At 42.4% G+C, this 69,694-nt stretch overlaps 8 protein-coding genes and 1 pseudogene across 13 annotated transcripts; all 9 read left to right on the top strand.

The window, feature by feature from the left end:
* Nucleotides 1-1,130: 1,130 nt before the first annotated feature.
* On the top strand, nt 1,131-2,396 carry LOC146965462 (trace amine-associated receptor 13c-like). Of its 2 annotated transcripts, none has more exons than XM_085765404.1 (2): nt 1,131-1,306; nt 1,580-2,396. In XM_085765404.1, exons 1-2 carry the CDS (start codon nt 1,134-1,136, stop codon nt 2,394-2,396), a joined length of 990 nt encoding a protein of 329 aa, XP_085621530.1. In that variant the 5' UTR covers nt 1,131-1,133. The 2 variants fall into 2 exon arrangements, with proteins under 2 accessions (XP_085621530.1, XP_085621529.1); XM_085765403.1 differs by having other exon boundaries at nt 1,134-1,209; nt 1,579-2,396.
* Nucleotides 2,397-9,435: 7,039 nt separating this feature from the next.
* Nucleotides 9,436-10,222, top strand: LOC146965461 (trace amine-associated receptor 13c-like; annotated as a pseudogene).
* Nucleotides 10,223-13,872: 3,650 nt separating this feature from the next.
* On the top strand, nt 13,873-15,130 carry LOC146965460 (trace amine-associated receptor 13c-like). 3 transcript variants are annotated; one of them, XM_085764485.1, is made up of 2 exons: nt 13,873-14,048; nt 14,314-15,130. In XM_085764485.1, exons 1-2 carry the CDS (start codon nt 13,876-13,878, stop codon nt 15,128-15,130), a joined length of 990 nt encoding a protein of 329 aa, XP_085620611.1. In that variant the 5' UTR covers nt 13,873-13,875. The 3 variants fall into 3 exon arrangements, with proteins under 3 accessions (XP_085620611.1, XP_085620610.1, XP_085620609.1); XM_085764484.1 differs by having other exon boundaries at nt 13,876-13,952; XM_085764483.1 differs by having other exon boundaries at nt 13,876-14,048; nt 14,275-15,130.
* Nucleotides 15,131-23,616: 8,486 nt separating this feature from the next.
* On the top strand, nt 23,617-25,189 carry LOC146965459 (trace amine-associated receptor 13c-like). Of its 2 annotated transcripts, none has more exons than XM_085764488.1 (2): nt 23,617-23,792; nt 24,373-25,189. In XM_085764488.1, exons 1-2 carry the CDS (start codon nt 23,620-23,622, stop codon nt 25,187-25,189), a joined length of 990 nt encoding a protein of 329 aa, XP_085620614.1. In that variant the 5' UTR covers nt 23,617-23,619. The 2 variants fall into 2 exon arrangements, with proteins under 2 accessions (XP_085620614.1, XP_085620613.1); XM_085764487.1 differs by having other exon boundaries at nt 23,620-23,696.
* Nucleotides 25,190-30,120: 4,931 nt separating this feature from the next.
* Nucleotides 30,121-31,374, top strand: LOC146965458 (trace amine-associated receptor 13c-like). 2 transcript variants are annotated; one of them, XM_085764524.1, is made up of 2 exons: nt 30,121-30,196; nt 30,557-31,374. In XM_085764524.1, the coding sequence occupies exons 1-2, from the start codon at nt 30,121-30,123 to the stop codon at nt 31,372-31,374; spliced, it is 894 nt and encodes a 297-aa protein (XP_085620650.1). The 2 variants fall into 2 exon arrangements, with proteins under 2 accessions (XP_085620650.1, XP_085620649.1); XM_085764523.1 differs by having other exon boundaries at nt 30,121-30,293; nt 30,558-31,374.
* Nucleotides 31,375-35,067: 3,693 nt separating this feature from the next.
* Nucleotides 35,068-36,247, top strand: LOC146965457 (trace amine-associated receptor 13c-like). Its single transcript, XM_085765171.1, has 2 exons — nt 35,068-35,246; nt 35,440-36,247. The coding sequence occupies exons 1-2, from the start codon at nt 35,083-35,085 to the stop codon at nt 36,245-36,247; spliced, it is 972 nt and encodes a 323-aa protein (XP_085621297.1). The 5' UTR covers nt 35,068-35,082.
* A 5,477-nt stretch (nt 36,248-41,724) lies between these two features.
* LOC146965456 (trace amine-associated receptor 7e-like) lies at nt 41,725-42,831 on the top strand. Its single transcript, XM_085766218.1, has 2 exons — nt 41,725-41,882; nt 42,027-42,831. Exons 1-2 carry the CDS (start codon nt 41,725-41,727, stop codon nt 42,829-42,831), a joined length of 963 nt encoding a protein of 320 aa, XP_085622344.1.
* Nucleotides 42,832-47,189: 4,358 nt separating this feature from the next.
* LOC146965455 (trace amine-associated receptor 7d-like) lies at nt 47,190-49,021 on the top strand. The gene is made up of 3 exons (XM_085766216.1): nt 47,190-47,220; nt 47,887-48,046; nt 48,217-49,021. The coding sequence occupies exons 1-3, from the start codon at nt 47,190-47,192 to the stop codon at nt 49,019-49,021; spliced, it is 996 nt and encodes a 331-aa protein (XP_085622342.1).
* A 10,669-nt stretch (nt 49,022-59,690) lies between these two features.
* On the top strand, nt 59,691-60,879 carry LOC146965454 (trace amine-associated receptor 13c-like). Its single transcript, XM_085764644.1, has 2 exons — nt 59,691-59,863; nt 60,057-60,879. Exons 1-2 carry the CDS (start codon nt 59,691-59,693, stop codon nt 60,877-60,879), a joined length of 996 nt encoding a protein of 331 aa, XP_085620770.1.
* The last annotated feature ends 8,815 nt before the right edge of the window (nt 60,880-69,694 follow it).

The raw sequence follows: 69,694 nt of genomic DNA, 5'->3' as shown, positions 1-69,694 counted from the left end.
GAAGCTGATGGAGATGACTGTGGAGAACTCAACAGTCCTCTCCATCAGCTCAAGAACCACCAAAGAAACTTGAAAGTTTAGTTCAAAGTCTCACTGGACCTACCAGCAGCCTTGGATATAGTGAACCACAGCATCCTGATATCTGTACACTCTGATGTGGACATTGCAGGAAAAGCACTTTCTTGGTTTGAATCCTCTCTCACAGGGAAGTACAAACATCCTCGTCCCATCCACTTCCCTCTGGGGAACCCCAGGTGTCCATGCTGGGCCCCCTCCTCTTTCTCATACAAACCACTTTCCTGGGTCAAATTATCAATTTGCATGACTTTGTGTGTCAATGCTATACAGACAATACCCAGATATATCTGTATTCCCTGCAGACCTCATCCTGTCGTACACAAACGGCAACTTCAGCTAGACTTATCTAAAATGTACTCATAACGGCCAATCAGTCTATCCATCGCCTCTCGCACTGTCATTGTCGAATTAGTCTCTTTATCCCTTGCTTCAACAAAAGTCATACAAATTCTGATCTGCTGTCCTTCACTATCCATGTTGCATATGTGTCCTGGTTGTACTGTTTTTCACTACACACCATGGGAAAATCTGGTCACTCATCACTTATGCCTCCAAACTCTTGAACCCGGCAATAAGTATCTTTCATGTTGACTGTTTCAATGCTTTTGAGATTGTCTGAAATGTGGCACTCTGAACTATAGACTACATAGGAGGGTGTTTATGTCTCTGTCTAGACAGATATTGTCAACAATATTTCTAATGCATTTCTTTGTGTGATAGTTGACGGTCCTGTTACTATGCCTTCAATTGATCATGTGCCCTGGCTACTTGGCCACAGGGATATCCCTTTGGTCAAATGGTCAACGCGCATGACCCTTACCTGGGAGACTGGGGTTCAAACCCCACCCGGGCCCTCCTTCGTCCCGCCACTTTTGGATTACTACAGGTGTGCTGGTGCTATTCTTGCTGTTCCTAATGGTGACAAGGGTCCAAGGGACATTAGTCCATCAGGAGAGAATGAGCAGAGAGGGATAGGAAAGGGAGTGACAGTCAGAGTCCCGCATTATATGACCAGGTTTTGTTGAGAGAGTTGTCAGTGCTGCAGCTCTCTGAGGATGGAGGCTGAGGATGGAGCAGAGCTCTGCTTTCCACATCTCCTCAACACCTCCTGTAGGAAGCCTGCATCTCCTTCGCTTGAAGCTGTGATCCTTCACATTGCACTTTCCACTGTCTCTTTACTCACAGTAGCTCTCAACCTGCTGGTCATCATCTCAATCTCCCATTTCAGGTAGAAAAACTTCTCACCTAAACCTATGATGTTTTAACTTTGAAAACAGCTTCTGTAATCTTACCAGGAGAATTATCTATGACCTTGTTGCGCGTCATAAGATTTATATTCTATGTTGCTGCTGGTTTTAAATTGTTTATAAATAGCTTACACTTTCTCTAACTGAAATTGTTCTTGTTGCAGATCAGACCACATATTGAAACAGCTTATATTGTTTTGTCACATAGATATGATGCCTTGTTTGGTGACAGATATTTTTCTCTTCTTCTCCAGGCAGCTCCACACACCCACTAACATCCTCCTCCTCTCTCTGGCTGTCTCAGACTTTCTTATCGGCCTCCTGCTGATTCCAGGAGAAATTGTACGAAAATCATCCTGCTGGTTTTTTGGTGATCTGATGTGTTCTCTGTGTGACTTTTTTTACTTCATTGTTACCTCCACATCAGTAGGAGACATGCTGCTGATATCAGTCGACCGTTATGTAGCTATTTGTGACCCTCTGCATTACACCAGCAGAGTCACTGAGAGGAGAGTTGAACTCTGTGTTTGTCTGTGTTGGCTCTGCTCTGTTTTCTACAACAGTCTCATTGTGAAGGACAACTTGATTCATCCAGACAGACACACTTCATGTTATGGAGAATGTGTGATTGTCGTTGACTTTACAGCAGGAACTGTTGACCTTGTTCTGACCTTTATTCTCCCCATCGCCATCATCGTAATTCTGTACATGAGAGTGTTTGTGGTGGCTGTGTCTCAGGCTCGTGCCATGCGCTCTCACATCACAGCTGTCACACTGCAGAGCTCAGTGACTCTAACCACAAAGAAATCTGAGCTGAAAGCAGCCAGGACTCTTGGTGTTCTTGTAGTTGTGTTTCTAATGTGTTTCTGCCCATATTATGGTGTTACTCTTGCAGGAGATAACTTACTCAATAATTCATCTTCATCTTTTGTATTGTATCTCTTCTATTTTAACTCCTGTCTAAACCCTATAATCTATGCCTTGTTCTACCCCTGGTTTAGAAAAGTTATCAGAGTGGTTGTGACTCTGCAGATTCTGCAGCCTGGCTCCCGTGAGGCCAACGTACTGTAGAGAGGCTGAGATAAGATAAATATGTTCATGTTGTTCAGTGAGAGAATTATTAAACCCAGAAAGTGTAAATGTAAAGTATATAAACAAAAACACCAGGTTCCCTATGTGCTTCCGTCATTGTTCGTTCTTAGGGCCTGATTTACTAAGACCCCAAATAAAGAGTACTATATTGCATGCTTGTAGTAAAATGTTGCATATTTGGTTGGTGTATGTTTTGCATGTGACCTACTGAGGGTAATTGCCGAAATAACAACAACCATGTTGAGTTCCAGCAAAGGACAAATGTGGGAGATTATCTAAGAGTATAAGTAAATGTGGGTTGGTAAAACAAGAATAAAACAGTTCAACTCTGCATTTGTCTATGGTGGATATTTTCTGTTGTCACACTTAAACATTTAGAGAATGCAAGGGTCTGTCCCATTTCTCCACACTTGGCTGGTGCGGTTACGCACACACTTTGGTGACATTTATTATGTCGAACGTACATTTGCCTATAGTGTGCAAGCACATAGTAAGTGGCCAAGCACGCAGAGATATTTAAAAGCAGGGACCGACACACTTAACATGTGCAGCCTTTCGTCGCAACACCTTTATAATAATGTTTTTAGTTTGCAAAATCTATTGAATGTTAGAGTGAGGATTTGTTAAATCATATGATGTGTCTGAAGGTCGGCATTTTCTTGTCAATAGAGCTTAACTGCTTTGCATGTTCTAGCTGGCATGAGCCTAGTCAAAATCATTTTTCACGTTAGAAACGACATCATAACTGAAGTAACAGTGCACAGCGAATGTTTTGAATAAACAGTCTGCTGCTGTATCTCATCTACTCCCAAAGTGTTTCTATGCACAAGATTCTAATTGTAAATGTGGAAGCCCAACTGTGCAAGTGAAAACAAATCAAAACACAGGACTAAACAGAGCTTAATGAAAAATATTTACATGACAAGTCATAATCAATAGTGAAAAAGCCATGATTATGTGAAAAAAAGGTCAAAATTATGAGAAGTAAAAGTCTAGAAACTTATCCTAAATAGAACAAATGTGGGAGATTATCTATGAGTCTTGAGGTTGGTAAAACAAGAATAAAACAGTTAAACTCTGCATTTGTCTATGATGGATATTTTCTGTTGTCACACGGCCTGTCCCATTTCTCCACACTTGGCTGGTGCGCTTGGTTACGCACACACTGGTGACATTCATCATGTCGAACGTACATTTGCCTAAGTGTGCAAGCACATAGTAAGTGGCCAAGCAGGCAGGGATATTTAAAAGCAATCGGAACATAACATGTTGTGCAGCCTTGCATCTAAGTGTCATTGCACACACTGGAGCACAAATCCAACTCCCTTTTCTCCAAACGAGAAAATATAATGTTTTTAGTTTGCAAAATCTATTGAATGTTAGAGTGAGGATTTGTTAAATCATATGATGTGTTTGAAGGTCGGCATTTTCTTGTCAATACAGCTTAACTGCTTTGCATGTATAGCTGGCATGAAACTAAATCAGCCAGGTTTGTAATTCAGAACGTGACATGTCCAAACTTTGAACATCCATCAGTCCATCGGGCGTCTCTGCTCACATATTTTCAGAGTCAAAATCATTTTTTACGGAACAAACGACATCATAACTTAAGTGACAGTGCACAACAGTCTGTTGCGCAAGATTCAAATTGTAAATGTGGAAGCCCAACTGCGCAAGTGAAAACAAAACAAAACACAGGACTTAACAGAGCTTAATGAAAAAATGTTTACATAACTCAAAATCAGTAGTAAAAAAGCCATGATTATGTGATAAAAGGTCAAAATTATGACACTATGAGAAACTTAGTCTCAATGAAGACAATAAAATTGAAATTCAAGATTATGAGGAAAAAATAATATGAAATATCAGATAGACAGTCAAATTTATTTTATTGAAATTTATTCAGTGGAATTTTACAAATGTGTCTTGTGGCTGTTCTTTTACCTAATGATGCCAAGGGTCCGGGGGACATTAGTCCATGAGGTGAGAATGGACAGAGAGGGATAGGAAAGGGAGTGACAGTCAGAGTTCAGCTTTATATGACCAAGTTTCGTTGAGAGAGTTGTCAGAGCTGCAGCTCTCTGAGGATGGAGGCTGAGGATGGAGCAGAGCTCTGCTTTCCACATCTCTGTCGTGTTGTTTCACTGAACACTTAGGAATAAACACTAGAACAGAGTCTCCAGCTTCATTTACTCAGCACGAACATTATCCTTCACAACACTTCTTCTTCTCATGCATATCGTACACAACATTTCCTCAGTCCTGTAGTCAGAACAAACATAGCATCGCCACCTACTGGCCTGGCGTAGCATTAACATTTAGAACACAACATTTCCCCCTTTCTTAAAAGTGTTACATCCTCTTCACTAACCAAATGGGGACTATCTTAAAGGATGTTTTCAAATGCAAGTATCGACTGTAATGAAAACCTGAAAGTCACTTCAACTGCAGTATAACCATTAACAGAACACAGTAAGAACACTGCATTACCACAGTACATTTGTTATTTGTTTTCTATCTTAAACCTTTTTTTTTTTTTTTTTTTATGGCAGCTTATAAAGCACTCAGGTACTTTCAAGTAGCATAGTCTTTGAGCCACTCTGGCTGTTTTCTGTTCCGTTGGCTCCTGTTTGGTACACGGTTACTTGGAGCAGGCTCCTCAGGCCTTGGTTCTCCAGCTGGGAGAGTGAATGTCTCAGGCAACACTGACAGGTGAGAAGAATCCCACGTCTTACCATCAGTGAGCGTGTAGCTGTGTGGTCCTTTCCGCTGTATCACTTGATAAGGCTCACTGAACTTGGGCTTTCCTTTCTTGACATGCACTGGGTTTCTCACACGCACAAGACTCCCTGGGTGCAGGTTAGGTGCCTTGGCATGTCTCTTAGCATCAGTGTATGTTTTCATGTGTAACTGCTTCTTCTTTACTCTGTCTCTCAGTGTGAGGTCTGGAGCAGTTGTGACTTCTGGTTGAACAGAGAGTTTGGTTCTCATCTTTCTTCCATACATGAGCTGGAAGGGTGATACACCTGTAGTTGCATGTGGTGTAGCTCTATAGATTTGGAGAAACTCAGTGATATGAGCTTTCCATGGAGCTTTCTCTCTCTCTGCAGTAAGGATGCTTTCCTTCAACACTCTATTTAACCTCTCCACTGCCCCGTTGCCTTCTGGATGGTATATGGTGGTTCTGATGTGTTGTATGTCTCGTTCTTTCAGGAAAGAGGACAGTTCTGAGGAGGTAAACTGAGGGCCATTATCTGTTACCACAGTTACCGGGTTTCCCTTTTGGCTGAACACAGTGCTCATGAAACGAATTACTGTAGCTGTAGTGCACTGTGGAGCAAAACAAACCTCTGGCCACTTTGAATAATAATCTAACATTGTAATAGCAAATTTACAGTCAGCAGGACCCGTTTCAAATGGCCCAACAATGTCCAGTGCCAGCTTTTGCCAGGGTCCATCTGGCAGGGGAACTGGTGTCATTGGTGCAGGTGCCGTCCTTGTGGATTTGTCATTCAGCTGACAGGGCATGCATGTGGCGATGACCGATTGTACCTGAACATCCATCTTAGGCCACCAATACAAGTCTCTGAGTCTTTGCTTGGTACGGACTATGCCTTGGTGGCTCTCATGTGCCAGGTGCACCATGTGTGAACGTAGCTGTACAGGCACCACTAACCTGTAGCTCCCTCTTATGATGAGTGACTCATGCATGGACAGCTCATTTTTTACCTGGTAGTAAGGCATCATGTCGGCTGGCAGGCCTTTAGAGGTTGCCGGCCACCCCTTTGTCATGTAGCTACGCAGCTGGCGTAACTCTGGGCAGAGAGAACAGACATCTGCAAAGTCGGACATGGGCACTGCCATCAGGAGAACAGACACAGCAGCCACAGTCTCTGGTTCTATATCTGGGGAGCAGTCCTGGTTGCTTGGGAGTGGCAAACGAGAAAGGCAGTCTGCTGCCTGGTTCTGTTTACCAGGTCTGTAGACAATGTCATAATTGAAACAGAGTAGCCTGGCAGACCAGCGTGCTACTCTCATTCCTGCCCTTCCCATGCCTTTTGTATTCAGGAGTGTGGTTAGAGCCTGATGATCAGTTCGCAAGGTGAATTTTGTTCCCCATAAGTAAGTCCTCCAGCGTTCTGTAGCCCAGACACAAGCCAAAGCTTCTTTTTCCACCACTGAGTATTTCCTCTCAGTAGCACTCAGGGAACGAGAAGCAAATGCCACTGTTCTTTCGGAGGTGTCTGGGTGTATCTGTGTGAGAACTCCACCTACGCCATAATCAGAGGCATCTGTGGAAACTATTGTGGGAAGTGAGGGGTCAAACATGGCGAGTGCTGGACTATCAGTGATAAGTTGTTTTACTTTCTGAAAACTGTTCTGTGCATCATCAGTCCATGTGAATGTAGTGTCACGTAGCACCGCTCGCATTGGCTCCACAACAGTTGCGTAGTTTTGTATGAACTTGGAGTACCACGAAGTCAGACCCAGGAAAGATCTGAGGGAAGTGGCATCCGCAGGTGCTGGAGCATCACGAATGGCCACAATGTGGTCATCATTTGGCTGCAGTCCATCTTTAGTTATTGTATGACCCAGGTAAGTCAGTTTTTCCTGATAGAACTTGCATTTCTCTGTATTCAGACGTAGACCAGCTTCCTGTAGCTTGTGGAGCACAGCTTTCAGGCGTCTCTCATGTTCAGCACGGCCAGATGAGTAAACGATAATGTCATCCAAATACGCTTGAACTCCCTGTAGACCTTGCAGCACAATGGACATCATCTTCTGAAACGCTGAGGGCGCTGATGCGAGCCCATAACAAACTCGCTTGTATCTGAACAGCCCCTCATGGGTTATGAAAGCAGTCAGATCTCTACTGTCCTCGTGTAGAGGAACCTGGTGATAAGCATTTGCAAGGTCGATTGCAGAGAACATGGTTGCTCCTCTGAGCTCTGAAAAGAGCTCCTCCATGTGTGGAATGGGGTAGCTATCAGTCACTACAGCCTTGTTGGGCTCCCTGAGGTCCACACACATGCGTATTCTGGTCGAATTCTTCCGTTGAGTCACCACGATCGGTGACACCCAGGAAGACGCGTCGATTTTCTCGATGATGTCGGCATCCATTAGGTTCTTTAACTCTGCAGAAACAGCATCTCTCACAGTAAACGGCAACCTCCTTAATTTCTGTTGCACCGGTTGCACATCATCTCTGACTTTAACCTTGTGCACAAAATGTTTCACACAGCCCCATGTATGCAGTGGTGGGGCTGTATTGGCAGATGGAGGTGTGATGGTTATCTCCCTGATTTCTTGTTCTGCTTTTGGCATCACTTTGTTTCCCATGATAACAATGTCCAGAGCTGTGATTAAATCCAACCCCAGCAGTAGTGAACCTGACTTCACAATGTAGAAGGAGGCGGGAGCAGAATGTCCATCATGTTGTATTTGTATGTTCAGTATACCTAGTACTGGGATTCTCTGCCCTGAAAATGTCACCAGCGGGATCTCAGCTTTCCTCAGGGGTACATGGCTGAATGAGTTCTCATAAACATGGGCTGGCAATATGGAGACTGACGATCCAGTATCCATGATTAACTCACATGACTGCATATTTGGGAATGTGCCTAATTTCACTTTACACATTATTTTCTTCTCTACAGGTGCAGAACCTTGCAGATGTAATACAGTCAGCTCGGGAATAACGACTTCCCCTACTTCATGTTTGTGACCTGATCTGCACACTTTTGCAAAGTGACCAGTCTTTCCACATGATTTGCATACTTTGTTTGTAGCCGGACATTTTGTAGAATTTGCCAGGTGTTTATCTGAGCCACATCTGTAACATTTTCGTGTGTGTACAGTCTTTGTTTCACCTTTGTTTTGGCCACTTGTGTTGTTGGGACGTCCACCTTCCCTCTTTGGAAACTTTTTAATCTCCCGGACTGTCGTTTCATTTTGTGAGAAAGCACTGGCATCACGTGCGGCGGACTCCACTTTTTGCAATCTGTATGGCTTTATTCAATGTTAGTCTGTCTTCCAATAACAAACGTTCACGTATGCGCCCACTGTAAGCTTTTTCAACAATTTGATCACGTAGCATATCTTCCTCGACATTTCCGAAATCACACAGTGCCAGCATCTCACGTAGCGCGGAGACGTACTGCGCCATTGTTTCATCATGTCTTTGCGCCCGTTGGCGGAACTTGTGTCTTTCGGCAATCACATTTACTTTCTGCACAAAATGCGCCCGCAAGGCAGCAACAGCCTCGGCGTATGAGGTACCTGTGTTAGGCAACGTGTAGAAAATCCTCTGTGCTTCAGTACCAACGCTGTGTAGCAGTACAGCTCGTTGTCGGGTGTCGGGCCACTCTTCTCCTTCCACGTCGATTACAAGCAGGTAATTTTCAAACATCTTTAGCCATATTTCAAACGGCATTGCAGGGTCTCCGGGACATTGGAGGAATGCAGGGGGCAAAGGAGTAGTAGCCACGGCCATTCTCGTCGCCAATTTGTCGTGTTGTTTCACTGAACACTTAGGAATAAACACTAGAACAGAGGAGTTGTCTCCAGCTTCATTTACTCAGCACGAACATTATCCTTCACAACACTTCTTCTTCTCATGCATATCGTACACAACATTTCCTCAGTCCTGTAGTCAGAACAAACATAGCATCGCCACCTACTGGCCTGGCGTAGCATTAACATTTAGAACACAACAATCTCCTCAACACCTCCTGTAGGAAGCCTGCATCTCCTTGGCCTGAAGTTGTGATCCTTCACATTGCACTTTCCTCCATCTCTGTACTCACTGTAGTTCTCAACCTGCTGGTCATCATCTCAATCTCCCATTTCAGGCAGAAAAACTTCTCACCTATATCTATGATGTTTTAACTTTGAAAACAGCTTGTTTTGTCACATAGATATGAGGCATGGTTTGATGACAGATATTTTTCTCTTCTTCTCCAGGCAGCTCCACACACCCACTAACATCCTCCTCCTCTCTCTGGCTGTCTCAGACTTTCTCGTCGGCCTCCTGATGATACCAGGAGAAATCTTACGAAAATTATCCTGCTGGTTTCTTGGTGATCTGATGTGTTCTCTGTATGACTTTGTTTCCTTCATTGTTACCTCCACATCAGTAGGAGACATGGTGCTGATATCAGTCGACCGTTATGTAGCTATTTGTGACCCTCTGCATTACACCAGCAGAGTCACTGAGAGGAGAGTTGAACTCTGTGTTTGTCTGTGTTGGTTCTGCTCTGTTTTCTACAGCACTGTTGTCTTAAAGGATGATCTGACTCATCCAGACAGACACATTTCATGTTATGGAGAATGTGTGATTGTCATTGACTTTACAGCAGGAGCTGTTGACCTTGTTCTCCCATCACCATCATTGTAGTTCTGTACATGAGAGTGTTTGTGGTGGCTGTGTCTCAGGCTAGTGCCATGCACTCTCACATCACAGCTGTCACACTGCAGAGCTCAGTGACTCTAACCACAAAGAAATCTGAGCTGAAAGCAGCCAGGACTCTTGGCGTTCTTGTAGTTGTGTTTCTAATGTGTTTCTGTCCATATTATTGTGGCTCTCTTGCAGAAGACAACCTATTCAGTAACTCATCCTTATATTTTGCAGTGTATCTCTACTATTTAAACTCCTGTCTAAACCCTATAATCTACGCCTTGTTCTACCCCTGGTTTAGAAAAGTTATCAGACATGTTGTGACTCTGCAGATTCTGCAGCCTGGCTCCCGTGAGACCTACGTACTGTAGAGAGGCCGTGGAGAGACTGAGATGACACCTGCTCTGTGGAAAAAGTAATGAATATGTTCATGTTATTCAGAAAAGGAATTGTGAAACCATGAAAGTGGAAATATAAAGTATGTAACCAAAAACACCTCTGTTTCTGTTGGGCTGCTCTATGAATAAGCCATGAAATCTATACAATCTAAAGTCTAAAAGTAGAGGCCTTTGTTTTTTATTCTCTCTATTTTATAAGTATACATGCTCATATTTTATTATGAAGTCTCCTTATCTTTTGTTTTTCTTCCTCTGCTCTGTTAATTTTTACACATTAGCAACTGTATGCAATAGGGGTGGAGCCGAATCCAAATCTGGTATTCGGAAAGATACAAATACCCTTTTTTTTCTTTACAAATACTTATTTTGAACAAATACTTTTAAAATGATTTGTATTTGAGAACAAGAAAAACATCATATCAAAAAGCTGCGTTTCCTCATGTGACCACAGTGAATATTTATAGGGTGACCAAACGACCTCTTTTCACGTCCTGTCCGAGGCATCCGAGGGGTTTTATGAATTCATGAATATGTCCGTATATGATATGACCTTGACAGCCGAGTTTACCTGTGATCTACCTGTTGACCCATATAAAATCCATTCCTGATCGTTCAGTTGTGCTGTCAGAGGTCTATGGTTGAACTCGTGTGCGATGTGTATCCCCATATTGATTCAAACCAGACGCGGCCCGACATACATGTCCGGTGCTGAAGCCTGGACCCAATGCGGCCCGACTTAATGTTCCTCCTTAGCCTACATGTTTATTGCTGGATTTATGCAAAACATCAACCAATATTGCATATACTGTACATCCATAATTAATATAATGGCTAATTAAAGAATACTTATTTCTACACTTTTCTTGAATTAGAAGTGTAACTAAAAAAACTGGGATTTTCACACCTATTTTGAATTTTATTCAAATACAAATACACATACAAATCCTAGACGCTTAGCACACCCGTGATATGCAATAAGCTCATTGTTCAATAGCTCTTCTTCATCTTGGGCTCCTTGGCACTTGTTCTCCTCAATGTGCTGTTGGAGGTGGGTCAGCCCCAATTTCCACATACTTCCTCACCGCTCTGTCTACATTGCACACAGGAGACTAATTTGCTCCCATTCAAGTCAATCAGAACATTTCCACAGTGTGAACTGTAATCCATCTCCGGTCTGGAGACAGAGTGGACACCTGCTGTCCATTGACGTTCACACACAAAAATGTTGCAGCTTTGCTAATTGTGTTCGTCAGTCAAACAGTTCATGTATAACCCTCTCAAACTCCAAATTCTGCAGTGTGTTAATATAAGAAACACCATTAGACACTGCAGTTTCAGAGACTCAACATTGGACAAGGCTGAAACACAACTTTGTAATAAATCAGTCATGACAGTTGTGAGCAGCAAGGGCTGTTTTTGAGGCAATTCAGCCACTTTTATCTCACTTGTGAATTTATGACACAGCTTCTGTTTCATGTCATTTTTGATCCTTAGAGACTGGGTGTGTATTTAATACTGAGATATACAGTGGATGCCATCATATCCTAACTACAATTCCTGGAATTTGTCCTCAAATAAAAATCTAAATTTATTTTATGTCCAACAGTTTCAAACTTACATGTATTTATTTATTTTTGTAAAAATCCCCACTTAGTGCAGACAGTGATGTTAAAAGTGTCCATATACTCCCATGTTAAAGTGAGCTGAAGGTGTGACCAGAGAGTGAGTACAAAGAACATTTGAAAACTGTCAAAACCTCAATAGTTAACTCATTGAGTGCCAACCACGTAATTTCTTGTTTTTTGAGAGAAATGCGTTGAGTGCCAAAAATGAGATTTCTCGTTTTTTGCTTTTTTTAAATTATGAAACTAGATACTTTAACACACCTTATGTGTAAATTTGGGGACTCTACGACGAGCAGAACTGAAATAGATGACGATCAAAAATTCATGACAGCTCATTATCTGGAAGTTTTCATCATAACTCGGCTTTTGCAAACGGAGGTCTGCATGTGGATGCAGCGCAGCTGCTCTGCTCTCACCCGCAAGGCTCCAGCAGCTCGGAGCCGAACAGGAAGCTCTCAGCCGACAGTCCCGCCCGGTCTGTCGCGACCTATGCCACCCTGGTCAGTGAAGTTTTATAGAACAAGCTCTAACCAGTCGGCCTCAGGGCTGACACAGGTGCACATATTTCTATTACTGAAACCCTGGAGTCTGGTGGGATTCGCTGCCATATGGTACAATGTTTGACTCACCGGTTGCTTCAGCTCCCCACCTGTAGCTTGGTCGGCGAGCTTTCCTGGCAGGCCGGCATCCTACTTCAGTGGCACCGGACCAGCCACCAGCTCCAGCGTCCTGCGTGCATCGACCTCCGTCCGTCGTCACGCAGTCGTGGCTTTGTCAGTTAATTTGTGTTTAGACGAGACAATAACTAAAACGATAACTCAATCTTGAAGTGAAGGGGGATTCTCCGTCCGCCTCGTTGCTGCACGTGATTCGTTGCTGCACGTGATTCGCTTTTTGGCTTTTTCCCAGCATCCCTTGCTCCTTCCGCTCACGTCAGACTTAAGCGGTCAGGTAACCCGTCAACCAATCAAAACATTACACAATATGGCAGCCCACCTTCTCAAACCCACAGAAGTGACCTCAACAGGTCTTCATCTTGAGCAACACCGTGTCCTCCCCAAGGTCCTCCCGTGGTAAAATGTGATGGTCTCTGGGCCAAAGCAGGCCGCCGGCACCGACCCGTACCACAGACGGACCGCGACCACCGGTGGGACCGGTGTTCCCGACCTGCTGTGGCCGAGAGACCATCACATTCCGCGGCGAGAGGCTGTGACACGGCACGGTGCGTATGTGTTATTGTTGTTTAGTGGCGCCCCCCCCCCCGCCCCCGATGGTTGATTTGTGAATAGAACAACAACTGTTGTATATATTTATCTTACACGAGCCCTTTGATCCAGAAATGCGAGTGTCAGAAGAGCGACAGACACAAACAGAGCACCTTTCATAAAAGACGCTCCATCTCCTTTTCTAGAAAAAAAGCAGGGATTTTGGTGAAACCCAGCCAGCTTTAGCTTGACTTTTCTCAGGAACGGAGGCACGTAGAAACAAACGGTTTGTGGCCATTTGAAGGATAAAGTTTCACCTTTAAAATGAGCCACAGCATGTGTTAGTGGCAATAATATAGAATACACTGTGGCTCTACAAAAATCGTCAAAAATGGTCTAAATTGCAGGTACACTTGACTAAACCTTTGGAAAGGAGCGCAGCACTCAATGAGTTAACATAGTAGTTTGGCAGGTTCGCATCGTCTATTTTCAATAGGAATCTCGCTTCACTCCTTAACAAATTATTTTTTAACACAAGTTTCAAGCTGTTGTGAATGTGGCAAGGAGGAGGTGAAAAGATATAGAACTAATATTGTTACCAAAAAAGGGCTTAACAACACCACCCCTGAGAATTTAATCCAGGAAATTACTAAATATACTCACTCTTTTCTAAAATAAGGTCAATCTTGGATTTGATTGTTTGTTAGCCTTTTTTCTTCTTTTGAGTGTGCACGCTCTTCCTTCTTCTGTCCAAGGGACATTGGTCCAAGTGACAGAGTCCAGCATTATATGACCAAATTTGTTGAGAGTTGTCAGAGCTGCAGCTCTCTGAGGATGGAGGCTGAGGATGGAGCAGAGCTCTGCTTTCCACATCTCCTCAACACCTCCTGCAGGAAGCCTGCATCTCCTTGGCCTGAAGCTGTGATCCTTCACATTGCACTTTCCTCCATCTCTGTACTCACTGTAGTTCTCAACCTGCTGGTCATCATCTCAATCTCCCATTTCAGGTAGAAAAACTTCTCACCTATACCTACAATGTTTTAACTTTGAAAACAGCTTCTGTAATCTGAACAGGAGAATTATCTATCTCATTGATCCTTGGCAAAATATTTATATTCTATGTTACTGCTGGAATTAAATTGTTTTTAAGTTGCTTACATTTTATCTTTCCGAAATTAATATTGGTATTGATCAGACAACATATTGAAATAGCTTATGTTGTTTTGTCACGAGGCATTGTTTGATGACAGATATTTCTCTCTTCTTCTCCAGGCAGCTCCACACACCCACTAACATCCTCCTCCTCTCTCTGGCTGTCTCAGACTTTCTCGTCGGCCTGTTGTTGATGCCAGGAGAAATCCTACGAAAATCATCCTGCTGGTTTCTTGGTGATCTGATGTGTTCTCTGTATGACTTTGTTGGCTTCGTTGTTACCTCCACATCAATAGGAGTCATGGTGCTGATATCAGTTGACCGTTATGTAGCTATTTGTGACCCTCTGCATTACACCAGCAGAGTCACTGAGAGAAGAGTTAAACTCTGTGTTTGTCTGTGTTGGCTCTGCTCTGTTTTCTACAACACTCTTATCTTAAAGGACGACCTGACTCAACCAAACAGACACACTTCATGTTATGGAGAATGTGTGATTGTCATTGACATTACAGCAGGAACTGTTGACCTTGTTCTGACCTTTATTCTCCCCATCACCATCATCGTAGTTCTGTACATGAGGGTGTTTGTGGTGGCTGTGTCTCAGGCTCGTGCCATGCGCTCTCACATCACAGCTGTCACACTGCAGAGCTCAGTGACTCTAACCACAAAGAAATCTGAGCTGAAAGCAGCCAGGACTCTTGGTGTTCTTGTAGTTGTGTTTCTATTGTGTTTCTGTCCATATTATGGTGTTACTCTTGCAGGAGAAAACTTACTCAATAATTCATCTTCATCTTTTGTATTGTATATCTTCTATTTTAACTCCTGTCTAAACCCTATAATCTACGCCTTGTTCTACCCCTGGTTTAGAAAAGTTATCAGACTGGTTGTGACCCTCCAGATTCTGCAGCCTGGCTCCTGTGAGGCCAACGTACTGTAGTGAGGCTGTGGATAGATTGAGATGACACCTGCTCTGTGGAAAAAGTAATGAATATGTTTATGTTGTTCAGTGAGAGAATAGTGAAATCCAGAAAGTGTGAATGTAAAGTATGTAAACAAAAACACTTGACACAAGTTTCCCCATATGAGTTTCTGTCATTTTTCATTCTTGGGGCCTGTTTTTCTCTGCATTTGTCTATGATGGATATTTTCTGTTGTCACACTTAAGCATTCAGAGAATGTAAGGGCCTTTCCCACACTTGGCTGGTGCACTTGGTTATGTACGCGCTTTGGTGACGTTTTTCCAGGTCATACATTTGCCTATAGTGTGCAAGCACATAGTAAGTGGCCAAGCACGCAGGGATATTTAAAAGCAATTGGGATATACTTAACATGTGCAGCCTTGTGTCTGAGTGCCACTGCACAAAATCCGAAACATTTTCTACAATCAGCTCCAGAAAATATAATGTTCCTATTTTGCAAAATCTATTGAATGTTAGAGAGAGGATTTGTTAAATCAAATTATGTTTTTCAAGGTCAGCATCTTCTTGTCAACAGAGCTGAGACGCTCTACATTTACAATTACAACCTGGCATGAACCTAAGCCAGTCAGGTTTGTAATTCAGAATGTGCCAAGTCCATCAGGCGTCTCTGCTCACATATTATAAAATCATCTATTCACAGGATGAACTACAGTATTGTGATACTGTTTTTTTATACAACCCTAATGACCTCTAGATGTTATCATTTAAGTGTAATGTAAAGCTGCCTGTGACTCTAAGAGATGTCGGCTTGTTGTTGCTGTAGGTTCATCATCTCTGCAGGAAAAAAATTGGGCAAGGCCTCAGGAAAGGAGACAACTGAAGGTCAGACAGAAACTCTTTGAGCTGAGGATTAGGAGCAGACAGTCAGCCCACAGAGCCCAAACAATCTTGGTGTACAGAAAACACTGAACAACAACGTCCACCTGTTGCTTTGTGTGTTTGCTTGTTTGTGCACTTTGAGGTTCAGTGATGCTTGTGCGTGACATTGCATAAAGCGGATCAGTGTTTGAAACAGAAAACAAAGAGCAAAACAGATATGAAATACAATAGCACATAATATAAAAGGAAATACAATGTGGCTAGATACATACATAAGGTGGATAAAATGGTTGGGGGACAGAGTATTATAGGCAGTAGGACAATTGGGTGTGTTTTGAGGTGGGATTTGAAAGTGACGATGGAGTCCAGAGTGCGTATGTGTAGTGGGAATGAGTTCCAGAGTCTAGGTGCAGAACAGCTAAAAGTCTGAGCACCCAGTGAGGTGAGTGAAAATGAAGGGGTGGAAAGCAGGGCGGCAGAAGAGGAACAGAGTGAACAGGGTGGGATATAAGGGTGTAGCATATTAGAGAGATATGGGGGGGCCTGGTTATGGAGAGCTTTGAATGTTAGCAGAAAGAGCTTGTAATGTATACGTTGATGGACAGGGAGCCAGTGGAGTTGCATGAGGACTGGTGTAATATGATGAAGACTTCGTACAGGTGATGATTTGGATACGAGAAGAAGAATTTCACTTTTATTGCCATTGAGTTTGAGCTTGTTGTTTGACATCCAGTTTGGGATGGTTTGCAGGCAGTCCATAAGGGCAGTAGGTGGTGATGTAGTGTCCGGTTTGGTGGTGATATAGATTTGGGTGTCGTCAGCATAACAGTGAAAGTAGACACCAAAATGGCGGAAGATATTGCCAAGAGGGAGGATATAGATGATAAAGGGTAGGGGACAGAGGACAGAACCTTGTGGAACACCGTGAGGGAGTGGTGAGGGTGATGATCTGGTATTTTCTCCTTGGATAAACTGTGAACGGTCAGACAGGCCATACCAGAGACCCCAGTGCTGGCCAAACGATCTAAGAGGATGGTGTGAGCAGGGTTCAAACTTAACTTTTTTGCTCACTGGCCAACTGGCTAGTGAGCTTTAAAAATCTACTGGCCAGAAAGATTTTTTACTGGCCAAAAATTATGTATAGCTGTTATGTATATTTTTCATTGTGTTGAACTGTTATAATACACTCATAAGCATTTTTAACACATATCATAGCTATTAGCATATTTTTGTGTGGAATAAAGGAGTCAAAGTTTGCCTTTTTTCCCTAAAAGGTTTATTTTAGGGATGCACATGGTTAACCGTTTAACCATTAACCTATAACAAGAACTTGACCGAATAATACTATCAGTTATTTATATATATTTATTTATTAGCTCCTTATGTCGTCAACTCATGGGGGCGTGTCGACATGTGCAGACTTCCACTGCCTTCAGTCATATTATTTAGTAGCTAAAAGTTTCACAGGAGGACTGACACTGTGCACCATGAAGGAAGATCAGACAATAAATGTAGCCTACACGGACATAGATGTGCATCACCTGTAATAACGGCGCTGCAATTAAAAAAAAAAAAAAAAAAAGACGTTGCAGCTCTCCTGCAGCTCCACAGAGGAGCTGTCAGAGGAGCTGCTGCTCCTCTCTCTTCAGTCTGGTGTTTGGCTGCACTTTCAATAAGAAAAGTTCCATATGAGCGCGACCAGCAGAGACAGAGCACAATGGATGTGGCATTGATCAGATATCGCAGCGCACATGTTTATTTAACGGCAAAAAAATTTTTTTAAAAATTGGAGCAATGTTTTTTTTTTGCCGTTAAATAAACATGTGCGCTGCGATATCTGATCAATGCCACATCCATTGTGCTCTATCTCTGCTGATCACGCTCATATGGAACTTTTCTTATTGAAAGTGCAGCCAAACACCAGACTGAAGAGAGAGGAATACACACGTGCGCCGCGAGGTTGTAATCGGTCACAAATCATTGCTATACGGCATGTTGTGAGCTTTAAGATCTGCACGACACCGGCTCACAACCCAAGCGTCACAGCCGGGTCGGGAGGAACAGTAACAACAACGAAGTAGTTTTTTTTTTTCACTCGCCAGAGTGGCCAGTCAGCCGGCTTCCTTTACTCGCCAAAGCATCAAAGTTAGTCGCCACTGGCGACTGGCAACCGCTAATTTTGAACCCTGGGTGTGAGATATTGTGTCGAAGGTGGCACTGAGATCGAAGAGTATGAGGATGTTGAGTAGGCCAGAATCCGCTGCTAAAAGAAGGTCATTTGTAATTTGAGTGAGAGCTGTTTCTGTGCTGTGATTGCGATGGAAACCAGACTGGAAAGGCTCACAGAGGTTATTGTTTGATAGATGGTCTTGAAGTTGGCAGGCTACTGTATGTTCAATAACTTTTGAGATGAATGGGAGGTTTGAGATAGGACGATTGTGATGGAATTTATTCGGGTCTAAGCCAGTGTGGCAAGGTGAAGAGGGCCCGGGCGGGCTTCGAACCCCAGACTCCCGGGTAATAGTCATGCGCGCTAACCATTCGGCCAAAGGGACATCCCCTTTGCCAAGTTGCCAGGACACATGATCAATTGTAGGCATAGTGACATGAGCCTCAACTGTAACACTTAGCAACTTGATCTTCACCAGGCTGAGAAAACCTCAAAGGGGTAGATCCAGCCCCAGGCTCAGAAAGATGATCTTCACCAGGCTCAGCCAACCCCATTGGCAGGAAGTGTGGGGATCCCCCAAGACCCAATCACTGGTAGCAAGTATTTTTCAGTTGGATTCTTCTCTTGCTGCCAATTCTTGGGGTCCTTGCAGGCGTTTGGTCTGTCCAACGTCGTTCTCGTGCCCAGTCCTGATCACACTCCACCCACACCCCTGCCGACTGGCCTTTTATCTGTCCGAATCAGCCAACACCCTTCCGCTGTTTCAAAGGTCGATTTCTCCAACAGCCTGGACAGGTACTCCCCTTATATGGTCAATCATCCTTCCTCTTCATCTCTCCATTGCCTAACCCCTTCCTCAGAGTTTCAGGTGCTGCCACCGTTACAGTCCTTGAGGCCTCCACCTCTCGGTCTGCCTCAGCCTGTTCCCCATCTAACATGTTGATATCTTAACCTCACTTTTAACTAATATATGACTTTATATGGTCAACTTTTCCTTCTGCATACAGAGTGCTAGGTACATTGCCATTGCACATCTTGTATTGTCTAACTGCACTTCCTCTTTTATATGCCAGTGTATGAGACACTAGGGGTGTAAAGGTATACCGTATTTCGGTATACCGCGGTGGTGTAAAGCCACAGTGGTGATACCGTGAGACTTCCAAGCTCACGGTGACGGTAATTAATTAATTATTTGTAATATTATGCGGCGCTGCCGGTGCAACTCCACTTACACGAGTAGGGAACTCACAAATAAAACATTTCACTTCACGTTCACATTAAGATCAGTGGTCAGTTGTCACTCAGTCAGCCACATTATAATCTAATTTTACAGCTGCAGCAGTAGATTGAAAAAACGTTTCCTACCTGTGTGCTGCTCAAATGTATTCCATTTAGTTCAGGGCGGGCTGCATGGTCAGCGTCTTTGGTTCAGTGACAGTCCAATCAAAAGAGGTAGTTTTGGTAAACACACGCGAGACCCACATGATCCAGGAAGCTGGAAAAAAGCATGGCATGATGATGGCAGGCTCCGAACCAGAGGCAGATTTACCCGCGGGCCCGGTTGACCCGGTGTCCCCAACTTCACCACCTCTTTATCCTCCAGCCAAGCGTCTCCGTTCATTTGTTTGGGAGTTTTTTGGCTACCCAAAACAACCAGATGGATCCATAAAAGACGACGGAGAGCCGACTTGCAAACTATGTAACAAAAAAGTAGCTGCAAGATCGGCGAATACATCTAACATGATGTCCCATCTCCGCGAGTGGCATGAAAAAGAATATGCACAGCTCAAGTCCAAGCAGGTAAGATGAATCATTATAAATCCCACTGTGGCCGGTCTACCATGTTTCATTCAAAGAGCATGGTTATTGTTGTTGTACGTCGCTGTCATTCTCCGTGAACGGCATGGTCTTGTTGTCTACAGAATATGCAGATTTACAAGGCATCACTACATCGCTTTGCAACGCTTTGTTCACTTGTAGATTAGTTGTTTGTTTGGCGCATGGCAGTGACGTCATGCCAAAGAAAAAAAAAGACGAAAGAAAGAGAGAGATTGAAGGAAAGAAGGAGAGAGAGAAAGATGGACTATAATAGATAGATGCACTGAGAGATGCATAATAGAGGCTGTGTGTGTGTGTGTGTGTGTGTGTGTGTGTGTGTGTGTGTGTGTGTGTGTGTGTGTGTGTGTGTGTGTGTGTGTGTGTGTAATATAAATATATATATATATATACTGTATGTGTGTGTGTGTGTCTCTGTGTGTGTAGGCTATTATATGTAGAGAGAGACTTTAATGACTGAATATTAATAATTACATAGCTGACACTTAAGCATAAACCAAATGTAAGTTGTATTACTTTACATAAAGCATGTACTTAATTTTTTTGATCTCTTGTGTGGAAAAATGTTCTTTTAAAATATACTAATTCAACTGTTTTGTTTTTCTATTAGGAGGCGGATAGAGCTACTACGAGTAGGATGTCAGCGAGTCAGACCAAAATCCAAGAGCCTTTTGCCAAGGGTGAGAAGTGGGATCCAAAATCAAAGAAGGCAATTGAACTCAATCAAGCTGTGGCATATTTTATAGCAAAAGATATGTTACCTTTCCAAGTGGTCGAAAAACCTGGATTCCTAGCCCTGATGAAGAAAGTGGCCCCACAGTACAATGTACCAAGTAGAGTTCACTTTGGCAATAAAGAAATTGAGAAAATTTACAACGAATTACGAGCAAGTGTGCAAGAGAAGGTGTCAGATGGGGTGTGGTTTGCAGCGACCACAGACCTGTGGACCAGCAGCTGTGGAGGCGGTGAACCATACATTAGTTTTACCATCCATTACCTCTACTCGGAATGGAAGCTGATGGCTCACTGCTTAGAAACCATGTACTTTCCTGAAGACCACACACATGCCAATATTATTGAGATGGTAGAGAATTTGCTCAGTGCTTGGAACATTAAGATGGAAAACATTGTCTGCTTCACAACAGATAGTGGCTCCAACATGAAGAAGGCGTTTGAAGAGAGCCCTGTGGAGTGGTTAAGCTGCTTTGGCCATAACCTCAACTTGGCCATTAATAAGACCATGAAAATCCGGAGAGTGGAGGATGCAGTCAGGTCCTGCAGAAAGGTTGAAGCCTTTTCGCGAAGTTGGAAAAAGAAACAAGCAAAAGCAGAAAGACCTGGGGCTGGGGGGCACTACTAGCCAATGTAGCCATTCTCTGATCCATGATGTGGTAACCAGGTGGGGCTCCACCTTTGAAATGCTGTCAAGATTCCTGGAGCAGAAGGAGGCTGTCTCCTCTGTTTTGACTGCAGACAGGAACTCACGCCATCTCATGCCCAGTAGTGCAAACATAAATGCCATGGAGGACATCTGCCAGGTCTTTTCCCCCCTTCATGACTTCACAGATGCCCTTGCCTCAGAAAAAAGGGTCACCATATCAGCTCTGAAACCTGTCATGGACCACATCACCACAGAGATCCTGTTAGATTGTGATGAAGATTCTGCTCTCACCAAACAAATGAAGCTGGCAATCAAAAATGACTCGGAAGCACGGTATTCAGAAAATCATCTGCGAATCATGGATCTCTGTTGTTTCCTCGATCCAAGATTCCAGGCTAGGTTCTCTGCCAATGTTGAAGACACAAAGAGGATCTGCATTGAAGAGGCCATGAAGCTCATTCCTCTCACAGCTGCACCACCAGGTATGTCCCAATGCCAAAAACACAATCAAATCAGTTAGTACAATTAAAACAATAAATTTTCAACAAATAATTTATGATTGTGAATTTTATTGTTACATCTCCAGAGCCTGCACCAGGAGAAGCTCCTATGGACACGGCAGGGTCTTCAAGCAGTGAGAGACGAGCCAGCATGAAAACACTTTCTGGAATCCTGAAGCACATCACCACCACACAAGCAGCAAGACAGGATGACAATCCTGCTGCAAGTGGATTCATGCCAGCATCCCAGAGCCCAGAGCAGAGGGTGACAATGGAAATAAACCTATACCTGTCCCTGCAACCCCTCAATACAGATGATGATCCCCTGGAGTGGTGGAATTCCAACAAAAATCAGTTTCCACTTTTAGCTAATGTAGCAAAGAAATTCTTATGCATTCACGCCACAAGTGTACCATCTGAGAGGGCATTTAGCACCAGCGGGCACATCCTCTCTCACCTAAGGTCACGACTCACAGTAGACAAGGTCAACATGCTGTCCCTCTTGCATCACAATCTGCCCTAATATGCTCATGATTGGTTTCTGTGTGTGTAACAGTTATCTTACATTAGGTCCTATTCTTATTTTGCTACAGTTAATGTGTACAGTGCAGTTCTTTAATAGCCTAATGGGGCTCAGTCTCAGGTTTAAGGGGTGTTATTTCATGTTTTACTGTTGTGTAATGTACAGTAGCTTTTGGCCTGTAGCCCCCCAGGTTTACGTTTATGTATGTTCCTGATCCTGAGTCTGACTATTGCTTATTTATTCACCTGTACAGAGCTCTCAGGTTTAAAATGTTTATGGCAGTCGAGTGACACCTCCAACTGTTGGTTGTTTACCTGTAAAAAGAATTCTTCTTGGATCATGACCATAATATTGGTTTCAGTTGAATAATTGTCTGGTGATTTACAGACAGTCACACACACATTTTGCTTAAATAAAGCAGTTTTCTTCTAAGAATGATACTTGTCTGTTTTGTTGGTTATTTCATGGCCCCTAGTACCAAAAAAAATCTTAAAAAAAATAAAATACCGTCACCGTGAAATACCGTGGTATACTGTACTAACACAGTCACCGTACCGTACTGCAAAATCCCATACCGTTACACCCCTATGAGACACTACGTCATACATTTCTCAATTTAGTGTTGTTACGGTTATTACTATTGTTGATTATAACAATCGTTACTTCTAAAGCAAGCAATCACTCATTTCATATAACAAACCTCTGTGTTCTTAGAATGATTACATTGATTTCAAGAGCACAGTTCATGCTGTTATAAGTGGCCAAGTCCTGGGATCTCAGTCCCACTTGACACTATCCATGTTGCATCTGTTTCCTGGTTGTACTGTTTTGCACAACACGACATGGGAAAAATCTGGTCACTCATTACTCTGTATGCCTTGATAAGTATCTCTCAGCTTGACTGTTTCAGTGCTTCTGAGATTGTCTGAAATGTGGCACGCTATGAACTGCCATAGACTACATAGGGGGGTGTTTATGTGTCTTTCTGGACAAATATGGTCAACAATATTTCTTGTGCATTTCTTTGGGATACTACAGGTGTGCTGTGGCTATTCTTGCTGTTCCTCTACCTAATGGTGCAGATGGTCCAGGGAGCATTAGTCCATAGGGAGATAATGAGCAGAGAGGGATAGGAAAGGGAGAGACAGAGAGTCAGAGTCCGGCATTATATGACAGAGGTTTGTTGAGAGAGTTGTCAGAGCTGCAGCTCTCTGAGGATGGAGGCTGAGGATGGAGCAGAGTTCTGCTTTCCACATCTCCTCAACACCTCCTGTAGGAAGCCTGCATCTCCTTGGCCTGAAGCTGTGATCCTTCACATTGCACTTTCCTCCATCTCTGTACTCACTGTAGCTCTCAACCTGCTGGTCATCATCTCAATCTCCCATTTCAGGCAGAAAAACTTCTCACCTGTACCTATGATGTTTGAACTTTGAAAACAGCTTCTGTAATCTTACCAGTAGAATTATCTATGAACTTGTTGAGCCTTGGCACGAAATGTATATGTTGCTGCTGGTTTAAAATTGTTGTCAGTTTAGTTTAGTTTAGTTTAGTTTTGTGGGTTTATTGTGTAGAATAAGTACAAAGAACAAAATTATATACGCATAATTTTAAAAATAAATAAACAAACAATGATTCATATTTTTCTTTCCTTATACAAAACAAAACAATTGTACTTTGACCTAAAAGGTGTAGGCTGAACCTTCAGCTTATTTTGCCTACCCTTCTTAAATAAACATTTTCCATCTGCTCATTTAAAAAATGTTGACAGATCAAAACGTGAATATTCTACTGTATGTCGAATAGAGTATTTCATAATAGTAATTCATGAGCACATTTTAAATTGCTTACACTTTGTCTTACTGAAATTATTCTTGTTGCAGATCAGACCACATATTTAAACAGCTTAAATTGTTTGGTCACAGAGATATGAGGCCTTGTTTGATTACGGATATTTTTCTCTTCTTCTCCAGGCAGCTCCACACACCCACTAACATCCTCCTCCTCTCTCTGGCTGTCTCAGACTTTCTCGTCGGCCTGTTGTTGATGCCAGGAGAAATCCTACGAAAATCATCCTGCTGGTTTCTTGGTGATCTGATGTGTTCTCTGTATGACTTTGTTTGCTTTGTTGTTACCTCCACATCAGTAGGAGACATGGTGCTGATATCAGTCGACCGTTATGTAGCTATTTGTGACCCTCTGCATTACACCAGCAGAGTCACTGAGAGGAGAGTTAAACTCTGTGTTTGTCTGTGTTGGCTCTGCTCTGTTTTCTACAACAGTCTTATCTTAAAGGATGATCTGACTCAACCAAACAGACACACTTCATGTTATGGAGAATGTGTGATTGTCGTTGACTTTACAGCAGGAACTGTTGACCTTGTTGTGACCTTTATTCTCCCTATCACCATCATTGTAGTTCTGTACATGAGAGTGTTTGTGGTGGCTGTGTCTCAGGCTCGTGCCATGCGCTCTCACATCACAGCTGTCACACTGCAGAGCTCAGTGACTCTAACCACAAAGAAATCTGAGCTGAAAGCAGCCAGGACTCTTGGTGTTCTTGTAGTTGTGTTTCTAGTGTGTTTCTGCCCATATTATGGTGTCTTTCTTGTAGGAGACAATTTACTCAATAATTCATCTTCATCTTTTGTATTGTATCTCTTCTATTTTAACTCCTGTCTAAACCCTATAATCTATGCCTTGTTCTACCCCTGGTTTAGAAAAGTTGTCAGACTGGTTGTGACTCTGCAGATTCTGCAGCCTGGCTCCTGTGAGGCCAACGTACTGTAGAGAGGCTGTGGATAGATTGAGATGACACCTGCTCTGTGGAAAAAGTAATGAATATGTTCATGTAGTTCAGCGAGGGGATTATTAAACCCAGAAAGTGTAAATGTAAAATATATAAATAAAAACACCAAGTTCCCGACTTGTTTCTGTCATTGTTCATTCTTAGGGCCTGAATTACTAAGATCCCAAATAAAGAGAACTATATTGCATGCTTGTGGTAAAATGTTTGATTGGTGTACATTTTGTATGTGACCTACTGAGAGTAATTGCCTAAATTACAACAACCTTGTTGAGTTACAGCAAAGAACAAATGTGGAAGATTATCTGTGAGAAAGTAAATGTTGTTGGTAAAACAAGAATCAAACAGTTGTCACACTTAAGCCTTCAGAGAATGTAAGGGCCTGTCCCATTTCTCCACACTTGGCTGGTGCGCTTGGTCACGCACACACTTTGGCTTTCGCTGCCCGGGCCCCTCGGCTCTGGAATGCCCTGCCTGGGGATCTCATGCAGGCAGACTCAGTGTCCTCTTTTAAATAACTTCTTAAAACTCACTTTTATTATCTGGCCTTCTTAACACTAGAACCGCCAACATTCCATGTACTCCTAGAACCGCCAAGAGGTCATTTTGACCTCCATTCATTCTAATGCAAAAATGGTAAATGGACTGCATTTATATAGCCATATACATTATATAAGCAGCCAGACACACAACTCAAAACACTTTATAGTAATGCTTCACATTCATATACACACACATACTTTACAAAAAATAACAATAGTTGTTGCTAGGCAACCAATATAGACGACTCATTAATTTTCTATTTTTCGAACAGTGTGTGTATATAAAAATTTTCAAAATTGTTACAAATTTCTGAATTCATGTCCATTTCTCATGAGAGCAAGGAACTGCCATTGTTATGTTAAATGTTTATGAGTAATGTTCATTTGCTATCTGTTTGACACTGTTTATTTGTTTGACAACTTTCTAATATCTCAACTCCTGTTGTGTTGTGGGATGAGGTCAAAATGAATAATTAACTAAATAACTAACTGTATAACTAACTAACTGACAAACTGAGTGACTAAATGGACATTATTTAGCACAGATTGCAATGATTGGAAAATCAATTTTATACATTTTTATAAGCACACACTGTTCGAAAAATAGAAAAATAAAGAGTCGTCTATATTGGTTGCCTAGCAACAACTATTGTTATTTTTTGTAAAGTATGTGTGTGTATATGAATGTGAAGCATTACTATAAAGTGTTTTGAGCTGTGTGTCTGGCTGGCTATATAATATATATGGCTATATAAATGCAGTCCATTTACCATTTTTGCATTAGAATGAATGGAGGTCAAAATGACCTCTTGGCGGTTCTAGGTAAAATCACAATTTTTTTCGTTCTCTTTTATACTAGAATCATGAAAATGCATAGGATGATGTAGAACACACTTTTAGGAAAAGTCATCGACTGGGAGACATAGGGTAATATCGAGGACGTTCACGTTGCCCGAATCGGCGTCGACGGGGCCCCACCCTGGAGCCAGGCCTGGGGTCGGGGCTCGCAGGCGAGCGCCTGGTGGCCGGGTCTCTGCCCACGGGACGAACGGCAGTGCAGAGTACCCGGCCTTCCTGGAGGCCCTGGAAGGTGCTCCAACCGGGGACTCCATCGTTCTGCTGGGGGACTTCAATGCCCACGTGGGCAGTGACAGTGTTACCTGGAGAGGTGTGATTGGGAGGAACGGCCTCCCCGATCTGAACCCGAGCTGTGTTTTTGTTATTGGACTTCTGTGCTAGCCACAGTTTGTCCATAACGAACACCATGTTCAGGCATAAGGGTGTCCATCAGTGCACGTGGCACCAGGACACCCTAGGCCGGAGGTCAATGATCGACTTTGTAGTCGTGTCATCTGATCTCCGGCCGTATGTCTTGGACACTCGGGTGAAGAGAGGGGCTGAGCTGTCAACTGATCACCACCTGGTGGTGAGTTGGATCCGCTGGCAGGGGAGGAAGCTGGTCAGACTTGGCAGACCCAAGCGTATCGTGAGGGTCTGCTGGGAACGTCTGGCAGAATCCCCTGTCAGGGAGGTCTTCAACTCCCACCTCCGGGAGAGCTTTGACCGGATTCCGAAGGAGGCCGGAGACATTGAGTCCGAATGGACCATGTTCTCCACTTCCATTGTTGACGAGGCCGTCCGGAGCTGTGGCCGTAAGGTCTCCGGTGCCTGTCGCGGCGGCAATCCCTGAACCCGGTGGTGGACACCGGAAGTAAGGGATGCCGTCAAGCTGAAGAAGGAGTCCTATCGAGCCTGGCTAGCTCGGGGGACTCCCGAGGCAGCTGATGGGTACCGGCAGGCCAAGCGGACGGCAGCCCAGGCGGTCGCGGAAGCAAAAACTCGGGTCTGGGAAAAGTTCGGGGAGGCCATGGAGGAGGACTACCGGTCGGCCTCGAGGAAATTCTGGCAAACCATCTGACGCCTCAGGAGGGGGAAGCAGTGCTCCGCCAACACTGTTTACAGTGGAGGAGGGGAGCTGTTGACCTCGACTGGGGATATCGTCGGGCGGTGGAAGGAATACTTCAAGGATCTCCTCAATCCCACTGACATGCCTTCCGTCGAGGAAGCAGAGGCTGAGGACTCAGAGGTTGATTCATTCATCACCCAAGCTGAACACTATTGGACAACCTGATTAATCCAGGTGTGTCTGACCATTGTGACTACTCAGACACACCTGGATTAATCAATTTGCCCAATAATGTAAGACAGGAAACAAAGGAGCAGCATTACGTTCAGGAAGTAGTGGAGCTGTCCAAAGAGCCCATTTGATTCCACTTGCCATAAAAACTCATCACACAACACAAAAACTTGTTTTTCCTATGGCAATTAAATGCATCACCCCTGTGGATTAGGGTCGTGCACCCCGGGGAGTAGCAGCAGTTGGACATTGCTGTTTCCGTGGTAGGTGCACAAGCAACGAGCTCCGCCATTGTTTCATATTAATTACTTTAATTTCAATTCAAAAGGGGTGGTTTAAGTTGTATTTCTTAAGCACGTAGCTCCCAACGGTCGAGCACGTTCTTTTCCATAAAACGTTGACGTGTTTTTCTCTTATTTTTGTTTACAAAATGGCTAGGGTTACACGTGTTAGCTAACCTGCAACAACCCAATGACTTTTCCTCACCGGACTTTACTTACCTCTCCCACCCCCGTAGCCAGTTGTATTGCAGTTATTCACCACAAGAAGTGGAAAGTCTTACCACTGTCTCTGCCTGCCTTCTCCTAATTTGAACATCTTGCATTTACACTCCCTGGACCCACTCCCACCATCATTGCCACTTTCTACCGCCCCCAAGCCCCACAGTGACTTCACCAACACTAGGCTCACTTCCTTTCCCCTCACCTGCACTTCCTCTCCTCTCACCAGCACCTCTGTCACTCTGTCAGCACTTTTCTAGTTTCCAACTCCCTGATGACTTTCAAATCTATGACCTCATCTGGAAATCCAAACCCTCTACCTGTCAGCTTGACCCCCACCCCACCATCCTGGTCAAATCATGCCTCCCCTCTGTGCTTCCTCTCATATCTGCCATCATTCACTCTTCACTCACCACTGGAACTGTTCCCTCATCCCTCAAATAAAAACTGCAGCTATCACCCCTATCTTGAAAAAACCTGGCTCAGACCCCAACAATTACAATAATCTCCACCCATCTCTAATTTATACCTTTCATATCCAAAATCCTTGAAAAAGTAGTCGCCACCCAATTACATACACACTTAATACAAAACTTCCTCTATGACCCTTTCCAATCTGGTTTCTGCCCCCACCACAGTGCTGAAACTGCACTCATAAAAATCAACGATCTTCTTACTGCTGCTGATTCCGGTTCACTTTCCATCCTCACCTTCCTTGACCTTAGTGCAGCGTTTGACACCATCTCCCACCCCATCCTCGTCGTTAGATTCTCCTCCATCGGCATCACCCACACCCCCCTTCACAGGTTCCACTCCTATCTCTCAGGCTGCACTCAGTTCATCCAGCTCAAATCCTTCAAGTCTGACCCCTCCCCAGTCACTACAGGTGTACCCCAGGGCTCTGTCCTGGGGCCCCTTCTCTTCATCACTTATCTCCTCCCCCTTGGCACCATCTTCCGTAAATTCAATATTCATTACCACTGCTACGCGGATGACACCCAGCTCTACCTTTCTAATAAACGAAACTCCACACTCGCATCCTCTTCCCTCATCGCCTGCTTATCCGAAATCAAATCCTGGTACACTTCCAACTTCTTGAAAATAAACAGTGAAAAAACAGAAATCCTTTTAATTGGCACCAAATCTACACAATCCAGAATTGACTGTTTTATTAGGCACACTAGCTATATTTTGTGCTTGTCCCAATCAAAAAGATAACGGCAGGTGTCTATTCCCTTTATTATCATGATAATATCGTTAATCGTGATTATTTTAGCCACAATAATCGTGACATGAAATTTTCTTATTGTCCCGTATTTGATAATCTGCTGTCCTTCACTATCCATGTTGCATCTGTGTCCTGGTTGTACTGTTTTGCACTACCCACCATGGGAAAAATCTGGTCACTCATCACTCTATCTGCCTCCAAACTCTTGATCCCGGCCAAATGTCAGCTTGACTGTTCCAATGAGATTGTCTGAAATGTGGTATTCTGAACTATAGACTATAGGAGGGTGTTTATGTATATTGTGTATTTCTGCTGCATTTCTTTGGGATCCTACAGGTGTGCAGTGGCTATTACTTGCTGTTCCTCTACCCAATGGTGACGAGGGTCCAGGGGACATTAGTCCGTGAGGAGAGAATGGGCAGAGAGGAATAGGAAAGGGAGTGACAGAGTCCAGCATTATATGACCGTGTTTTGTTGACAGAGTTGTCAGAGCTGCAGCTCTCTGAGGATGGAGGCTGAGGATGGAACAGAGCTCTGCTTTCCACATCTCCTCAACACCTCCTGCAGGAAGCCTGCATCTGCTTCGCTTGAAGCTGTGATCCTTCACATTGCACTTCCCTCCATCTCTGTACTCACTGTAGCTCTCAACCTGCTGGTCATCATCTCAATCTCCCATTTCAGGCAGAAAAACCCATGCACCTGTGATGTTTAAACTTTGAAAACAGCTTCTGTAATCTTACCAGGAGAATTATCTATGACTTTGTAGTGCATAAGATTTATATTCTATGTTGCTGCTGGTTTTAAATTGTTTATAAATAGCTTACACTTTCTCTAACTGAAATTATTCTTGTTGCAGATCACATGACATTGAAACATCTTATATTGCTTTGTCACAGAGATATGAGGCCTTGTTTGGTGACAGATATTTTCATTTTCTTCCTCCAGGCAGCTCCACACACCCACTAACATCCTCCTCCTCTCTCTGGCTGTCTCAGACTTTCTCGTCGGCCTCCTGCTGCTTCCAGTTAAAATCTTTCTAAACACAGCCTGCTGGTTTCTTGGTGATCTGATGTGTTCTCTGTATGACTTTGTTGGCTTCGTTGTTACCTCCACATCAATAGGAGTCATGGTGCTGATATCAGTCGACCGTTATGTAGCTATTTGTGACCCTCTGCATTACACCAGCAGAGTCACTGTGAGAAGAGTTAAACTCTGTGTTTGTCTGTGTTGGCTCTGCTCTGTTTTCTACAACAGTATCATTGTGAAGGACAACTTGACTCATCCAGACAGATACACTTCATGTTATGGAGAATGTGTGATTGTCATTGACTTTACAGCAGGAGCTGTTGACCTTGTTCTGACCTTTATTTTTCCCATCACCGTCATCGTAGTTCTGTACATGAGAGTGTTTGTGGTGGCTGTGTCTCAGGCTCGTGCCATGCGCTCTCACATCACAGCTGTCACACTGCAGAGCTCAGTGACTCTAACCACAAAGAAATCTGAGCTGAAAGCAGCCAGGACTCTTGGTGTTCTTGTAGGTGTGTTTTTAATGTGTTTCTGTCCATATTATGGTGTCTCTATTGCAGGAGACAACTTACTCAATAATTCATCTTTATCTTTTGCATTGTATTTGTTCTATTCTAACTCCTTTCTAAACCCCATAATCTACGCCTTGTTCTACCCCTGGTTTAGAAAAGTTATCAGACTGGTTGTGACTCTGCAGATTCTGAAGCCTGGCTCCCGTGAGGCCAACGTATTGTAGAGAGGCTGAGATAAGATAAATATGTTTGTTCAGTGAGAGAATTTTTAAACCCAGAAAGTGGAAAAAGAAGAGTTCCCGCACACATGGCCAACTTGCAGAATTTATTATGCGACGTTTCGGTACTAGACCTTTTTAAAGCAAAACCCAGAAAGTGTAAATGTAAAGTATAAACAAAAACACAAGGTCATATATGTGCTTCCGTCATTGTTCATTCTTAGGGCCTGGTTTACTAAGATCCCAAATAAAGAGTACTATATTGCATGCTTGTAGTAAAATTTTGCATATTTGGTTGGTGTACGTTTTGCATGTGACCTACTGAGAGTAATTGCCGAAATAACAACAACCATGTTGAGTCACAGCAGAGAACAATAGTGGGATTATCTATGAGTATATGTTTTGAATAACATTTAACATATAACATGCTTTTGTTTTTATTTATTGTATTTTTTTGTACCAGGGAACATCTATGTATGGGACAGCGGATGGAAATTAGCCTGTGGCTACAATCCGGCTGGTTTACGATTTTGTTTCGTTCATGAACTTGCATTGTCCCACTTTAAATAAATTTAATTGAATTGAATTGAATAAACAGTCTGCTGCGGGGGGCGACCCCCATTCCGAAGGACCGCCATTCCGATGGTCTGCCAGTCCGAAAATTCCTTCCGAGGGGCCGCTGTTCCGAATGTGTTTTATTTTGAAAATTGACCGGATTCTCTCGTCGTTTGACTTCCTGCCCGGCTTGACACGATCGCACCGCGGGGACTGCCCCCCCCCTCCAAAGTTTCACCCAGGTGCGAGTCTGATGCAGCCGCGGCGCTCCTGCTGAAAAATAAATGTCCTTGCTCTGTGCTGGTTGGGTTTAGGCAATGTAGAAAGGAGTTGGTTAAGTTTAGTAAAAAGATCAGGTAGAGGCCAAGAAAGTCTCTGCTAATATGCAACTCCTCCAGGAGTTAAACCCTGATCTCCCACGCCAGAGGCGGATGCTCTAACCCAGTGTTTTTCAACCTTTTTTGAGCCACGGCACACTTTGTTCATTAAAAAAATCCCGCGGCACACCACTAACCAAAAATGTTAGAAAATGACACAGTGCAGCCTAATACAGTAAATATAATACAAATTTTGTCTCTTACAGTGTAGTTAGTTTGTTCTGACTCAGTAATGGTCACTGTGCAGGCTTATGCCACTACACTCATTGACATTAAAAAAAAGTCCTATTTTATTAGCCAACTCTGCCAGACAGTCACTATTGCAGACACAGATGCTCAACAAAGCCTTTTTTTTTCTAGCTGTCAATCAACTCATGCGAGCTTGTCAACACGTGCACACTTCCACTCGTGCCTTCAGCCATATTTCACAGCAAACATGAGATGACTTAAACTTATGTTGTGCACTCCCTGTGATAGAAAGTCAGAACAAACTCTGAGTGCAACCTGCAACTCTGCCTGGTCGCACATCTCGCGCTCTGGAGCGCAGTGTGCGCAGCTGCAGCGCTTCAGATCGGTTCAGTTCTATTCTTCATGCGAGAGCGCCGTCAAGCTGGGTAGACCAGGTCGTACCAGACAGGAAGTCTGGCACAGAAAAGGCGAGAGAATCCGGTCAATTTTCAAAATAAAATAATTAAATGATGATTAATAAGTTGTTGCGCGTCCGTCTATACATAGGCTATTTGACCGTTGCGTATGCACACGAGACACATGTTTACGTGTGTGTGTGTGTGTGTGTGTGTGTGTGTGTGTGTGTGTGTGGAAAACCGAGTGAATACGAATAAGGACGGTGCCCCTAAAATAAAAAGGAGGGGCTCTCAGCCAGCTCCCCCGTCACTCACCTGCAGCTGCACAGACGAGCAGAGGAGCGCTCTGCTGTTCTGGCGTGGATGAGACGCAGCACAGCGGGAGCAGCGCGCGTGTGTTATTAAAATAAAAAACAAACAAAATGAGACTGGCCGGTCGGCTCAGTGGAGTGCTGAATCTCACTCATTAACGGTTATAACCGCCTATGAGCGTCGGTTATCGGTCTGAAAAAAAAAAATCAAAATGTGCATCGCTAGTTTGGATCAATTAAGTAAATTTGGTAATTTTCCACGGCACACCTGGCGAAAGCTCACGGCACACTAGTGTGCCGCGGCACAGTGGTTGAAAATCACTGCTCTAACCACTATACTACCAAAGCCTTCGCTGCAATTTGTGTATCCAGTAATGGTGGACTTTTTTCAAGTTCGGAATGGCACCCCTTTTCCATAAATAATTAAGGGCCGGCATTCCAACACATTAAAGTAAACGTTCGGAATGGCACCCTGGAACCGTCTGCTGCTGTATCTCATCTACTCCCAAAGTGTTTCTATGCACAAGATTCTAATTGTAAATGTGGAAGCCCAACTGTGCAAGTGAAAACAAATCACACAGGACTAAACAGAACTTAATGAAAAATATTTACATGACAAGTCATAATCAATAGTGAAAAAGCCATGATTATGTGATAAAAGGTCAAAATTATGAGAACTAAAAGTCTAGAAATGTATCCTAAATAAAGACAACAAAATTAAAATTCAAGATTATGAGAAAAAATTATATAAAATGTCAGATAGACAGAAAGTCAAATTTATTTTACTTAAGTTTATTCAGTGGCATTTTACAAATGTGGCTTGTTAAACCAACACTAAGTAACTTTTCAACCTTCATATAGCCTAATATTCATATATTCATATAATATTCCACTGAATGCGGAATGGCTGCGGAGCCGATTTCTATTCTAGTCAATGTGTGCTTCCACCGGCTGCGGCTCCGGCATCCGGTATCCCTCTGTAACACATGAGCTTCTATTGTTGCCGGACGCCGGAGCACGGCGCATAAACTCGTGCGGACAGGAAATCGTGTACAAAATACAAAACAAAAATACAAAACAAAACACCCAGTTAATTTTCAAAATAAAATACACCGTGTTTACGGTGGATCATATTTCCTGCACTACACCTTGAAAACGTTGTAATGGCCAGAGGTCGGCCTGAAGTCAACAGGTCAGAGGTTTTCAGACACCGTTTCATCCCGTTGACACCATGAACGAGGAGATACTGATTGTAAAATCACAGAATAGGAAGATCAGCACCGAGTTGTTGGACGCAAGGATGTTTACGACGCTATGCGCTGGTGCTCATGGGAAATGGGGTCTTCCTTCAGGCAAAACACTACCGCTTTGGTCCACTGGCGCCGCCAAACTCAACCAAAAATCAAAGTTCTTGAGTATTGCTTTAAATCTGGAAATAAAAATAAGCAAATTGAATTAGGTTCAGGTTCAGGTTCAGGTTACTTTATTGATACCCAAGGGTAAACTAGTTTTGCAGTCGAGAGTTAAACAAGCAACAGAAAACGAACAATCAAATCAGAAACAGGACATTTAAAAAGACACATACACATAAAACAAGAGACAGCTTCGGCTCGACAGAAAGTGCTGCAGTTCATGAAATAAATATAAGAAGTAAAAAACATTAAACTAAAAAAGAATTAATTAGAATTAGAAAATAATTAGTACCATATCATGATCAAAGTAAGGAAATCATCTCTCTTTCATGATTTCAATCACAATCACTCTGATGATTGTCACTATATCAGTCACAACACAGGTGGATGAGGTTGAGGAAAGAGATAAATGGTCTGTATGAGTGAGAGGTTTGGTCAGAGAGCAGCAGCAGCTCAGCGGGATCTTTCTCTGACGATGGAGGAGACTGAGCTCTGCTTTCCACAACTGCTCAACTCCTCCTGTAGGAAGCAGAGGCGCTCCGACACTGAGACTGTGCTGGTTTACACTGTGCTGTCGTCCATCGCTCTGCTCACTGCAGCTCTCAACCTGCTGGTCATCATCTCCATCTCCCACTTCAAGTAGACACAAACAGTTATTTCATCAAGTGCAGTTGTTTAGAACCTTTGGGTGTGTGTGTTTTGATGTGGTTTTATCTGCTGGATGTACATTTCAGTGTTGATTTCTACTTTTTAAACTTTACCTGTGGATCATATCTGTTATATATGATAATGTAGAGACAGTAATACCCATGATGCTCCTCTTTCAATGCAGGCAGCTCCACACTCCCACCAACCTCCTCCTCCTCTCTCTGGCTGTGTCAGATTTCTTCGTGGGCCTCCTCATGTCCTTTCAGATCCTCCTCTCAGACGGCTGCTGGTTCCTCAGCCACCGCATGTGCACCCTGTACGGTGTTTTAGATTACATCATCACCTCGGCCTCCGTAGGAACCATGGTGTTGATATCTGTCGACCGCTACGTGGCCATTTGTGACCCTCTGCATTATCCCAACATAGTGACAGTGAGAGGAGTCTCAGTCTGTACGTGTCTGTGTTGGCTCTGCTCTCTGCTGTACAACAGTTTGGTGATGAAGGAGAACTTCACACAGCCGGGCAGGTATAACTCCTGCATCGGAGAGTGTGTGATTGTCATCAGCTACATCGCAGGACTGGTTGATGTTATTCTGACCTTTGTTGGTCCTGTCACTGTCATCATAGTTCTGTACATGAGGATATTTGTGGTGGCTGTGACTCAGGCTCGTGCCATGCGCAGTCATATTGCACATCACTGTTCCCAGACTTTGTTTGCGAGGAAATCTGAGATGAAAGCAGCGAGGACTCTGGGAGTTGTTGTCGTGGTGTTTCTGACCTGCCTCTGCCCATATTACTGTTCCTCTCTCGTAGGGGAGGAACTGTGGTTTGGTGTCCTGTCAGTGCCCATAGAGATCTGGCTGTTTTATTTTAGCTCCTGTCTGAACCCGGTGATCTACGCTTTTTGTTACCCCTGGTTTGTCAAGTCTGTCAAGCTCATTGTCACATTTAAGATCCTTCAGCCCGACTCCTGTGACACCAGCATACTGTAGAGAGAGAGAGAGAGGGGAGTCACTGATGATCTGGACACATTAAAATATCCGAGGTAGTTTCATACAGTTGCAACTCTTTTTCTATAACGATATTCAGGATGCAAACAATTATCTATTTATCCATACACCTCTACTTATTTGCATTTCACTTAGATATAGACAGATAGATATACAATTCATACTGTACATAGACACCTCGGCCTGATACATAATGTTACATAAGCATCAACCCCAACTGTAAACAAAGATAAGTAATTGGAGGACCACCATAACTGACTTATAAAAAGGCCTTTGCATGTAGTTGGTGCGCCTATTTTACATTTTATTTTGTTATTTGTTGGGCTTATTCATTCGAAAAGTTGTTTTTCCTACAATAAAGTTTTTTTTCAAGTGATTGGACAGTGTGCGGGAAACCCTTTTTTCCTTGTTTACTCAAATCTCATGCACCTGTCTACCTACGTTTTCTAGGTGTGCACCAGCCTCCATACCAAAACTATGGCTTATTCATGCCACATCTTATTATTCCTAAAAACAATGGGTAACTGGATTTGACTCTTTCTTTGGTTTTGTTGTTGTTCTGTTTTTCAATATTTATTTGTTCTTATCTGTTCAAGCGCCTTGTAACTTTGCTACAAAATGTGCTATACAATATGAACAATTACATTTATAATGTTAATATTAGAGTTATATTTTCCTGCTGTTTTGTACACAACCCAAAATGACCTCTAGATGACATCTTAAAAGTATAATTTAAAGCTGCCTGGTATCAACTTGTTGTTGCTGTGGGTTCATCAGGAAAATCTGGGCAAGGCCTCAACAAAGGAGACAACTGAGGATCCGACAGGAAATTCTTTGAGCTGAGGATCAGGAGTAGACAGTCGGCCCAGGCTCTCAAACCTGAGCCCAAACAATGGTGTGCAGAAAACACTGAACGACAATGGCCACCTGTTGCTTTGTGTGTTTGTCTCTCTTTTATTGTGAACTGAACAATTGGATGTTTTATATATAAACATTAAAGATAGAATTGATACTTTGAATTCTGGACCAAAAAAAACAAAACATGTGGAGTTGGATACTCTGTGTGACTTTAATGTTTGATTTTAATTAAATACAGCATTCTCTAAGATGCATATTATTATTAATTGTTACCTTCATGATGAGGAGTTGACTCGTGTGACACCTGACACTGCCAGCTTGTAATTAATAGTAATTACAGTGTAGTTGTGAGCTTGTATGTTCTGCACCAGGAGACAGTTTGGGAAGACAAAGGGCCCCAATAAGGATGAGAATGACTTCACCCTGCTGGAAAATAAACATGTAAATTGACAGAGAGGAAGCCACTTGAAACATCCGTACATCACATCCACAGGGTAAAAAACAAAACAAAAAAAAAAACATGGAAATATTTTACTTATTATTTTATTTTTCTGGGATGTTCACTAAAATGATCATTTGACATTTTGGGCTGATTCAAGTAAAAACAGGCCCTTGTGGTAACTGGACCCTCTACCACTGCTTAGAGAGCAAAGAAAATTGAGGGGAATTATTCAGAGTAATGCAAGTCAAATCTGCTTCAAATGCGGTACAACATCACACGTACTGCAAAACTGTTGAAAACCACGACCATTGTTCACCATCAACATTCCCAAAAAATATGAATGCCTTCAATTCACATCACTGTCCACTGTCCATAGGCATGTGTCTCCAACACCTTAAGTTATTTCATCATGTTTGAGAAATGAATCTCAAGTTGCACCATACAAAGCAGTGTATTGCCTACATTTAACCACTGGAGGGCAGATTGCAAAACTCTACTCTATGATTCTCTGGGCTAAAACTGATCTTAGCACTGCACATGTGTTGAGTCCATAATCACTGTGTATTTGCTCCTCCACATTGTGTCTGTGATGAAGCTGAACGATGAAGTGCTGATGCCGAACGCCACGGTGTGACCGCTAAGATATCGGCCTCCAACTACATACACAGTGTCTGTCGTCTTTGATGGCTCCACCACAATGATCCACATGACAGGTGTGCACAGCTGAATGTGACCACAGAAACAGGTGGTCATATCATGTTCCTCTGCTGCCTACCCACACAAAGATACTGATTGACATGTTCATTGAAGCACTTACTGCTAGATCTGCTAAACAATGGCAGCAAGTGAGGCGTTAGTGGCCTTCCACGCCCCACATGTGTTTTTGGTTATTTTGGCTGGTTAGATCGCTTGTTCATCCAGGTGCAACAGGGTAGGGGAGGGGAGTCAGAGCAAAATCTTTACAGGCCTGTGAAGAAGTATGAATTAAAAAAAAAAAAAATCATTCATTTAAAAGGAGGTATTTTTAAAAATGCTATTGCTATGTAGCTGGTGCAGCTGTCTAATTAAAGCCCCAATATGTAGGATTCATGGTACTTGTACTCTGGTTAAGAGTCTGCTATCCTGTTCCCAGAGAAGAACAGGATTATTAATAGCATCCATACAAAATGCCATCTCATTGCAATGTTTAGTTTATAACAACTGTTTTTCATCAAAATGTTTAGGTCATCTCAGACATACCACTTCAGACATATGTAACTTCCCATTTTATTTGTTTTTTATTTTGAGCAATTGACATGCTTTTTCAGGTTATCAACTAGGTTTTGCAGTTAGTACTAATTGTTTCGAGAAATGCACCAACTGTCTCTGTAACATACAGTGCCTACAGAAAATCATAAAATCATATACACCTTTGAAATAGTGTGGTATATTGACCACAATAGCAAGATTATTTGTCATACAGACTAAAGACCCAAAAATCAACTTTTTCCAGGTTGATTTTAAGAATGTACCCTTACAACATCTAACTTGTAAAAAGGTCAGCCCTGAAAATTATCACTAGAGTGCTGTTTGTAACATTTACATGTACCAACATCATATATGGGCACATGTTTGTATGCATTTTTATGTCTCATACAGATTATTTAAATACATTTAAATTACATTTAAATAAAGTCCAGCAGTAGTGAAGTAGTTGAACTTCTTATACTGCTTGTTTGATATCAGTGTATCATGATGCATAGATGGTGTGCCATGGTACAGTAGTGGTGTCTCATTTTGAAAAGGAAGGGGAAGGCGTATGACTAAGAAATAAGATTGGGCCTAATTACATAATACATATTATCATTCAGAGCTCAGAGAGTCAGAGAAGCAACTTCATTTCTTTTCTAAATTCATTAGTTCAGAGGTTAAGGAAGGGCCTGATGACTTGACTCATTCCTCTGTTGTAAATGTTTTATTGTCTTCAAAGTTCAGACTTCTGAGAAAGTTTCATCATACCAGCAATATGCTTGACTGTCTTACATCATATCATATATCAATACACAGCATTATTGAGTCCCCACGAGTGTTAATTAAATCAGAACAATAAGCAGTGTTAACTTTTGTCATAGCACAAACAAATACATGTACTTTCTGTTACTAAGACTGTTGCCTCTGGACCAACACAGTTAATAACTAAGCACCTGTGTTTTCACACCTGCCTCTACAAAGACCTGATGGGGACATCAATGCAATCAAAGGTGAGAAGAAATAAAAACAAAAACAAGTTGATGCAACCTCTGCACACCAACATACAACAAATGATCAAACAAAGAAAACAATTACACTTTTTCAGATAAACTCTTGACTTCTACAACTTTCTGATGCTCAGCCCAATGAAAGTGAATAATCATTCGTTACAGTAGTAACCAAGAAGGTTTGTGTTATGCTACGTGAGAGAAATGCTATGATGCATGTTTTAAAGTGCAAATTCCCATATTTAGAAGCACACAAGATTATTTTCATCTTCTTATTCATCTGTATTATAACTGTGTATGCACCTTGAACCTTCAACAACACATGTGCATGGATTTTTTTTTTTTATAATCCTGTATGTCCATGCAAGTGCATCTGAATTTGTTCGGGTTTTCATGTGATATGGTGTTTTCTTTCTGTGTGACCTCCTGCTCAGAGATCATGTCATAAACTTCTGCTGCCTCATTATGTAATACTGTTGAAAATAAACCTCAGAATATAATAAAATAGTATTTTAATCAAGACAGACACACACACACACACACACACACACACACACACACACACACACAAACATTAGCTGTGTCTCTAGCTTAGAGATGCTTCACACCTTCTTTCATTAGTGTCACATGACACCACAGCAATCAGAGGTGTGATACATGATGCAATCGACACCAACTTCAACGTTAACAGTTATCAGATATGACTTTTTTCCTGATATAATCAAAACAATCTGGCAGAATTAATTTAAAACATTTATTATTCAATTGCCTCAAAGCAGCGAAGAGATGATGTCATCAGTGTTGAAAAGAGCTGATGACAGAAATCACTAAACATAACATGTGGCCACTCACCAGTGGCATCGGGCCTTCTTCTTCTATTCTGATCCACTTTGTTTCTGTACTATGTACTAAACAGCGAATACACTGTACTGGATATGTAGTACTATATGACAGTGAAATACAGAAAAATCTCTTTTTACAAGAGCATATGAAGAATCTATGAAACATGTACGGTATCTGAAGCACATAATAAAATAGCTGTGCCATGCAGCTATCAGGGGGAACTTAATGTACTTCTGTACATTTGCCCTTTGGTCAGTGGGCAGCAGGGGCAACTCATAAAATTTGGGTTACAGGTTGCGGCTTTGTGGAGATCGGAGATAGAATTGGCATTTTTTTCCCTCAAGCAGTGCACATGTCGCTGGTGCACAGCTGCCAGCTGTGGAGTATTGTCGGCATTTCCATCGTTCTGTTCATATACGAGACTTACACGTGAACAGTAATGGCTCACAAGAAACAACATAAAATATACACCATAAATGCGTTTTATGTTGGGGAAAAAAAAGGAAGTCCGAGGCCCGACCTGAACCGAGTCACTTGCATATTTTTTCGGCCTGAACCCAGCCCCGGTCAGGATTGTCGGGCCGACCTGACCCGTTAATAACTCTACTTCAAAGCTGTTTAATTAAGGTAAAAATGTAGCATAGTTAAGCTATAAATCATGCATAGTTCGTCTTTAAATCGTTCCTTTTATTGATGGCAGTGGAACCACGAGGAATTGATTGGGGTGGTTGATGACACAAAGTAGATACTGTCTACTATGAGATCAGTATCACTCTGAGTGCTAAACTCAAAGGTCCAAGGCTTGAAACCTTAAAGAAATCTTACCTGGTCAGTGACCAGGTCTATGTTATGTTGTGTACAGATACCTCCACCCTGAACCCACGCAGACTTATGGTACCTTTAATTTATGTTGGAAGTTGCAAAGTTGCAATTGAGGGTTTTGTTTTAATGAGTTCGGAGAGGTGGGGGTAAGTTGTGTGAGGAAGAGGAGGAGGAAGGCCAAGAGGTGGGGTTGGCGAACACAACAAGAGACAAGTGGAGGTTTGTTTAGAAAACTGCCAGAGTTCAGCAGCTCAGCCATGGACGGAGCTGAACTCTGCTTTCCACAACTCCTCAACTCCTCCTGCCGGAAGCCAGAGCCTCCTTACTCTGTGTTTCTTTACGTTCTGCTCTCAGTCATCTCTGTGCTCACTGCAGCTCTCAACCTGCTGGTCATCATCTCCATCTTCCATTTCAGGCACATACTACTCACACAATATTGGCGTTGTTCACAAGAGGATTTATATTTTGGATTATGCAAAGAACTGGTATTGATATGTTGATGTTTTGTGCATAGCTCAACTGGTGTGAGCATGACAGTGATAATATTTTCTCACTGCAGGCAGCTTCACACCCCGACCAACTTCCTCCTCCTCTCCCTGGCTGTCTCAGATTTCTTTGTAGGCGTCTTGGTGATGCCAGTCGACATACTCATGACAGCGACCTGCTGGATGCTGGGTGACCTAATGTGTGCGGTGTATTACCTGTTCCCTGTCATCATTATCTCTTCATCTGCAACAAGCATGGTGCTCATATCTGTTGACCGTTACATAGCCATTTGTGACCCTCTGCATTACCCCACCAAATTCACTCTAAGAACTGGAACAATATGTGTTCTCTTGTGTTGGGTTTACTCTGTTGTCTATAGCATTTTCCTCCTGTATGATAACCTGAGGCAGCCGGGCAGGTATAATTCCTGCACTGGGGAATGTGTGTTCATCATCACAGGAGCTGTTGACCTGGTTGTCGGTTTCATTTTTCCCATTTCAGTCATCATAGTTCTGTATATGAGAGTATCTGTGGTGGCTGTCTATCAGGCTCGTGTCATGAAGTCCCATGTTGCATCTGTAAAGCACTTAACAGTTGTGAAAGTTAGCAAATCTGAGTTGAAAGCAGCAAAGACACTCGGTATCCTTATAGTTGTGTTTCTGATGTGTTACTGCCCATATTACTGTGTCACTCTCACAGGTCACAACATCTTGATTGGCTCTTCAACCGAGGTCTTCATGATATTTCTGATGTATCTAAATTCCTGTCTAAACCCCATCATCTATGCCCTTTTCTACCCCTGGTTTAAAAAGGCTACTAGAATTATTGTGACATTACAGATACTGAAGACCAACTCCTGTGAGGCCAACTTACAGTGAACAGGCAGCGTGTAGCATCTACATAACAATTTTTACATGATTATATTATAAAAGGAGATTGTATATTAACCACAACCCCAATTTGTTTAAAAATCAAAAGTACATTTGATATTACAGTTACAAGTGAAGATAAGAAGCTCTGGATAATCTGTGAAAGTTCAATGAGTGCATTGATCATATGGACTACAATGTATGTTTGATTTTAAAGGATAGTAAATCAATTGAAATAAAGAATTAAAAAATCATTATTTTGGAGTAAAAAAAAAAAGTTTGTTTTTTGTTCGACAAACTGCAGATTAAATCTCCTTTTGAGGGACAATATATTTCTGAACTGACAGGTGAACACAAACAGAGCGGAGAGAATGACTATGAGACATTATAGAAGATGTAAAACAAGTTCAACATAGTAATGTTAAAGGGATAGTTCAACATTTTGGCAAATTGGCCCATTGCCATAATCGCTATAGTCATAGCAGTAGGTTCATTACCTTTAATTGTAGGTGTAAGCTATTTTCAGTACGGCGGAGCGCAGCAGCTGGCTGCTCAGAGCTACACTATGGAGGCTAACGGAATTTCTTGGTTTCCCTCATTAAACTCATCAAATTCAACATCCCAAAACTCCACAGCGCTTTTGTAGACAAGTTGTGACCTGCACAACCACCACGCTATGAGATAATGACGGAACGATACGAAACGGAGCCGTTTTCGAGGTAAATTCATACAAAACCGCTGATGCGCGTGGCGTTCAGGGACAGTTTTTCAGCAAGCAGTCTCCGTATTTACCCTGTATTTACCTCGAAAACGGCTCCATTTCGTATCGTTCCGTCATTATCTCATAGCGTTGTGGTTGTGCAGGTCACAACTTGTCTACAAAAGCGCTGTGGAGTTTTGGGATGTTGAATTTGATGAGTTTAATGAGGGAAACCAAGAAATTCCGTTAGCCTCCATAGTGTAGCTCTGAGCAGCTAGCTGCTGCGCTCCGCCGTACTGAAAATAGCTTACACCTACAATTAAAGGTAATGAACCTACATGCTATGACTATAGCGATTATGGCAATGGGCCAATTTGCCAAAATGTTGAACTATCCCTTTAATATACCTGTATAAACATATACAATAACATCTCTCCACTGCCCTCAAGTGGACAAAAATCAGTAATTGCAGGTTTTATTCAATGTTGAAGGCTGGTTCAGTACCTTCATAGACATTGTTAAGATCTGGCAGTAACTTAGTGCCTATCATAGCCCTTTGAAAAGGCAAAATTAATTGTCATACAGACTGAAATGACTCAAAACTCATTAAAAATCTACTTTTCCAGGTTAATTTTACGAATTTACCCTTACAACATCAAACTAATGAAAAAATGGCCAGTCCTGGAAATAAATTAAAATTATGCCTTATATTATGACCCCGTTCTTTATAGAACTAGAATGCTGTTTATAACATTGGCCATATATGGGCACATATTTTTTATATATTTTTATGTCTGAACAGTTTTCGTATTGTCTTCAAAGTTCAGACTTCTCAGAAAGTTTCATCATACCAGCAAGATGCTTGACTGTCTTACATCATATATCAATACACAGCATTGTTGGGTCCCCATGAGTGTTAATTAAATCAGAACAATAAGCAGTGTTAACTTTTGTCATAGCACAAACAAATACATGTACTTTCTGTTACTAAGACTGTTGCCTCTGGACCAACACAGTTAATAACTATGCACCTCTGTTTTCACACCTGCCTCTGCAAAGACCCGATGGGGACATCAATGGAATCAAATGTGAGGAGAAATAAAAACAAGTTGATGCAACCTCTGCACACCAACATACAACAAATGATCAAACAAAGAAAACAGTTACACTTTTTCAGATAAACTCTTGACCTCTACAACTTTCTGATGCTCAGCCCAATGAAAGTGAATAATCATTCGTTTGTGACAGTTCAAATATTATGTTTGGTTGTGTCTTTGGCAACAATCAAGACTTTGCTGTGAAGAGACTGTTTAAATGGCATAAATACTGTCTTGTATAATAAATAACATTCTGACTCTTACAGTAGTAACCAAGAAGGTTTGTGTTATGCTACATGAGAGAAATGCTAAGTGCAAATTCCCATATTTAGAAGCACACAATATTATTTTCGTCTTCTTACTCATCTGTATTATAACTGTGTATGCACCTTGAACCTTCAACAACAAAGGTGCATGGATTTTTTAAATTATAATCCTGTATGTCTATGCAAGTGCATCTCATCATGACCACGGGTTGGACTTGAATCCATGTCGCTGTGGTTAAAACTTTACCTTCATTGTATGAGTTCTAACAAGTGACCCACCAGATCACCAACACAACACATCAATTTTTGTTTGTGACAACACTTCCATTGTGTTGTTGGTGTCTGCATCATACTGTATGTACTGTATTGATGCTGAATTTGTTCTGGTTTTCATGTGATATGGTGTTTTCTTTCTGTGTGACCTCCTGCTCAGAGATCATGTCATGAACTTCTGCTGCCTCATTATGTAATACTGTTGAAAATAAACCTCAGAATATAATAAAATATAAAATATTTTAATAAAGACAGACAGACAGACACACAGACACACACACACACACACACACACACACACACACACACACACACACACACACACACAAACATTAGCTGTGTCTCTAGCTAAGAGATGCTTCACACCTTCTTTCATTAGTGTCACATGACACCACAGCAATCAGAGGTGTGATACATGATGCAATCGACACCAACTTCAAAGTTAACAGTTATCAGATATGACTTTTTTCCTGATATAATCATATCAATCTGGCAGAATTAATTTAAAACATTTATTATTCAATTGCCTCAAAGCAGCGAAGAGATGATGTAATCAGTGTTGAAAAGAGCTGATCACAGAAATCACTAAACATAACATACAATATGTGGCCATTTATCACCAGTGGCATCGGCCTTGTACAAGTTATAATTCTGATCCACTTTGTTTCTGTACATGATGTACTAAACAGCCAACACACTGTACTGGATATGTAGTACTATATGACAGTGGAATTCAGAAAAATCTGTTTTTACAAGAGCATATGAAGAATCTATGAAACATGTATCTGAAGCGTCATATCAACATCATAAAATTGGGCAAGTGAGTTTATTTGCTACTAGAGATGCTACTGTAATCATATATGTCACTGAAGAATACATACGTATGCATTTACTCAACTGAAGGATGTTGTGGTAGAGTAGAGTAGAGTAGAGTAGAGTAGAGTAGAGTAGAGAATACTTTATTCATCCCTAGGAGGGAAATTCAAATTAGTCCAGTAGCTCACACGACAATGACACAAAAAAGAAAGAAAGATGGAGCAGGGCCGCTGGATGGAGCAGGACCGCCGGATGGAGCAGGACCTCTGGATGGAGCAGGGCTGCCGGATGGAGCAGGGCCGCCGGATGGAGCAGGGCCGCCGGATGGAGCAGGACCTCCGGATGGAGCAGGGCCACCGGATGGAGGAGGGCCGCCGGATGGAGCAGGGCCACCGGATGCAGCAGGACCTCTGGATGGAGCAGGGCCGCCGGATGGAGCAGGACCTCCGGATGGAGCAGGGGCGCCGGATGGAGCAGGACCTCTGGATGGAGCAGGACCTCTGGATGGAGCAGGACCTCTGGATGGAGCAGGGCCGCCGGATGGAGCAGGGCCTCTGGTGAAGGGGCAGCTGGTATCTCTGTCTATATTCTGTAGGCTATATAGTCTGTATTTAGTGTCATTTAACATCATATGATGTTACAACATGTGTATATGTTTAGTTTAATCTGTCATAAACAAGAGATTACGGGTTATGGGCGCGTTTGTGTAGTGGTGCACAGACAAAAGCTAGGACACCGAGTCGGAGGCTCTGATCTTGGTTTTCAACCAAAAGATGCATGAGTAGAGTACACTTCCTTCTCCCTCCTCATACAGTAAGTCAAGCCATTTATTAACCCACCACAATTACGCCAAAGTAGAGTTCTCAACAGGCCTGAAAATTACGACCCGACCTGACCCGACCCGACCCGCAGGTTTTTAAGACCGGACCCAACAGAGCCCGACACCAGCATGAATTGTCGGCCCGAAAAAAAAAAAATGTCGGGCTTTCTATGCAGTGGGACCGGGTGGTGCTCTTGTCGGTGACGTAGCACCTGTCTCCTAGCTCGCATTATCTGGCCCCTCCGGTACCGCTATCAGGGGGGACTTAACGTACTTCTGTACATTTCCCCTTTGGTCAGTGAGCAGAGGGGGCAACTCATAAAATTTGGGTTACAGGTTGCGGCTTTGTGGAGATCGGAGATAGAATTGGCATTTTTTTCCCTCAAGCAGTGCAAATGTCGCTGGTGCACAGCTGCCAGCTGTGGAGTATCGTCGGCATTTCCATCATTCTGTTCATATACGAGACTTACACGTGAACAGTAATGGCTCACAAGAAACAACATAAATGCATTTTATGTCGGGAAAAAAAAGGAAGTCTGAGGCCCGACCTGAGCCGAGTCACTTGCATATTTTTTCGGCCTGAACCCAGCCCGAACCCGCGGGTCTGGTCGGGATTGTCAGGCAGACCTGACCCGTTGAGAACTCTACTTCAAAGCTGTTTAATTAAGGTAAAAAGGTAGCATAGTTAAGCTATAAATCCTGCATAGTTCGTCTTTAAATCGTTCCTTTTATTGATGGCAGTGGAACCATAAGGAATTGATTGGGGTGGTTGATGACACAAAGTAGATACTGTCTACTATGAGATCAGTATCACTCTGAGTGCTAAACTCAAAGGTCCAAGGCTTGAAACCTTAAAGAAATCTTACCTGGTCAGTGACCAGGTCTATGTTATGTTGTGTACAGATACCTCCACCCTGAACCCACACAGACTTATGGTACCTTTAATTTATGTTGGAAGTTGCAAAGTTGCAATTGAGGGTTTTGTTTTAATGAGTTCGGAGAGGTGGGGGTAAGTTGTGTGAGGAAGAGGAGGAGGAAGGCCAAGAGGTGGGGTTGGCGAACACAACAAGAGACAAGTGGAGGTTTGTTTAGAAAGCTGCCAGAGCTCAGCAGCTCAGCCATGGACGGAGCTGAACTCTGCTTTCCACAACTCCTCAACTCCTCCTGCCGGAAGCCAGAGCCTCCTTACTCTGTGTTTCTTTACGTTCTGCTCTCAGTCATCTCTGTGCTCACTGCAGCTCTCAACCTGCTGGTCATCATCTCCATCTTCCATTTCAGGCACATACTACTCACACAATATTGGCGTTGTTCACAAGAGGATTTATATTTTGGATTATGCAAAGAACTGGTATTGATATGTTGATGTTTTGTGCATAGCTCAACTGGTGTGAGCATGACAGTGATAATATTTTCTCACTGCAGGCAGCTTCACACCCCGACCAACTTCCTCCTCCTCTCCCTGGCTGTCTCAGATTTCTTTGTAGGCGTCTTGGTGATGCCAGTCGAGATGCTCATGACAGCGACCTGCTGGATGCTGGGTGACCTAATGTGTGCGATGTATTACTTGTTCCCTCTCATCATTATGTCTGCATCTTCAACAAGCATGGTGCTCATATCTGTTGACCGTTACATAGCCATTTGTGACCCTCTGCATTACCCCACCAAATTCACTCTAAGAACTGGAACAATATGTGTTCTCTTGTGTTGGGTTTACTCTGTTGTCTATAGCATTTTCCTCCTGTATGATAACCTGAGGCAGCCGGGCAGGTATAATTCCTGCACTGGGGAATGTGTGTTCATCATCACAGGAGCTGTTGACCTGGTTGTGGGTTTCATTTTTCCCATCTCAGTCATCATAGTTCTGTATATGAGAGTATCTGTGGTGGCTGTCTATCAGGCTCGTGTCATGAAGTCCCATGTTGCATCTGTAAAGCACTTAACAGTTGTGAAAGTTAGCAAATCTGAGTTGAAAGCAGCAAAGACACTCGGTATCCTTATAGTTGTGTTTCTGATGTGTTACTGCCCATATTACTGTGTCACTCTCACAGGTCACAACATCTTGATTGGCTCTTCAACCGAGGTCTTCATGATATTTCTGATGTATCTAAATTCCTGTCTAAACCCCATCATCTATGCCCTTTTCTACCCCTGGTTTAAAACGGCTACTAGAATTATTGTGACATTACAGATACTGAAGACCAACTCCTGTGAGGCCAACTTACAGTGAACAGGCAGCGTGTAGCATCTACATAACAATTTTTACATGATTATATTATAAAAGGAGATTGTATATTAACCACAACCCCAATTTGTTTAAAAATCAAAAGTACATTTGATATTACAGTTACAATATAGTGAAGATAAGAAGCTCTGGATAATCTGTGAAAGTTCAATGAGTGCATTGATCATATGGACTACAATGTATGTTTGATTTTAAAGGATAGTAAATCAATTGAAATAAAGAATTAAAAAATCATTATTTTGGAGTAAAAAAAAAAAGTTTGTTTTTTGTTCTACAAACTGCAGATTAAAGGGATAGTTCACCCTAGAATGATATTTCGCTCATTATCTACTCACCCTCATGTTGACTAAGGGCTGGAAGAAGTTTCAGATTCCTCCGTGGCTTCTCTGAGTTACAGGGGGTCTCGGCATAGCAGTGCATGTCCATATAACGGTTGCAAAGGGACACCGGAGCTCTTCGTAAAAAACACACACAAAAAAACATCCAAATACCTCCATGATGCTCGTATGTAATGTCCGTCTTGTGCTGAAGCCCCAAATTGCGTAATTGTCCCGAAAAAAATTAAATAAGTCTATATTTTAAGCTTGTTTGTAGCGGAAGCTTCTCGAAGCTCCTCTTCCTGGTCCGTCCAAATCTCGCGTGATTTGCGCCGGCGTCAGTATGCGTCAGTGCGGTTACTGCGAATCACGCGAGATTTGGACGGACCAGGAAGAGGAGCTTCGAGAAGCTTCCGCCACAAACAAGCTTAAAATATAGACTTATTTAATTTTTTTCGGGACAATTACGCAATTTGGGGCTTCAGCACAAGACGGACATTACATACGAGCATCATGGAGGTATTTGGATGTTTTTTTGTGTGTGTTTTTTTACGAAGAGCTTCGGTGTCCCTTTGCAACCGTTATATGGACATGCACTGCTATGCCGAGACCCCCTGTAACTCAGAGAAGCCACGGAGGAATCTGAAACTTCTTCCAGCCCTTAGTCAACATGAGGGTGAGTAGATAATGAGCGAAATATCATTCTAGGGTGAACTATCCCTTTAAATCTCCTTTTGAGGGACAATATATTTCTGAACTGACAGGTGAACACAAACAGAGCGGAGAGAATGACTATGAGACATTATAGAAGATGTAAAACAAGTTCAACATAGTAATGTTAATATGCCTAAATGTATAAACATATACAATAACATCTCTCCACTGCCCTCAAGTGGACAAAAATCAGTAATTGCAGGTTTTATTCAATGTTGAAGGCTGGTTCAGTACCTTCATAGACATTGTTAAGATCTGGCAGTAACTTAGTGCCTATCATAGCCCTTTGAAAAGGCAAAATTAATTGTCATACAGACTGAAATGACTCAAAACTCATTAAAAATCTACTTTTCCAGGTTAATTTTACGAATTTACCCTTACAACATCAAACTAATGAAAAAATGGTTAGTCCTGGAAATAAATTAAAATTATGCCTTATATTATGACCCCGTTCTTTATAGAACTAGAATGCTGTTTATAACATTGGCCATATATGGGCACATATTTTTTATATATTTTTATGTCTGAACAGTTTTCGTATTGTCTTCAAAGTTCAGACTTCTCAGAAAGTTTCATCATACCAGCAAGATGCTTGACTGTCTTACATCATATAGCCTATCAATACACAGCATTGTTGGGCCCCCACGAGTGTTAATTAAATCAGAACAATAAGCAGTGTTTAACTTTGTCATAGCACAAACAAATACATGTACTTTCTGTTACTAAGACTGTTGCCTCTGGACTAACACAGTTCATAACAATGCATCTCTGTGGTTTTCACACCTGCCTCTACAAAGACCCGATGGGGACATCATTGCAGTCAAAGGTGTGAAGGAAAAAAAAAAAATTCATGTGTCTGAACATCAACATACAACAAATAACTAACTAACTAACTAACTAACAAAGATAACAATTTAACTTTTTCAGATAAACTCTTGACCTCTACAACTTTCTGATGCTCAGCCCAATGGAATTGAATGATCCTTTATTTGTGACATTTCAAAAATTGTTGTGTCTTCGGCAACAATCGAGAATTTGCTGTGAAGAGACTGTTTAAATGGCATGAATACTGTCTTGTATAATTACTTTTTCTTGATTGTTTACACACATTTTCTGAAAGCATGCCTCATACTCTCAGAACTCTACACACGTGGACTTCCGGTTATGGCGTGCACGGAGTAGACGCTAATTCTCAGGCTCCCGCCACAGTTTCAGTTTCCACCGATTTAAACCCCAACTTTCTTTAAACACACCGACTTGACCTCTTCTACTACTTTTACTGGAGTGTTTGGTGTTGCCGGACTGCACATTATGCCTCCCAAAAACGCAAAATACAACAAAGACGAGGACGCACCGACAGCTAACGATAGCCTAACTGTGGAAGCCATGACAGTGCTACTGGAGCAGCACAGGAAATCTCTTTCCACCGAATTCAAGACATCCCTGGGCGCAGTGGATAACAAGCTAGACCAGATCCGCTCGATGGTGGAAGACCACGGCGAGCGTATCTCCTCGCTGGAAACCTTCTCTAACGACGCTGACCAGCGCCTCCAGGACCTGGAATCCCTCTGCTCCAGCCTCCATGAAGACAACACCAAGCTAGCGGCTAAAGTTAGCGACCTAGAGGGACGCAGCAGGCGGCAAAATATCCGCATACTTGGCCTCCCCGAAAACACAGAAACCGGTAACCCTCCTCAGTTTTTCTCTGGCCTACTGACCGAAGTCTACGGAAAAGAGACGCTTTCAACCCCTCGAGAAGTCGACAGAGCACATCGGAGCTTGGCGGCTAAGCCCAAACCAGGAGATAGACCGCGCCCGGTTGTACTGCGCCTCCACCGCTTTCAGGTCAAAGATCTCCTGGTCCGGGAAGCACGTCGCAGGGGGAAGATGGATTACCGCGGGCATCCCATCCGCATCGTCGAAGACTACAGCCCGGAGGTGCTGAGCCAGCGCGCGGAATACAGGGACGCCATGACCACGCTGTACAAGCTCGGGAGGCGGCCGGCTCTCCTATTTCCAGCGAGACTACGCATCACGCTTCCCAACGGCGAAAAGAAGTGGCTCGCTGAAGCACGTAAATACATCGATGAACACAAAGTAGATAACCATGGTGATAATTAATCTCGGTCGGTCAGCACCAACGGTTTAACGTATATGGATGTATGCTTAATACTACTGTGCTGGACTCCCGACATCTGTTTTCCCTCTCAACTGACCATAGTATCTATGTCAGCTGATTAGCAGCTCGGGCTTGTTTATACTGATACAGCGGTGTTTAAAATGTGTGCCACTGCAAACCAGCCACTGTTAATGTTAGGAGAGTTATACTGTTCAAAATATCCGGTCAATGTTACTATTATGACCAATAAGCTGAATTACTGGGGGTTTTGTTCTCATGACTAAGTTAGGAAAAGGGATATCCTGAGAGGTAATTGGAAGACTTGTTGCTAATGCATATGTTTTTGTGTCTGATGCCACTACCTGTTTTTTTTTTTTTTCTCTTTTCTTTTTCTTTTCTTTTCTCTCTTTTCTTTTGTACAAACACTGTATTGTTGTGTTTGATTTAATGTGGACCCCAGGAAGAATAGTCTGCATGATTATGCAGACTAATGGGGATCCTAATAAAACAACAACAAACCTGTGGTGATCAGATGGGTTATGGGCTGGGGTGGATTTTTCTCTCTGTTTTTGGTTTTGTTATGTATTGACTGTCATTCTGTTTTGTCTGGAATGTCGCATAAAGCACTACTAGGTATACATCCAACTGGAAATAACTGCTCACAGATGTCATTATCCCCGGTGGGTGCCTGCTGCAACTTTTCTACTATAGCTTCTGTTCATCTAATAACAACCTACAATGAGTAACAATGTAAACCTTATTAGCTGGAATGTCAAGGGTCTAAATAACCATGTCAAGAGAAATAGCGTTCTGACGCACCTCCAACACCTTAAAGTGGGAATCGCCTACTTGCAGGAAACCCACCTACGTGACATAAACTGTTCTCTGCTCAGGAGAGGCTGGGTTGGGCAAATATTTCATTCGTCTTTCCAGGCCAGGGCGAGAGGAGCCGCCATTCTAATTGAGAAAAACATTCCGTTTGAACCTTCTAGTGTTGTCAAAGACCGAAATGGCCGCTACATCATTGTGTCCAGAAAATTAAAGCAGATAACAGCGGCACGGCCGTTTCGGCTAATGTTGTGTTCAAGGCAGGCTTTTGAAACCGTAAGTTACAGCTTCAAGTCACAACTACGACTTGGTAGCGTTCCAGGTAACCCGTAGCTCGTGTTTTTACCGTCCTGTTGTCTGTGAAAGTTCCCTATAACGGCCACTCGTAACTTCCGACCCGTGAACTCGTACCAGATCGAACTGGTATGACTTCACAGGAAGGAAAAACACAAAGTACGAGTTTCCTTGAACGCACCATGAGTTAGCAGCCCCCGCCCTTGTCAGGCATCAATTGGTCCTAGTGCTACGTCACCACATTCACGCGCATCCCTTGGCTGCACACACAGCCCTTCATGCCGTTCTCTCCCCTCATTGGATAACACTTGTATCCCACAAGGAAAATTTTCTCCTCGGGTTACAACAGAGCAGAGTGACGGAGAGACTCGTGTTTAGGCTGAAATACTTCATGTAAGTGATTGCTGACGGAAAATAGGACTATTTAGGACTTATATTAACAAAAACATTCCACTGATATCTGCTTTAATAGAAATGTGGTTTTGGCTAATGTTTACGCCCCAAACTCAGATGACGCTGCCTTCCTGGAGCGCTTCTTCTCCCTTCTTCCTGACCTGGACTCACATTCTCTGATACTTGGTGGTGACCTCAGCTGCTGGTTAGATCCAGAGCTGGACCGCTCATCTCCTAGACCAGCCGCAGTCAGTAAGTCAGCCAAATGCATACAGTCCTTCCTCTCCGAATATGGTCTCTCAGATGTGTGGCGTTTTCTACATCCCAAAGACAAGGAATTCTCATATTTCTCAAACGTTCATCACACTTACACTAGAATCGACTATTTCTTCCTCGATAACATTCTTTTAACACAGGCCCGCTTCTGCAAACTAGAAAGCATTGTAATTTCTGACCATGCCCCCCTTGTTCTGGGCTTATCCCTCCCTGGCACTGGTCAAGTGAGAAAACACTGGCGATTTAATTCAACTCTACTATCGGATGAAAATTTTGTTAAGTATATTACAGATCAAATTTCATTTTTCCTTGATACGAACACCTCCTCAGAGGTCTCCAGTCTAATATTATGGGACACCCTGAAGGCGTATCTGAGGGGACAAATTATCTCCTTCATAGCGAACAAAAATAGCACCCTTAATAAGAAACGATTGGACATTTTAAATCAAATCCATAATATAGATAACCAATATGCCAAGACACCCAAGCCTGAACTGTATAAAAAGAGGCTTGGGCTTCAGACCGAATTCGATCTCCACTCAACATACCAGGCTGAGACCCTGTTGCTTAGAACTAAGAGTGACCACTATGAGCACAGTGACAAGTCGGGAAAGCTGCTAGCAAATCAGCTTAGAGGCATGAAGGCTAAACAAATCATCACTAAGGTTCGCAGGGATAACGGTGTAGCTACGTCAGATTCAACCGAAATAAATGAAACTTTTAAGAACTTCTATTCTAAATTATACTCCTCCCATCCCCCCTCCTGCATCAGCGACACAGAAAACTTTTTGAGTCAACTAAATATCCCTACATTACCTCAAGATTTAAAAAACAGGTTAGAACAGCCCATTACAGCAGGAGAGATATCCAAGGGTATTTCGGCCATGCAGTCTGGGAAGTCTCCTGGCCCAGACGGCTTCCCGTCAGAATTCTACAAAAAATTCTCTACGCAGCTCACGCCGTTACTCACCTCGGTTCTATCTGATTCTCTTAAAACAGGCAGCCTTCCACCAACCTTCAATCAGGCTTGCATTACCCTCATAGCCAAAAAGGGGAAAGACCCAGAGGACTGCGCCTCCTATAGGCCCATCTCCTTGCTGAATTCAGACGTAAAAATTTTTGCTAAAGTGTTGGCTGGAAGGCTGGAAGATGTTCTTCCCACTATTATAGAAACTGATCAAACCGGTTTCATAAAAAATCGCCACTCCTTCTTTAACCTACGCCGCCTTTTTAACATAATATATTCCCCCTCAGACAAGGTTCCTGAGTGTGTGGTCAGCCTTGATGCTGAAAAGGCTTTCGACAGAGTGGAGTGGGACTATTTATTCTCTGTCTTAGGAAAATTCGGATTCGGACCAACATTTATTTCTTTGGTAAAACTGCTATACACCTCTCCTTCAGCCTCTGTCCTAACAAATTCTATATATTCACAGCCCTTCAGACTGGAAAGAGGTACGCGCCAGGGCTGCCCTCTGAGGTAGAGCACAAGGTATCACTGTATGCGGACGATCTGCTGCTATACATCTCTGACCCGCTTTCTTCTATACCCGCTACACTCTCCCTGCTCAATCAGTTTGGACAGATATCTGGATATAAGTTAAACATTAGCAAGAGTGAACTATTTCCAATTAATGCTGAGGCGATGGGATTAGACTACTCAAATAGTCCACTGAAACTTGAAAAAGAGAAATTTACTTATCTAGGGGTAGTCATCACCAGACAATACAAAAACATTTACAAAGAAAACTTCCTCCAGTTATTGAACAAGACAAAACAAGACATTACAAAGTGGTCACCCTTATCTTTTTCCCTAATGGGGCGAATCAACTCAGTGAAAATGACAATACTGCCCAAATTCTTATACCTTTTTCAATGTGTTCCTATTTTTATACCCAAATCATTTTTTAATTTACTAGATTCTGCTATCTCGTCATACATTTGGAAACATAAGAAACCCAGACTTTGTAAAGCCCACTTACAGCGACCTAGGGGTCGTGGAGGAATGTCTCTCCCCAATTTTCGCTTCTACTACTGGGCAGCTAACATTAGATGTCTGGTTCTTTGGCTACGCTCCCACCTCCAACCTAACTCCCCAACATGGACATGCTTGGAGGCTAATTCCTCCCAAGGCACATCCCTTCCTGCACTATTGGGGGCAGCACTCCCTCTGCTCCCCGGATCCACTGGCAATATAGTTGTGCGCAGCTCGCTGAGAGTGTGGACCCAGTTTAGGAGAAGCTTGGGCCTGCAGCTGCCATCCCTTCTGTGCCCAATAGCATCCAATCACTTTTTCCCTCCATCGATGCAGGATGCAGCATTTCTTGAATGGCATAAAAAAGGTATAAGAACTTTCAAAGATTTGTTTATAGATGACTGTTTTGCCTCATTCAGCGACCTGTCCAATAAATTTAATCTGCCATCTAACAACTTTTTCAGATACCTGTAGGTGAGGCATTATGTTCGATCTCTAATACCCTGCTTCCCAAAACTCCCTGCCCAGAACCCCATTGACAAACTCCTTTCGCTCCAGCCCCTTGCCAGGGGATCAATATCTGTCATATACAATCTGATATCTGAGCTAAAAGGCACCTCCCTTAACAACATTAAAACTGCCTGGGAGCAGGACCTAAACCTGTCACTGTCGGATGATCTGTGGGATGCGGTCCTTAAACAAGTACATTCTACATCTATGTGCGCGCGCCACTCCCTGCTCCAATTCAAAGTTGTACATAGAGCTCATTTTTCCAAATTGAGATTATCCAAGATATTTCCAGATGTCAGTCCCAACTGTGACAAATGTCAAAGTCCAAATTCTTCACTAATCCATATGTTCTGGACATGTCCTAGCCTTGAAAAGTTCTGGAGAAATATATTTCAGACCCTCTCACTGACCCTAGACACTGTCATAGAACCTGATCCACTCTTGGCCCTTTTTGGTGTCATGAAAGACGGGGGGCTGCCAAAAACCAAACGCGCTGCCCTATCGTTTGCTCTTCTTTTGGCGCGCAGGTCAATTTTGCTCAGGTGGAAAGGAACTCACCTTCCCACACACTCCCAGTGGCTACAGGACCTCATGTCTTGCCTAAAGTTAGAAAAAATACGCTGCTCTATTCGTAAATCAGAACAAAAGTTTTATAGGATATGGGCACCGCTTCTTGCTTATTTTGAAAGACCTGATGTTATAATTGAACCGTGATACTCCCAACACTGCCCTTGATATTCCAGCACTAAGACCCACAAACCAGGCTCCCAAAATGGAACTACTGTATACCTTTATAGCAGTTGTCCTACTGTGATTTCCTATTGTACCACTATCGTTTCATTCATACGTGTATTATTTGCATTCCTTTACACATATACTTGTGTCTATGTTTGTTTTATTTTATTTTTGTTTGTTTCTTTAGTTTCTGTTTTTTTTTTGTTTTTTTTTTTCTGTTTTGTTTTTCTTTGAGTGGAGGGGTGGGGTGGGTTTGAACATGCAATACTGTGACTACCTCTAAAGACTATCCTGTACACTTGTCAATACCTGCATAAAAAATCAATAAAAAGAATTTGAAAAGAAAAGAACTCTACACACAAATCCAAAAACACACACACAATGGGAAAAACCCCTAACTTCTCCTGCAAAATGAAACTTTACATTCAAAACAATGTTATTTATTCTCAAAATGCTATTTTAGTCTCAAATGACAAACACAAACCATCATATGACTAGACATCTATAAGAACCAGTTGAACACTGATGTGCTCAGTGTAAAACATTATAGGAGACATTATAAAGATTTGTCCATACGGTACTTCTGCATTATGCAGCTGACAATTCATGTGCATTCATATTTCCCTTACCGACCTCTCCCTCATACGTTTTTTTTGCCTCTGGTAAAGTTTTACAATCATAAAACCTACATGGTTTAAGTAACTGGCCACAAACTGGGTTGCAGAATTATGTCCAGCTCTCAGGCCAAATCAAGACGCATTATTATTAGCCTATAATATAAATTCTTTAACATTTATTAAAGCAGAAGTAAGCAATCAAGCAATTAAGTTTTGGCTAACTTCCTGTCAGTGGATGGAGTTAGCAGTCCCCGCCCTCGTCCCTACGTCACCACATTCACGCGCATCCCTTGGCTGCACACACAGAGAGGACCGCCCCTTTATGCCGTTCTCTCTCCTCATTGGATAAAGGTTGTAGGATACAAGGAAAGTTTTCTCCTCGGCTTACAGCAGAGCAGAGTGACTGACAGACCCGTGTTTCGGACCAAACACTCTATGTGATTGCTGTCGGAAGATATAACTATTTAAGACTTAAACAGAAGGAAGCGATCCGGTCGTTTTGGCTAACTTCTTGTCAGCCGATGGAGTTAGCAGCCCCCGCCCTCGTCATGGATCTATTGGTCCTCATCCCTACATCACCACATTCACGCGCATCCCTTGGCTGCACAGATAGCCCTTCATGCCATTCTCTCTCCTCATTGGATAAAGGTTGCAGGATACAAGGAAGTATACAAGAAGTTTACTCTATGTAAGTGATTGCCGTCGGAAGGTATAACTATTTAAGACTTATATTAACACAAATATTCCGCTTACTTCTGCTTTAACACAAAAATTCCGCTTACTTCTGCTTTAAAGACCCAGTATGTAACTTATTTGGCTTTTCATTAGCAAAAATCAAATATTGCTTTCATAAATACGTATTTCACCTAAGTCGAATCCGCATACAAATGAAAGCTGCGCACCGCTGCCATGTTGAATCGCCATTTTTTACATTCAGTGGCAGTGTGATCGTAGGTAACCACAGAATCTCACCGGAGCTGTCGGCTCGGGGAGAAATTTTTCGAGGTAGCGCCTGTTAAAACTGTCACCACTGTGTAGTGTGAGGAAGGACGGAGGGACTGACGTTGCATTCAGGTGCAATCAGGCACCTGAATGACGTCGTCGGCAAACCAACCGGATATAATTTTACTTGACGAGAGAAAGACGGTAAAACGTGGGTCAGGTAAACAATACGGTATCACCATGACAACATTGTCACTTATTGTTGTCACCTGTATTGTTTTGCCTCGTGCTGGCGGACCACTTGTTTACATAGACGCTTGTTTATCCTGTTACATGCGGCGTCTGTTGTCTGTCTGACTTCTGCCCGATTTCACGTGAATGCAACATCAAGAATACGTTCCGATATGCAACCGCACCGCTGGATGGGGATAATTCCTACACATTATACCTTTAACAATAAGAAATCACAATAAAATAATCATGTGATAATGATATAACATGAGTTTAGTTTAGTAAGTTCAGAGGTTGTGGCTGTTGGGTCAGTTCATGATGGGCCCCTATGTGGAAATGGTCTCATCTGTTGGATCCAAGTTTGTTCTGCATTAGAGGTCAACAACATTACTCTATGCTACAACAACCTCTACCACATGCTGCGCCCACCATATAGTTCAAGCCTTAATATATATATATTTTTTTGTGATCAATTAACTGAAATTCATTCTTTATTTTTACTGTTTTACAAAATATTTAGGAAATGTTTGGTAAAAGTTACAGTATAGACAAAAAGCATGGTGGGGTTGCAGTGTTGTGAAGGAAGGGGGTTGGTTGTAATGTGTGTGTGTTTGTGTGTGAGTGTGTGTGGGGGGGGGATTAAAGAGCTGAAGGACAAAGATTTGTGGGCAGAAAGCTGCCAGAGATCGGCAGCCTCTCCTCTCTGATGATGGGGTCACTGGATGGAGGTGAACTCTGCTTCCCACAGCTGAACTTCTCCTGCAAGAAGCCAACACAGCCGCAAAACGAGGCCATGCTGATTTATGTGCTGCTTTCCACCGTTTCTATTATCACCGTAGCTCTAAACCTGCTGGTCATCATCTCCATCTCCCACTTCAGGCAGAAATAATTGTCTAATATGTTCTTATTACCTTTAACATCAAGGCACAGGAGTAATGTTGTAGTTGTTTAAAGTGTGGATGAGTACATTCTGTTTTAGGATGATATTCTCATCTGGTCCTGTGTTATCTGCTTGAATTATTTTAGATATTTCAAATAACTGATAAATATGTTGCTTATTTACTTCCTCCAGGCAGCTCCATACTCCAACCAACCTCCTCCTCCTCTCTCTGGCTGTCTCAGACCTTCTTGTGGGCCTCCTGCTGATGCCAGTTGAGATCTTCTACATAGAGGCATGTTGGTTTCTCGGTGACATTCTGTGCACTGTGTATTACATTATTGATTATGTTATCACTTCTGCATCAGTAGCCAACATGGTGCTTATCTCAGCTGACCGTTACATTGCTATTTGTGACCCTCTCTTGTACCCCACCAAAGTGACTAAGAGAAGAGCACAGATCGTTGTTTGTTTGTGTTGGATTTGTTCTGTTTTGTATAGGATTCTCCTCTTATATGATCACCTGCAACAGCCAGGCAGGTCTAACTCCTGTCTGGGAGAGTGTGTAGTTGTCATTAATAACATTGCAGGGGTTGTCGACCTTGTTTTCACCTTTATTCTACCCATTACTGTCATTACACTTCTTTATATGAGAGTGTTTGTGGTGGCTGTGTCTCAGGCCCGAGCTATGCGCTCTCACATTGCGGCTCTGACAGCGCGGCGTGCAGGGACTAGTAAAGTGAAGAAAACTGAGCTGAAAGCAGCCCAGACTTTAGGCATTGTTGTGGTTGTGTTTTTGATTTGTTTCTGTCCATACTACTACCCTGCTTGGACAGGTGAAGACACCTCAGTGGATGCTTCGTCTGTAGCCTTTGAGCTCTGGCTGGCACATTTTAACTCCTGTCTGAACCCTGTCATCTACGCTTTCTTCTACCCCTGGTTCAGAAAATGTATAAAACTCATTCTGACACTTCAGATACTTAAACCTGGCTCCCGTGATATTACAATACTAAAGTGACACACAGTGGTACAAGAAATGTATCTGGCCTAGGATGTTCTCGATTAAGTGAAAAATGATCAAATGAAATGCATTAGTTTCTGGTTTCTGGTCTTTTCGCTCTAGTCAAAACCTGTTATAGTTCTTTAACTGTACCATATGAATACATTAAACTCCTGATTAATCTTTTTCACACCACATTTGTTTAACCCTGCATGTATATACACCTAGATTTATGTGAATATACTATGTGAATAATGATTCAAACATAAGTATAACCACTTTATCATCACACCACAGTGACAGCAGGCAGTTTACCCCTCACCTGTAGCTTTGTTTAATAAAATGATTAAACTCCCTGTTAGTTCAAGAGAAGACCATTCTTTAAATATTACATTCATTAAAATCACTTTGAGAACTAAACTTGAAAACTTTGCTCAAGTTTCAACTCCACATTACCTTTGTCTTAGTAAAAAAAAAAAAGCACAAGGGGCTTCAGTTTATTCTGAACAAAGCGCTGGTGGCAGTAACCACATGCTGGAGTGTGTTTTGGGGGATGCTGGTCACAATTAGGTTCCATTCGTTTTGACTTTTGTTTAGGGCTGCACAATCATTTTGGCCGCATCTGTTTTGACTTTGGTTTTACCTCATATTCTTGGTGCAAATGAAAAACCCATGAAACATAGCATAACTGTTTTAACTGTTTTAACATAAATTGTTATTGTAATGAAACACAAATGAATGAAATAATACAATATTAAAGTCAGGGTTTCCCCCAGAAAACATGTTTTTTTTGTGACTCTAACCCTGACCACTAACTGATGGCAGGGCCCTATAGGTAACAGATTCATGAAAGGAGCATTAGAATTTAGAAGGTGTTATTCCATTAGGCTTTGCATCAGATCAATGTTAAAAGTTGTCTGGAAATGTGAAAATATTATCATAACCATGTGTTCTACATGTTTAATGGGTAGTACGTTTGAGACACTTTTTGATTTTCCATTTTTGAATAGATATTGCAAAAAAATTATACACTGAAAATAAGTGATTTTTCATATGCTGTTTAATTTGTAAAAAGTTATTATTGAAGAATATCATTTATTATTTGTTCATTTTTTCCACAATCAGGTCATAAACATGAGGTGCATTTTTACCATGGTCCTGTCTCAACCATACCCTATACATGTACAGTTGAGACACCTATTGAAACCCATTGATGATGACTGAACATCAATTGTAAATGCAATAAACTTTTTAAAAAATGACAATTTGTCAAGATATTTCAATATAAATGTATTCCTCTTCATCAAAAAAAACAATGTAATATTATTGTATTATTAATATAAATATTATTATATAACATACAATTATATCTTTAATATTAATATAACACTGAACAGGTACCACAAATATATTGTATATTGTTTTTTTGGTCTTATTATGACTTATAACATGTTATCGTTAGCCTACACTGCACAACTTAACAGTGATGGGATGTAATAGAACTCTATTAGGGTACAGTTGAGACGTTGTGTCTCAACTGTACCCCGCTGACCACTTTGGGCCGGATTTACTAAGATCCCAAATAGCGGGCGCTACATTGTTTGCGCACGCTATAATATTGCGAGTTTGGTTAGTGCACGCAAAACAGGTGATCTACTAAGAGTAACCCGCTAAATGAAAACACGTGCAAACCGCAATATGTAAATGAGGGTTTTGCGCGTGGTAATCGTTTCCGCCATGGAGAGAGTGGACAGAGAGCTGGACGGACGAAGGGACAGAATGACATTTGATCCGATGCATACAATGACAGCATGTGTGTTCATCTCTCTCGCGCTCTGTTTAGATAAATAAACACAAATCGCTACAGGGCCCAACTCGTCATATAGTGACGAACAGACAGCAGCTGCAGCGACAACCACGCACCTATAATATGTGTGTGTGTGTGTGTGTGTGTGCCGCCCATGATCCAGTGGATTAATTAATAGAGAGCTCAGGTGGGACACACGGATCTAAACGCTCTGACCACTGACCAGAGGGATCAAACACGGGTGAAGGCAGCGGTGACGTGTCTCAGTCCGGGACCGGGACCGAGAGTCGGAGCTGAGCAGCCAGGTGAGAGGAGAGGAGAGGAGAGGAGAGGAGCGCACTGCAGGACAGACGTGCCCCGTGCGTAACGGCGCGTAAATGACTTTTAACACGGCTGAAAAACTGTTACAGAATTACCCAGACGTGAGGAAATGCAGAGATGTAAGATCATGAGGCTCTGACAGGTATCAAATCAATAAACGCATACGTTTTCACAAAGTTGTATCAGTTAGTACATGGTTTTCAGACGTGGTGAATAAAGACGCAAAAACAGCCACCGCAATCTCTTCCTGGTTTGGTAAATCACATTGCCCTCGCTAAATAAATCGATTTGCATCTACTCCTCCCAGTATTCTGCACGTTCTGGCTGAAACGCCCATATTTACATATGCATCAAGGCAAACACGCTAAATGGATCGCACGTGCTATTCTGCCCGTGTGAGGGACGCAATCCTCGGTGCGTCCGGTTAGTAGATCAGGTTCCACATGTGTTTGCGCGTGCAATCACGTTTGCACACGTTTTAATACACGCAAACCTTTAGTAAATCCGGCCCTTTGTGTATTTCTCTAGATTGTGCAGTGACCTAACATAGTAGGATAGCATGAAATATGTGAGTTTTTAGGGCGCAAAATAACGTTTGCAATGATGTAAGTTATGTTTGATGGTCACAAAACGATAATAAGCTGTTCGTTGTGGAAGGGACATGGTAGAGTGAAATTCTTACCCTAGTAAAAAGACTTTTGCTGATATCTCTGGACTGGAGATGCTAAAACTCTTCAAATTTTCCACAACCAAAGAGGATTCTAATATGCATGTGCTGAGTAAAAATGGTGGCTCAGCCTTGCAGCGCTGGCAAGATATTAAGGGTGTTTCAACTGTACACATACTCACTCCACCCTACAAGAAGGCACAAGCTTGAAATACTGTTTTAACCGATCACAAAAAAAATACTATTGAAATAAATAATATCAAGTTTTTGCACTAAAAACTAAAAAGAAATGCCTTGGTGTCTTGTGAAAGTTTAGTGTTACTTCTCAGAGATTTTTTATCTGGAGTCATGTAAACATGACGTATCGCTCGTCTGGTCAGTTGTCATGGAAACGTGACACTCATCTACAGTATGGGCCAGAGTGAAAACACACCTGTGTGAACACGAACCATATGAGTTGAAAAATTAAACAATGGATCATTTTCAGATCTGGTGCGCACCGATGTGTGCCAGCACCTTTTCCAGGCCTCTGCTCGAAAATTGCATTTCAATAATAAAATGAGTATCTCTGCAACCACAAGGTCTAGCCTATTTGAATAATTCTGGTGTCATTGAATAGGGAACACTTTGAGGATTTGTTGAGATGTGTAATTATAAGTATATCTGTTACTGGTGAAGGGTAAATGAAGATGGCACACAGCAAAAATTGAATAAATTCAATGTTCGCCTAAAAAAAAAAAATCATATTTTTGATGAGTGTCCTTTAGAATAATGCTAACATAGCTCAAATTCTCTATAAAATCATTGTACAACATATGAACATTGTCTCTGCAGTGGTTGATACTGATTAATTGAAGCAGGACAAAATTATTGAGATTTTATTACAAAATATTCAGGCGAGCTTTCCAAAATGTCAATTTTTGGCGCAACTTGGAACCACCTGCCACTATAAACCATTGTTTAATCTTTATTTTCACACAATTTGCATAGACTAACTGAAAAAGAATCAACCGGATTGAATAAAAAATATTTTCTCTTTTCTTTCTGTCCCTCTGCGTCCTGCTGCACTGAGAGCAGTTCGGCGCAGGGCTCTTTCTCTGCAGCGGATTGGTCAATTCGAGTGATTGACAGCTCATTGTAACCGTTACAGCCAATAGAATGAAGCTATACCCACGTTGGTTTCATTGACAGCACTGGCAGCCAATGAGAACCAGCAGAAACCGGGCGATTGAAGAGCGCGAGGTATTATTGGATGAGTGCGTCAGAGCCCGCTGCCTTTCACCGCCACCATAGACTGTAAAAAGAATGGACGTAGCGTCCGTGACGTCACCCATTGGTTTTGGGGAGTCGTTTTTTGTGACTCAAATATGGCGGCCTGAACAGCGCCATGTTGGATTGGCCGCCGAGAACCCCGCCCACTGGCCCTCGAAGCAGCTGTCCACGGAGCTGCTCGGACCTGTCACTCAAACGTTTCCTTGCCCTAATTGGCCAGAGTTTTAACCTAATAACAGTAAAACGGTAGAGTTAAAAAAAAATTCACCCCCTTCAGAGTGTGTTTAACATGTTTACTGAGGATGTAAAGTCGGCGATTTTAACATGGAGGTCTATGGAGAATGCTCCCTTCTGACACCAGCCCCCAGAGGAATTCGAGGGATTGCAGTTTTTTGAACGCGGAAGTGAAGTGAGCTTCACTTCTCAGACCGACAACTGCCCCCCCTTGACCGCCACACAGGCGGTGAGATGCATGCTGGGAGTTGTAGTCCTTCAAATGCAGCGCTGTTTTTATCTGTGGATTAAACTTTTCGCCGTGATTCTTCAAAGGTAAGACAGCATTTCTGGTTTTGTTTTCCAAAGGCGCTTGTTGTTAATTGTCATATTTGGCTGCTGGATCAGTGAAACTTGGTCGTAGAGGGATAAAAAAAATGTATTTTTGGAAATCTGTGGATTCTCTGCTATCGTGTAGCAGCCATGACACCATGATCACAACAAAGCAGACGCTGCGCTGGCCGTGTTTGTCTGTGTCGCTCGTATTTCTGTGTTTGTTCGTGTTTTCGCGTCGAATTGTTTGATCACTCGGTGTTTTACATCATATTTTGGATATTGCCTTAGGAAATAAGCTGTGTCTGTCATATAAATCATTCTTTTATGTCTTGTTCAGCAGGATGATCTTCACAAATGAGTATATTAGGGTGTAAAGAACAGATATTAAGGGCTCTCATCAAGCTTATATATCCAAGAGGTTAGAGATGAACCATAACTTGTTTTTTTTCTCTCTCTCTCTCTCTAATGACAGATGGCCCTGTAAATTGTGCAGCACTGTTGTACCAACCAAGAGTGACATTTTAAAGCATTACAGACTGCACCATGGGACTTTTGGACGCAGCCATGCCTTGCCTTGCATTCATATAGGTTGCCCATGCTCTTTTAAATGCTGGAGTTCCCTTCGCTCTCATCTTTCAAGATACCACCCAGAAGTCAAATTCCTCAACTCACCTCATTAAGTCCTTCATTCACCTGCCCCCTGTGTAAAAAACCTGGATTTCCTAATGAAAATGATTTTTTTGAACACATAGGTCATCATCTCAAGAATAATGAGACTGTGAAATGTGTCTTTAAAGGTTGCGATCACCAAACTAATGTGTATGGGACTTTTGCAACGCACAAATACAGGGGGAGCATACGTCAGTCCGACGGCTCATTTCTCCGACTACCCATTCTGCAGTGTTGAGGTTAGGTTTAGGGTAAGGTTAAGGGTTAGGGCTACTTAAGTCGGAGAAGTGGGAGGTCGGACTGATGACGCAAAAATAAAGAAATTGTATGGTCGGAGTCGGAGAAATGGGTGGTCGGAGAAATGGGTAGTCGGACAGACGTCATGCGCCCCAAATACAGGAAGCATACTCCACATACGTCACAAGATTTTAAACCAGGGGTTATCTCTGAGTTACCAGAGGAAGTACTTGATTTTGGAACCTCTGAAGAGGGTGGTGACCCCAGTGGTGCTAATTATGAAGGTAGCATTAATACACACTACGAAGAGGAAGATGGAAGCAATGTCGTTGTAGAGTATATAGCGTCCCTCCTGTTGAAATTAGAGAGTGTTCATAATGTTTCAGTTCGGTGCATTGATGAATTGGTTGATGATCTTCATTTTATAGCAAGTTCTGCCCCCATTTATTCAGTTAAAAGTGTTATTGTTTCACATCTTGAGAAAAATAACCAAACTATTGATGACACTTTTGTTACATCTTTGGTGGAAGAATTGTGCAAATCCAATCCCCTGAGCGCAGCACTCAGTAGTGTTGGTCCTCTGTCCTCATCGTTCAAGAGACAACAGTATTATAAAGAAAAATGTGAAGTTGTTGAGCCTGTTGAGTATGTCCTTGAACCAAATGAGAAGAGAAGCTTCCAATATATCCCAATTCTTCAATCCTTGATTCAGATTTTGGGTAAAGAAAATCTTAGAGAAAAAGTTCTAAGTCAAGAACAGAACAAATCGTCTACTAAATATGAATCATATCGAGATGGTACAATCTATAAAGAAAATTCTTCTTATTCTGAAGAACTAAGAATTACGCTTGTATACTGTACGTTGATGATTTCGAAATTTGCAATCCGCTCGGAACATCCAGAATGAAGCACAAGATTACAGCTGTCTACTGGGTGTTTGGCAACCTTCCATACTTGTCTCGATCCACTCTCAGCTCTGTATACTTGGCTCTTTTATGTAAAGCAGTTGACATCAAAAGATTTGGCTATGAAGAAGTACTTGCCCCTCTGTTAAAAGACATTGCTGTCTTGGAGCATGATGGCATCTTCATTTCCTCTGTTGGAAAAAATGTCAAAGGAAGTGTGTTTTCTGTAGCTGCCGACAATTTAGGGGCCCACTCAATTTGTGGACTGGTGGAAAATTTTTCTGGACCATTCGTTTGCAGGTTTTGCCTTGGACAACGATCAGAATTTCAAATAAAGGAGGTGAGGTCTGGTGTATTTCCTGCTCGTACCCAAGAAGCACATGCCGCTCATGTATTGACTGTCAAAGAAAACCCTGCTTTGACGCACTGTTTTGGTGTAAAAAAGGCTTGTCCATTGACTGAGAATCTGAGCTACTTCCACTGCGTCACTGGCTACCCACCTGACATATTACACAACATTTTTGAAGGGATTGTTCCCTTGGAACTGGGTCTGTGTTTCAGTGTTTTCATTTCTAAGGAATTTTTCACATTTAGTGAACTTAACACTGCTATCTCACAGTTTCCATATAAATGGGCTGACAAGACTAACTGTCCTCAGCCAGTGCCTGCAACCTTCTCCTCACGGAAACGGATTGGAGGAAACGCTCATGAAAATTGGGCCCTGATACGGCTGTTGCCATTCATTATTGGACACAGAATACCTTTGAATGATCCATCCTGGCTTCTGCTCATGTCTTTAAAAGACATTATTGGATTGACATTGTTGTTGCTCCAGTCCATAATGAGGAAAGCATTGCATATCTTGACTCAAAAATTTCTGAACACCGACACAGATTCCAGGAAGTGTTCCCTAATGAACAGTTGATCCCCAAACATCACTTCTTAGAACACTACCCTGAATTGATAAAGGCATTTGGACCTATGATAGCTTTTTGGACGATGAGGTTTGAAGCTAAACATAGTCAGTTCAAAAGGATTGTAAGGCATACTGGCAACTTTAAGAACATACTCATGTCCCTGGCTACGAAGCACCAGCTTATGATAAGCCACCACCTGCATTCCACAACAGTTTTGCCTGCTCTCAGTGTTGCAAGAGTAACAGCAGTTCCAGTGGATGTCTTGCATGTAGATATTCAGGAGTCAATTAGGCATCTATCTCCTCAGTCTCAAGTTCAGCTGGCTGACACAGTCACCTATCAGGGAACGAGGTACTCAAAAGGCATGATTGTGGCCTATGGTTCTACTGCAGGTCTTCCTGATTTTGCAGTGATTGTGTAGATTGCACTTATTGGGGAAGGAGTGCATTTTATTGTGAGAACACAGAAAGCCTGGTATGATGAACACTATTGTGGATATTATCTGGAGAAGACGAACCAGATAACTCTTGTTGAGCAACAAAGCTTAAGTGATGTTTGTCCTCTGTCAGCCTATATTGTTGCAGGAAAGCAAATGGTGACATTAAAGCGTCACATCTGTCTCCAGTGTTGAGTATCATTGTATTATACCTCTCTATCTTCTGTCTTCCTAGAAATGGAGCAAACTGTGAGATTCCGGGTCCTCATTGATCATGAAGTCAAGAAACTAACTCTCAGCACTGGAATACCTTCAACTGTGGACGAGTTGGTAATAGCTGTCAAAGAAAGTTTTTCCATCCCCACAGATATAAGTCTTCAATACAAAGATGAAGAATTTGATGACTTCTTCACCCTGACCTCTACAAATGAACTGAAAGATAAAGACACACTTAAAGTTGTGTATGTACCCCTACTAGGGATGTCCCGATCCGATATTGATATCGGATTTAATGTCCGATATCAGCCAAAAAAACGAATATCGGATTATATCGGACTGCATCTAAAATCTCCGATATAAACGCTCCGATAAAAGCAGCTTATTCAGCTCCAGCACTTCTGTCCTAGGTGACTCTGGTTCACACTCCAACACAGTAGGTGGCGGTAAGGCACCTTAATGTTGGTGCGCCGCCTGCCAGAGAAGAAGAGCGCCCGGCTCCAGCATGCAGAGATCACATGATCACAACAACAACAACAGCGTGTGTGCGATTGTAGCAAAGAGATGTGATGTCGGCTGTGTGGCACGTAGGCTACACACACGTACGTGTACACACACACACACAGACACGGGTGCATGGACAGGTCGGGCTTGCCCGCTAATAAACAGTAAATGCGCTATATTGCTCTAAATGTACAGTTCAAATTAACTACCGACGGGTTCGGTGGTCAGGTTCTTCTGGAGGAAGACCAGCTGGTCCACATGTTGTGCCGTGTTAACAGTGCTAAAGCCAGAATTAAATTAACGATGCTAATTTCTGTTAGCCCGTCTATGGCG

This window comes from Trachurus japonicus, chromosome 21, assembly GCF_045865225.1.
Source record: "Trachurus japonicus isolate A0001 chromosome 21, Traja_1.0".
NCBI lineage: Eukaryota > Metazoa > Chordata > Actinopteri > Carangiformes > Carangidae > Trachurus > Trachurus japonicus.
Note: the sequence above shows the minus strand (reverse complement) of the source record. Positions and strands in the feature narration are given on the sequence as shown.

Excerpts from the sequence above, each read along its gene's own strand:
- LOC146965462 (XM_085765404.1), top strand. The coding sequence starts at position 1,134 with ATGGAGGCTGAGGATGGAGCAGAGCTCTGCTTTCCACATCTCCTCAAC. Across the intron at positions 1,307-1,579 it reads ATCTCAATCTCCCATTTCAG|GCAGCTCCACACACCCACTA; the intron begins GTAGAAAAACTT and ends CTTCTTCTCCAG.
- LOC146965460 (XM_085764483.1), top strand. The coding sequence starts at position 13,876 with ATGGAGGCTGAGGATGGAGCAGAGCTCTGCTTTCCACATCTCCTCAAC. Across the intron at positions 14,049-14,274 it reads ATCTCAATCTCCCATTTCAG|GCATTGTTTGATGACAGATA; the intron begins GTAGAAAAACTT and ends TTTTGTCACGAG.
- LOC146965459 (XM_085764488.1), top strand. The coding sequence starts at position 23,620 with ATGGAGGCTGAGGATGGAGCAGAGTTCTGCTTTCCACATCTCCTCAAC. Across the intron at positions 23,793-24,372 it reads ATCTCAATCTCCCATTTCAG|GCAGCTCCACACACCCACTA; the intron begins GCAGAAAAACTT and ends CTTCTTCTCCAG.
- LOC146965458 (XM_085764523.1), top strand. The coding sequence starts at position 30,121 with ATGGAGGCTGAGGATGGAACAGAGCTCTGCTTTCCACATCTCCTCAAC. Across the intron at positions 30,294-30,557 it reads ATCTCAATCTCCCATTTCAG|GCAGCTCCACACACCCACTA; the intron begins GCAGAAAAACCC and ends TTCTTCCTCCAG.
- LOC146965457 (XM_085765171.1), top strand. The coding sequence starts at position 35,083 with ATGGAGGAGACTGAGCTCTGCTTTCCACAACTGCTCAACTCCTCCTGT. Across the intron at positions 35,247-35,439 it reads ATCTCCATCTCCCACTTCAA|GCAGCTCCACACTCCCACCA; the intron begins GTAGACACAAAC and ends CTTTCAATGCAG.
- LOC146965456 (XM_085766218.1), top strand. The coding sequence starts at position 41,725 with ATGGACGGAGCTGAACTCTGCTTTCCACAACTCCTCAACTCCTCCTGC. Across the intron at positions 41,883-42,026 it reads ATCTCCATCTTCCATTTCAG|GCAGCTTCACACCCCGACCA; the intron begins GCACATACTACT and ends TTCTCACTGCAG.
- LOC146965455 (XM_085766216.1), top strand. The coding sequence starts at position 47,190 with ATGTCGCTGGTGCACAGCTGCCAGCTGTGGA. Across the intron at positions 47,221-47,886 it reads GCACAGCTGCCAGCTGTGGA|AAAGCTGCCAGAGCTCAGCA; the intron begins GTATCGTCGGCA and ends AGGTTTGTTTAG. Across the intron at positions 48,047-48,216 it reads CTGCAGCTCTCAACCTGCTG|GCAGCTTCACACCCCGACCA; the intron begins GTCATCATCTCC and ends TTCTCACTGCAG.
- LOC146965454 (XM_085764644.1), top strand. The coding sequence starts at position 59,691 with ATGATGGGGTCACTGGATGGAGGTGAACTCTGCTTCCCACAGCTGAAC. Across the intron at positions 59,864-60,056 it reads ATCTCCATCTCCCACTTCAG|GCAGCTCCATACTCCAACCA; the intron begins GCAGAAATAATT and ends TACTTCCTCCAG.